The following is a 71,712-nucleotide window of genomic DNA, read 5'->3' on the forward strand; positions in this document are numbered from 1 at the left end:
CTGTGGAGAATTACGCTAACTAGTGGCAGATGTAGAATCTAAGTCTGCTCTCAGACATGCACAACTCCTTTTGGAAAAAAATAAAACAATGTGCTTATTATCATCGTCAACATTATTTGATAATTTACAGGAGTCATGTCAGCTGTGTAAATGGGCACGTCTACTTGTGAGAAGGCCTGAATATAGACTACAGGCTGCCCTAGACCCATTTTGTCTCTGGACCATCCCAGATGGATGAAACACTGTACTGCCTTCAAATCCCCCAGGACACTTACAGCCTTAGGACCTGTTCAGCTATTTGGCAAGCTTGTATGAGTTCTTCATAACGACTTAGTCCCCTTCTTATCAGAGCATGAATCCATTTCCTTCTCTTTCAGACTTGGCAGTAGAGATCTGTTGGGCTGTGCCTATTTGGTCAGAATGGCCCTTTTCAAACTTTGTTCATGTATTTCCCTCCAAAGTCCCTAATAACTTCTTTGGCTCAATTCAACAAATATACGGAGAATAACTTTTATGTTCCCAGTCCTGGACAGATGCTGGGGTCCATGTCCCCATAGGATTAGAGAGAAAAGGATAGGCATTCAAATAATAAAGTGGATACCATATATATTTACATGTACGAAACAAGGGGATTTACCCCACTTGGTTTCTTCCCTCTCCATAGTCACTTTGTATTCCTGCCTGGCTTCTCAAGTTAGGTCACCCCTGTTTTAGCTTGGACTCATCTGCAAAGTTAGTGGGTCTACCACTCCATAGGCAGAGTAGCAGTGAAATATAGTATAATGTAATAAGCATTGGACTAGGAATCAAAAGATTTGAGTTTGAATAAAATTCAGACTCCGCGTTGTTTCTTGGAGCGGGCCATTCAACCTAGCTGAACCTCATTGTTTTCATCAGTAAAGTAGAAGTTTTATCTGGCCTGCCAAATTTGCTGAAGTATTGAGAGGGTCAATACAATAATGTGGGCATGAGACATACGAACATTATGCAGTGCTGTGCAGATCCAATGCCCCATGCAGATTATTGAATTAAAATTGGAAGCTAGTCTCTAGCTCCTGTCCAAGCAGCAGAACTTAGAACAGATATTTTCCTGGCAAGTCACCTGCCCATCCCAAGACTTTTGTCCAGCTGGGACACGTAGCAGAGGACTTAGCTTGGCATTGTGGAACCTGCCTTGCCTGCCATCACAGAGGCCCTGCCACATGTCAGGAAGGCTGTTCTCCATTTGTCCCTCCCACAGCTGGATCTGCAGCTGAGTTATGAATGGTAGAATCAAATGCAGATTTTGTGTGACTATCCTTTTCACTTTGTCTCTGGACCGCTCCAGGACTGAGGCTGCTATTCAGGGCCCAAACTAGTTGACATACCTTCGGATTGAATCCTTAGTGCACTTTTAACCTTAGCAGTAAAATAGTGTGCAAACGACCTTTGCTGAAATGGGTTCATTCTTTCAGGATTGAATACCAAAACAGGCAGGCAGTTTCCTGAAAAATTAAAAAAGCCTAACTTATTCCCAGAGAGCATTTATAAATAGTCTTTTAAAATAATAAACATGACAGGTTTCGTGGAGCCTCATCATATAAGGATCTAGGACATTCTGGTATCTACACTAGCTCTCCTGAATAGCTGTGTCCTTATAAGATATCGCACCTCCTTTTTCTGAATAAATACAGAATCCATTATTTTATATAATTTCTGCTTCCATGGAGAAGGAGCAAGCCTTCTTCAAGACTTAAGCTCTAACTCCCCAAAGACAGTCAGAGGAGGTTTGAATCTGGGTGCAAAGGACACTCAATATACATTTCCCTCTGGTTTCAACTAACTTAGGTTCAGTAAATTTCAATTAGGGGAAATTCTCTGTCATATCCTCCTGTATTTAAAGCAAAAGTAGAGGACTGCCCTGGTGGCCTAGGGGCTAAGTCTCAGTGCTATCACCGCTACAGCCTGAGTTTGGTCCCCGGACAGAGAGCTGACCCACATGGTGAAGCAGACCTCTCCTTTCTCACCCGCTGCTCCGCTCAGCAATTGTATTTCAGTAGATCCACCTGTTCTGCTCCCCACTCTGTCTCTGGTGAATCCTCTCATCCCCTGCACCGCTGGCCTATACCCCAGTTCTTCTACCCACAAAAAAATTTAAAAAACAAAGCAAAAGTAGAAATAATGGCAAAGAGTCTTCTAAGGATTTTAGAAAGGATTGGCAAAGGTCACTGAGAAATTTTACAGCCATTTCTACAAACTGCAAATGGCCTGTGACCCCAGCCTCGGGACTTGCTGTCTTCCTCCTGTGTTGTAGCCCGAGGGAGTGAAATGCCTTATGTCTTGTTTTACTCAGTGGAAAATATGTACATTTTATATTTCATGTCAGAAAATCACCATGTCTCTCATGACTATCGAGGTTTTTGAAACGTACATGTATATGAATTTAATTAAGCTGTGAGCCACTGACACTTTCATCTGATGTGAACATGTCTCTAGTGTATTAAGGGGAAGCCTGATTTGCTTTCCAGGCATTCACTTTCCAACTAATTATTTCCAGAAATACATGTTATTCCACAGAGCAAAGTACCAGAACTTGATAAATATTTGATTAAATATGAAATCCCATGGAATCAAATGATCAGATTGTGTGAACTACCTCTTAGAGTTATATAAAGGGAGAAATCTAATTTATTTTTGTAACATAACCCAGAAGTTTTTTCCCCCTATTGTTCTGTTACCTGTCTCGTTCAGCTTTTCCCCTACTTTATTTTCTCCCAGCTCTTTGACATTTGTTAGAACACTAAGTATATTCTGTCTGTATTCATCCCCACGGATGCTTGTTTAAAATGTTTTTTCACTTGTGTCTTCTGTTTTTCCTATGTCATCTTTCACTATACTGTGTGTGGGACATGGTTTCTCACCTACTCATGTGCCATTAAAGATGCAGTATTAACAAACTGGCTTCTATAAAGTATCCATATTTGCATTTATTTTGAAACCCTTAAGGCAGCCTTGCAAATAAGCACTAAAACCGTACTAGTCCATAAAAATTGTTTGCTCTACTCACCTGGCACAGACGGCTAAATGTTTGGTGTGCTCACCAAGTGATTTGCTTGTAACTAATAGTTTTTTGTAAAGAGGAAATAAGGCTTTTCTTTCTCCCCCAGTGCTGACAATTATTAAGGATGTTGTGCCCACACTGGACGCGTTGTGGAGGGCAGCAGTGTGGTGGAGTTCTCCAAGTGCAGTCCCTTTGCCTTCTGCCTGAGGACTGAGAAAGATTCATTCACTGCGCCCACCTCAGTTTGTTTCTATATATCATCCTCTCCCACCTGTTTCAGCGCCTTGCTGTTGCTGCTGTCAGCCAGAATGGAGGGGTGCTGCTGCTGCTGAGTGCAGTTGCTGTATAAGCCGGGAAACCTCTGCATCTCTACTGGCCTGTTCCTATGTAATCTTTGCATAATGTTATCCTTCTCTCTCTTCCATTTCCCTGTCACCAACCCCTATAGAGTCGGGATATAAGCCCAGAAGAGATAGATTTAAAGAATGAACCTTGGTATAAATTCTTTTCGGAATTGGAGTTTGGGAAACCGGTAAGTTAATAGCTTCAGTGGTTATAGACACCTTTTTAAATGATGCTGTTGATGCATTGTTGCTGCTAAAGAATCACACCTCTGTGGAGGGAATTCAGGAAGTGGAAAGCAGCCGTGTCCGTGGTCAGTAATGGGATTATCTATTCCCACTCCAACCCGTAAGCTTTCCATTGCTTTACTTCACCAAGAAAGGGGCATGAGCTCTGGGGGTATTTGTTGCCAGAAAAGTCCAGAGAGACATGACGAATCGTCACTTATCTTTGCACCTCCCGCCACTAGCAGTAAATATCACCGGTCTGTGGATGGCCTTTTTTCAGCTGTTGGTCCAGTTTCTTGATGAGACAAGCAGGGAAATGCATTACACACCGCAGACAGGCATTGTCATGGCCAAAAGTGACATTTTAAAAAGCACACAAGCAAGGGAAATGCCCAAGTAGGCCAGTGGGCCTCTCTCTGCACATGTGATCCACGAATACAACCCCATTGTGTAGGGAAAGGGTTCTCTGAGTTAGGATAATTGTTCCTAAAATTTGATATGAAAGTTAAGAACGCTAGCAACTTTAGTGTTCAACCAAACATTCTGAAGATTCCCTATAATGTGTCTGAGCTGGATTTGGTACAAACTGATTTTTAGCACTTCAAGGAGGATTTTCTTAGCCCTGCAGCCAAAAGAACACAAAACATAAAGGACCCTCAAGCTCATTTTTCCACTGGAGATGACAGGAAACTAACTTTTAAGCTCCATTTACTTTAAACTCTTTAGATTGTTACAAGTGCAGAGAGAATTAAAATTTTCTATTAGGTGTTTGAGACTTTAAACATTGAATCAGCTCTTGAATCACTGTGGTTTGGGATGATAGTTATATTTGCAGAAAGTTGTTAATTTATTCATTGAGTAAAATGTTAAATTCCATGATGTGTATTTTTCATTAAGTCGAGGACAAAAAGAAATTAAGCAGGTTCTCTAGAACTTCTAATTTGATTTGCTGATGCTGAGCCTTGTTTGAGAATTCAGGCATCTTCTGAGTTAGCAGCACCTGACTTTGGAGCATCCTACTTGTTAGAAACAGGTGTTCCTCACACCTTCTCTCGGCATAGCTGCTAAGCTTTCCTGGGTGAACAGCGCCACCTACTGACCAGTGAGAGAAGCGTCTGCCCAAGGTCTGGCGCTCTCTTTCCAAAGCTGTAGCCTACACTGCACTTCTTTCTCCTCTTTCTTCTCTGCTATTCACCATTCAGATATAGGCAAATATTCCACAGTATCCTAACCCTTTTCCTTTTCTTCTTTTTCTAAAAACTTGCTTAATTATCTGGCAGAAAAATTTTTTTTGATATGTGAAGTTTCCTCCCCACGCTGCCCGCCCCCCCTCCCAACAAAAAGCAGGATTGGTATATGTAATAATAATAATGCCATATTTTCATCAAGGAAAACTAAAATTTGAACTTTAAATTACATGTGATAGAGTCTGTGCCAGTGGTTTTTAAAATCCCTTGCAGAATCCACAATTTTCTAGCCACTTCTTCATTTGCCAAATATTAAATTAATTTTACCTGCAAAAATTAGCTTTTAAAAAAAGTTGTGAAGCATTTTTTTTCTAGTTGTGATTGGTTTGTTTTTCTAAATATATTATTACAAAGAACACTATTTTTGTTAGCAGTACATAGTATTTCAGTCCCTGCATACATTAAATTATACTTTATGTGGATAGCTTGGCTAATTAACCTATTTCTACTGGAAACTGGTTTGAGCACCCATCCAAACTAATGTTGAGAACAGTCTATTTGGATATTGGGACCTTCCCATGATTTGTATGCCTGCCCTATTGCTCTAACTGCCGCTTAATTATTTAAAGACCTCTTTTCTACATGGTCCATACGTTTCTTGCAAGGGCACAAGAGTCCTCCTTAAATAAGACTACTTCATTTTGTAAGACCCTTTAAAGTGATCAAAGATAACACTGGTGAAAGTTGTCAAAATTACTTGCTCAAGGTGCACATTCTGAGGAACAGTTTTAAGAGAGACTGTTCCTTATGGATCAAGCCAGCCTGCTTGGTATCGAGTTGAACCAAGCTGAGGAGCAGATGTGACTTCCAGAAACTGGAGAGAAGATATGGTAGTGAGAAATTTCCTCACTTCTGTCCTACCCCAATTACTCTGGATCCCATAAGAGACGTAAATAAAAGTGGTATGAACCATGGACGTTGTTTTGGAACATTTTTCAGTCATTCAGAAGCAGAGTAAAAGTAAAGCTCTTACCACATCGTGTGGATCATCACTTCTACTTCCCTTCCACACTGACTCAGGACCCAATTCCCCTGAGTGAGTGAAGCCTTCTAGACTTCACTAGAACACCCACTAGAACACCTTTCTTCCTCCACCCTTGCTATTTTAGCAAGATACTGCTTGCAATTGCCTTTAGCTCTAGCAAATTGTTGTAGAATATCAAATAATTCAAGACTCCAGTGACCCTATTTAAGGGAAGATTATTTAAAACCAATACAATGTATAAGCATTGTCCTATTTTTTGCAGAAAATAAGAAAATGTGTAGGGGGTACCTAAGTGATATTTTTTTAAGTCTGCTTCTCTAGATGAATAATCTAAGTGTATTAAGTGCATGAAGAAAAACGATAATTGTTAGTAGCACTTACTTTGCAAATACACACCTACAGAGATCACCTCACTGACCTGGGTCTAGCAGTGGAGAAGCACTTTGGTGCTCTCCCTCTGCCCCTCACCTCTACAGAAATTGATGTGATTTCTCTAAGTGAGCTCAAGCAATATGTCACAATGCAAACCAGTTTGAATGCTTCCATTGAATTGGTTATAATGAAATTTGCATGGAATTCAAGTTATTCATGATTTCATCTCCTCTGAGGTCACTATATAAGACATGTCAAGTTGAAGTAGGTAGAGCAAGAAGGTCCACTCAGGAAAAAAATAAAATAAAATAATACCTAGGTGGGATAGTTAATGAAATATCAGGAGGAAAATGTCATTAATTCAATAATTTTTAAAAAAGCCAGGAGTTTCGCTCTATGAGAGGGTCCAGATTTAGAAGTGGCTTGTAACTTCTGAATGTCCTATCCTCTGAACTCCTCCCTCGTTAAACTTACAGTTCTCCCTGCAGACTTCTGTCTAAGGAATGTAGCTCTAATTGCAACATGAAAAGTTAAAGAAGAAAAAATGATACCCTTATACCTACTGCTTAAATTCAAAGTGTAAACTCTTCTTCCTAAGGGAAAAGCGAGGTATATATGCTCTATCACTAGCAGTATTATCGAAGTCCATTAAACTGTTAAAAGGAGATTTTGAGAATTAACTAGTGAAATTGTTATATAGTGCTGTACTTAACATCCATTTGTTCATGGAGTTCATTGCCACAAACCACAGAAAGCACATTTAGATCTACCCTAAATCTCTACATCACACATTTATTAACACATAATGAATTTTACAAGGGGAATGTCTGCTTCAAAAATGTAGCATCTCCAGGGTCAATCTTAGTTTGAAAAGAACGATGAGGAATTTGAAAGTTTCTATTTTTATTTCAATGATGTTAATGCTTTTTCTCTTATTTCTTCTTCTTCTTCTTTTTTTTTTTTAAGTTTTCAGTATTGGGACTCCAATGATGATTTTACTCTTGAGACATAGAAATAAACTTCCCAGTTAATGTGTGCAGTCCCCAAATTTCTGCAGGGCTCTCCAGACAGCCAGCGTCCCTAGGTGGCCTCCTTAGAAGGCAGAGCCCCATCCTTGACTTTGAGTTCACCTTTCTGTGTTGAGACAGTTCTCCTAGTGTGCCCCTCTTTGTTTGAGCCAGTCTCCATGTTTGTCTTATGTCTTTATGCTCATTTCTTCATTTCCTCCTCTGCTTCCCGTCAGCCTCCCAAAAAGATATGGGATTATACTCCTGGAGACTGCTCTATCCTTCCTAGAGAGGATAGAAAGGTAATTCTGCCGTGCGGCCTCCGTGCTGTGTGTGTGCTCCTAGCCTGGTTAGTGCGAGTGTGTCGTGGGGCTTTTTTCCTTTTATTTTCTTAAACTACTTTTTTTTTAACTTGATAACTATTTTTTTTTTTTTGGCTTGGTGATAAAACATGTTACAAAGACTCTAAGGCTTATACTAATGTTTAGAGGTTTTTAAAGCAATTGTTTATTCTCCTGATGTAGTATTTGTCGCAGTCACCATTTTCTGAAATGAGTGAAAAATAGGGGTTTCCTGAAAGGTAGGTTTTATGGTATCTGTAGTTCTTCTCTTTAGCAAGTAGAATAGAGTTTGGAGCTCTGGTTTCTTCGGGATTATATTTTCTATGCCTAATGTTGCATTCCGTTTTCCTGTCCTTAACTGATTTCTAGTGAGTTCTTGTGTTTTAGTCATGCCATCTCTGCCTTAGTAAAGTTTAACACTAAAACAGATTCATGTTTCAAACTTAACCTTCCATTCCTCTTCCTTTCCTCTAAACTAAAACATGCTTTCCCATCTTTTCTTTCTTGAACCAGACTAATCTAGAAAAAGATCTCAACCTCTACCAAACAGAGTTAGAGGCAGATTTAGGAAAAATGGAGACGCTTAATAAAGCACCCAGGGCAGACCTGTCACAGGTATTTCCCGATTTTTCTCGTGCCATCCGTTTCTTTTCCAGCTGTTTTGTTTTCTTCTTGGTTCTATGGTTTTCTACGTAGTCGAGGCAATGAATGGTTATGCTGGTTATTCTGAATCTGCATGGCTTTCTGACTCCTGCTTCACCTTCCTCTCCCCACAGCTTCATTTTTGCCTGGATCTCGAGCTTGGCATCTTCCTAAAGGGGGATTTGTCAAACACATGGGGGGTGGCTGGTGCTTTAAACTCCTCCCCTGTCCTCCTTTCTCTTCCTCTGCTTTCAGGGGTGATCCTTTTAAGTTCCCTTCCTTTGCCCCTGTATACCTTCTCTGAATTTTCAAAGAGCCATTTTTGGGGCAATTTCCTTGTTGCCTTTGCAGCCCTGGGAGATACCAACCTCAGAGATCATTTTCAAAGCGCAGCAGCGGTGCTGGGAGTGCCGCTGCGTCCCTGGCACTGGCAGAGTCATAGTATTTGTAATTTGAAAGGTCAGAAAGTTCTCAATGAAAAAAAAAAATGCACTCCAGAGGCCAGATGATCTGGCCACAAACAAGCATTTGAAACTCAACCTGCACTGTTATTTTTAAAGGGTGCTACATCCGTGTGGTTTTTAAAGGCTATATCAGAAAGAAAGAAAGAGAGTCCAAGGTAAATGGGTTTCTAAGGGGGAAAAAAAATACTAAATGTTTAGATAAATGCTTCCTAGGGCTCCCTGACAAAACAAAGGAGCTACTTCTAAGGAAAGGGTATTTTTATAGAAAATAAAAAAGGAATATAGACGCTGCTGCAGAGGCCAGGAAGGTCCACAGACTGGCAGGAAAAGTGGAAAATATTAATCATGGGATTTTTAAGTAGAACTATGACAAGGAGGGTTGGATACAAAGTCATTTTGGTGCTAGAGACTCAAACCAGGGGAGGGACAACTAAACCAGGGCATGCTGGCAGCAGCCTTTGAGGACTGGATGAGAAAGTCAGACTCCAGCAAACTGCAAGCAGATTGGGGGAGGAGAGTGGAGAAACCAGAGTTCCTGAAGGATGAGGTAGCCATCAGAGGTCAGCAGTTAGGCCCAGGATCCCTTCAGAAATGGGAGGAAGCACAAAAAGGTAAGCAGAGTGCACCCAATAGAGGCAGACAGGTGATGGGTGGGGAAGGTGGGCACCCAGGAAAGAGTGGAACCAGCTGTGGCTGTGCTAGCTCTGAGTGAGAGGAGAGGGCTGCAGGTAGGTACTGAATGAAGCTCAGGCAGGACAGGACGGGGACGCTGAGATTAGAGATGAGTCAAAAAACAAACGGGAAGGGGCACTTTTCAAAGCAGTCTCAAATAGGGCGGGTCTGGAAGGCAGCTAGGGAGCTACTGCATTAACTGCAAATCCCCAGGGGCCGAGACTGCTTCCAGTACCCAGAGCTTTGCCCAGGACACGGCAGGCGTAAAGAAGTATCTGGTGCTCAAATGAATCTTCACATTGTCCTGTTACCTGCTGCCCGTTAGTCTGACAGGTGCTGAGGGAGATTTTTAAGTGGATTTTGCCTTCATGCCCATGACTGCTCACTCACACATAAATAAAGCTCTCCAGCCGTGCCTGTAAGAGCTAAATGAATATGTGCTAATGATATGCTAAATGATAATGCAATCTGCCCCGAGTGCCAGCAGAGAGAGAACTCTGGTGGAAAATCAGGGAAAGCTGCTCACAAGTGGAGCCGAGAAAGGACAGGTGGAACCTAGGGAGGAGGCATCCCTTCGAGGCATGGTGAAGAGCCACGAGTGAGCATGGGTAGGATGCATTAAAGGGATAAAGGAGACAAGCTTAGCTGTTACAGATCATTTGGGGAGGTAATAATACAGATAATTTGGTGGGTTTAGGAAAAAAAGTTGACCTGAGGCTCTAAAAGTATGACTCAAGGGATGGCTTTGCTCTCAAGCCAAGGATGAAGCGAAGGGAGCACCTCCCGCTGGAGGGTGAGGGCAGGCTCGAGGCTGGGTCTGGCAGCCCAGGTGTGGAGAGGTGAGCCCTGTGCTCACGTGCCACCAGCATGGGGGGCGGGGGAGGGTAGAGGTCACATAGGAAAACAGTGGGAATTTTAATTGGCATGAAGAACAAAAAAGTTGAGGGGTACCTCGAGGATTTGGTCAGGCAGCTAAAAGAATAGGGGCTTCGTAAGAAGGATGGGGAGAAAATCGATGTTGAGGTAAGCTGGGATTCATTTTGGCTCGTTGACTTTTGAGGTGTTGGGTATCAAACAGGGAATATCCAACAGACTTAGAAACCTACGGGAACAGCGAACGAGAGAGGGGCTTGCAGAGTCTGCTGGAGCAGCGAGGGGGAAGCCCTGGGAGTAGATGAGTGAAGGAGGATCCTGTTGAGCAAAAGGGATGAGAGATCAACAACCACTGGGGATGTGGGGTGACACTGAACAGGAAAGGGGTGTCAGAGCAAGGACAGTGCAGGGAGGGAGGAGGAAATGGGGGTGACGGAAGGAGAGGAGAAAGACAGAAAAACTTCCTCCAGAGAAGCCCCCAGAAATAAACTCTGAGGCAAAATCAGTGCATTTGGTAACAGACAGGCTTCTAAAAATGTTGGAGGTTGCTGGGTGGGAGCTGGAGTGTGGGAAGAAGAATCAGGCCCTCCACCCCCACCTCTGGCACAGCCCTGGTTGAAGACGGGGTGGTGGAAGGCAGGAAGTGGGTGTTCCCAGCAAGCTCATTAGCGTCCAGCAAAGATGTTTCCAGGTGGGGCCCAGAGCATCATCTTCCAGCTGGAGCCAAGGGTCAGCAAGAGCGGAGAGACCTGTAGGGCACAGGGCTGTGAGGAAGAATACTGAGGTAAGAGCAGGGCCCCCAGGAGGAGAGGAGGGACCTGGACAGAGGGGCCCTCAGAAATGAAAGGAGACAGCAGGTTGAGGGGAAGCGGTTCAGCAGGCAGGCAGGGTGTCTGGTAGCGGAGCCCCAAATGATGGCTGCCTCCCCTCCCTGTCATCTCCTTCCCCCACTTTCACAATCTCTTCCTTTTCTTTGACTGGTATTTTTTTTCCTCCTTCCCCTCCAAGTAGCTCTTCTCCACTGAGCTCATTTTCCTTCAAGTGGTCATTATTAGAGCTAGGAGTGTCCATAAAGTTAACTTTTACATTGATATATTCAACTACCACATTATTTTTAAAACAAATATATTGAACCCTTTGCCTTTTTATTTCTAAAACAACAGACACCCTTAGCTGCATAGCTAGGTTGTTTTTCCTCTGCATGTGCCCCTTGGCTCATTGTTTTCTTCCCTTTGTGGAGTGGCCTGTAATTTTATGTTCCCCGACTCAGACTGAAATGATCAGTAATAGGTGTGTGAAACTGAATTTCTTCCCATTTCCATACTTTTAAAACTGCAAGGATAAGCAAATGATCTCAACAGAGAATGGGCTCTCAAAGTGCATTTTTGTACATCTGTACCGAAAGTGTTGGGTGACCCTTTCTCTGGATGTGGCTTCTGGGGTGCATGAAGGAGTCTGTGGTGGGCTTGGCAGTGGGGCTTGAGGGCTGGGGTGTTGTGCTACCCTCATTTCGAATGCATGTTGTCAAATGGAGGGCCGGCCGCCAGGGGCCGGAGATGGAAGATCCATCCCTAAAGCAGGGAAGCCACCTCTTGACCACCACCCCCACCCCTGCCCCACGTGGCTGCAGCCGCCAGAAGGCAAAAGACCAGAGAAGGAGAGAGACCCTGGCCTGACACCCTCCTCCCAAAGACAGAGCCCTGCCTCCCAGAGGCCTCACCTAAAGTGGGAATAGAGAGGGAAGACTTTCTTTGCCCCTGGGCTTAAAACATCTAAGTCAAAATAAATCATCTACACTCTTGTTTTGTTTTTTCTTGACATTTACAGAGCTCCGCTGTCAGCCCCGCTCCGGAAATTTCTTCAGAGCCTCCTGGATAGTAAGTTGTCACTGTTTACGTGGCTTAATGTATTAAATGTCAGAAATGGGAAGAGGCTTGTGTTTTGGGCGCAAGTGTGTTTTATTTGAAGCAGTCTAGTGGTTTCAGATGATGTGATAAGTAGCGATTTAATTATTTTTCTTTTTAACCGCCTCAAGTTATTTTGTGATGGTTCATATTGCCTTTGTTCAATTTTTTCCTGTGTTGGCATCTTTACGTTCAGAATGTGAGGGTTTTTTTTTTTTTTTTTGTCTTTCTACCCCATTCACTGATTCCTGGGGAGGAGGGGCTGTGACTGAGATAGCCCCATCTTGTGTGAAAGTGAGGGGTGGGTTGGGGAGGAGTCCTTGGTTGGATCTGTCACAGGAAGAGGGGCCTGCGAGGGCACTGGCTTGTCTGATTCTCAGAGATGTGAATTCATTTCCCCATATCAAGTCTCAGATTCTGCCAGGACTGTGCACACCCACACCCTCACTTCTTCTGGGGTAAACCCAATCCCTTCCCCTCCCCCAGACCATCTGACTCCTCTGCCAGATTAACTTTTCTCAGTATTTGGCCACGCAGCTATTATCCCAGCTAAAAACCCGCTCGCACGCCCCCGCATGGTAAATAGCGAGCGTCTCTCTTGTATTAATGGACCCTGCCTCATTCCCAGTCTCATGTTAGCGCCTCTGTGGCACTTCCTTCTGTTGCTGTATACCCCGAATTGTATTCCTGTACTCTTATTGCTATATTCTTATGACTGCTAATAAAGCACACTCCTTCAGGGCAAGGATTGCGTCTCTCTAAGGCATCTGTACGGGCACCAATATAGATTGGGACCTTGTTCTGGCAGGATCCTCTCCTTATCACCCTATCTGCATCTCCTCTGAACTAGGACAAGGAGGAAAGGCACAATTAGTGCCTGTTCCTTTGGGGTTGGGTAAATCCACAATGTGTAAAGTTCACCTGTTCAAATAAAAGCCTGACTCAGTCTGAATGCTCATATTTAGGCAGATATTACAGCCATTTGGGCATGTCCTGCCTATCTTGCCAAAGAAAACATTTTGAAAGAGTGGTTTGATTTGAAAGTCCTTCAGCTGGGATTAGAGTATTTCAGAGGGTAGGGACCAAATCTCTAGCTAGATCCACTCTGTTAATTTTTTTCTATATGTATTAATATACCCCAGAGGATAAGGAGAAGTCACTCGAGAAGCTGACACAGGATAGTGCTGGAGGACAGATCCATCTTGGAGAAGGCCGAGTGTAACTGCATGTACCCTGGGGTTGTGATTAGCCTCCAATGAGAGTCCTCAAAACTCACACACGAGTCAGTTGGGACCCCTTCTTTTTCTTCCTCCAAGCTGGGATCTGAGACTCACTGTTTTTATTTTTTTTTTTTAAGATTTTTTAAGTTATGCATACAAGAGCTGGAGTGTGGACCAGAAGCCTCCCTGGTGGTACAAGGGGTAAAGTCTCAGCACTGTGAGGCTCACTGTTTTTAAAGAGCTAGCTGAACCATGACTTCAGCTCCAAGGATGATAACTAGGCCCCCTAGGTCCCAGGAAAGTGTTTTCAGAGGTGAAACTCAGCAGATGACTTCAGGCCATCGGCATATAAAGGACTTCTCTCAGACCACAGCTCCCAGCGAACTCCTCACTCCTCGGTCCCTGAGGCCACCTGTTCCTTGAGACAAGTGACAAAGCTTATCAGTTCTGTCGTCTGACTGCTTGGGGTCTCTGCACCAGTCTCTCCCTGCCCTTGCTGTTTTCTGGGCTATACAACCCTAACCCTAACCCAGCTGCCTGGCCCCTACCCGGCCTCCCTCCACCTCCCTGCTACCTTGAGTGACTGAATTCTTTAACTCTGCTGGATCTGAAGCACCATGCTAGCTATTACAATGGGAACATAAGATGTAGTCCCTTAATAGTTTGGGGAACAATACATAGATGTTAGTAAATAAATGAACTAAGTAGCAAATAAATGAAGTAGACTATAAGGTTTAAAAAGTGTTTAGAAGAGAAAGCAACTCCCACAGGCTGTCCAGGTTAGGAGCACAGGTCTTGAATGAAATAATAATTGTAATTTACTGACCACTGACTATGTGCCAGTCCTATGCTTAGCATCGTGTATGTACTTTGCCTCATTTAATCCTCTCAGCATTCCTGGATCAGATGTCGTTTCTGATCACCATTTTTGAGGTGAAGAAATAGACACTAAAGGCAGTGTAACACCCAAGTTCCACAACTGGTGTGTGGCAGCATGATAGCCAGAGTACAAAAGTTCTAGTTCAGAGGGCTGATGTCAGCAGTAAACATTGTTTCACCTGGACTTACTGATTCATGCTTCACCTGCAACATACTAATTCAAAATTGTGTAATAAATTAACAGAAAGCATGCTAAGATTTCCTGGGGTTTTTTGAGTAACTAAACAAACAGTGTAAGCAACTATTTGTGTTATTGTGTTAGCAGGACTGAACCGAACTAGTACGAACTGCTTAAAAGAGCATATTGCTTTCAGACACTGGGTATTTGTGAATGTGAAGATATTTGATGTGCAATTTACCCAGCATTCTATATCATCAAAATAGGTCTCTGTAGATTCCATTTTTTCAGCCGTAGCCTAGCTCTCATGAAAGACTTGGCAGAGATAAATGAGTTTCCTCTTCCTGCTGTTCAACTATTTGGGGATTTTTCAGTAATTCAGGCTTGGTTTTCTCCCAGTTTGTTCAAATAAGATTTTTCCATATTTGGAATTGGTGAGGAGCCAGCTTATATGCAGTGCCTGACACATAAGGCGAGTACATAATAAATATTTGCTGAGTGAGTACATCTATAAGTCTTCATTAACCACATGGAACTCCCTTGCACTGAGGCAGGCAACTTGTGAACTGAATCTGGGCCCCTCACTGCATGAGTGGGAATAACCAGCTGAAAGAAACGCTAGCAAGACTTGACTTACCCAAGAACTGAGGAGAGAGAGGCCAGAGATGGCCCAGGTTCAAAAACTTGTCATCATTGGAGAAGTGAGGGTGTTGTTCTGAATTCACTTTCCTAACTTGAACTGCCATTTAGAATTTTATTAACATGATCCCCTCTCACAACATTAAAATAACCTGGGAATAGAGTGCCGAGTCCTATTATTCCGAATCCTAATGCAACTACCTCTCGTGATATATTTTTTATAGCTGCAACCACAGTGCATGTTCAATTTTGTATTTTACCTCCATACAGTTATCAGAGCCATAAATCAACAGTTTAGCTGCTCGTTATTTTCACTATTCTCATTTCAGCATTGCTCAACGGTACTACATTTTTTGCCTGACCAAAGAGCTTTACTCTTGTTGGCCAGAAGGTGGCACTCAAGGGCAAGCTGCCCTTTCCTAAGAGAATGACGGTGCCCTAGAGAAAACACACTTTCCCCTTAATCTGACTTAAGGTCAAATCTCAAATCATTACCTGGGGAACCATACGAAATATCAGAGAACCCTCTTGGCCTTAAAAATGTGTCCGAAATCTATATGTATGTGGGCATTTAATTTTATAGAGTCATTTATTCCACTGATATTTATGGAGCAAGTAGTGCTAGGCACCAGCCTTGCAAAGATTAATAAAGTGCGTGCCTGCCCTCAGAGGACTCAGCATATAAGGGGGAGACAGACTTGTAAATAACAAAGAGAATCCAGTGTGGCAAATACAATGATGGAGCCCCAGGAAAGAGGGACCTCTGTTTTAGAGAAGAGGAAAGGAAAGCTGTAGGAGAGCAGAAAGTAAAAAAATGAATAATAGCATATTATAAATACAGAAGATTTTTGCTATGTGTTACAAAAGGCTATAAATGAAACTGCCCTCTCTAGATTGTCTAGACTCCTTCCCCCAAAGCCACAGTTAAGAAGTTCATTTTTTTCCCTCAAAACAACAAATGGTTTTGAACAGTAAACTCCCCAAGGTTGGAAATTCTTTGTTTCCTGTCCATTCCCACTTAGCTGAGAGTGCTTGACACTTAGAGGTGTGCGTAATAAATAGTTGTCGAATGAATAAAATGAGCAGTGGAATGACCTGAAATCTTTTTTAGAAATATCACTGGCAGTGATTTGCAGAGATGATTGCAGGCAGTAAGGACTGGGATCTGGGGGTGATGGTATGCTTCCTGCAGAAGTGTGAGTGAGCAGCAGGGGTGTGGTAGTGACACCACACTCCCAAGGGCAAGTGGTTAATGTGAGTTGTGTCAAGGATAGTGTAAGGGGCAGGACCGGACACAATGCAGGTTTTCTGATCCCATGCAGATCGGGTAAAGGAGGAGTCAGAGTCCTCAGTAGTTTTGCAGGTTTTTTATTTGGGGTTCACCAGGCATATGGCAGGCAGGGGTGCTGGCTGGGGGGCTGGGAGGCTGGCAGGCCTCCCAGCCCCCAGCAAGTCCTCACTCTATCTGGGCTCTCTAGCGTTCGTTCTGCTGCTTCTCGGCTTCTCTTTTGGTTCTGCTGCTGCTGGCTGGGGCTGCTGGCGTCCCCCCCGTGACGCCGCCCTTAAAAGCACAGTCTTAGCTCAGCTGAATCCCATCTACCTATGCCCACACCCTATTCCAGGTGCCCACCATCAGGCATGCATTCAGGACAAGGATCCATCATCTATCCTGATGGCGGAAGGGCAGAAAAGCCTGATATTTTCTTTACCCTACAGTCCACCCCCTCAGGGTTTTCTGCCATACAGTCTATACATACATATACAATTTTCTAAGCAAACAAACAATGCAGCCATGGCCCACAAAAGCAAATACATCAAATATAACAAAATACAATATAACAAAATACAACAGAACACAAATAAGTCCAGGCAGGGCACCAACCAAGTGCAAAAGACAATTATTGGTACCAGCAGATGAGCCACCAAATCTGCTGCCGAAGGCACTGCTCATACGAGGGAGGGGAAATCACACACGGCATCTGCTATAACACACCAGGAGCCGTCAGGCTTCCTGGCCTTCTCTGGCTGTAGTCTCGGCTACAAGGCACACACAGCATCCACCCCCAGGATGCACTAGCTCTGGGATTGGCAATTTTATTCTGTTGGGGGTAATCGCCAACCCTCAGGGTTTCTGTCTGCAGTCGCTCCAACACTCGGCCTTCATGGCCACCCATGCGACTCACAGACCCCTGCTCTCAAGCCAACCCACTGCACAAGCACATGGGTTGGGGATCCAAACTTTGCATTTGGCTTGGGCTCCACCCCAAGCCACATTCCCCACCCGTCCCACAAGGACGGGCTCCTCAGCTCCTCACCCTCACTCAAGAATGAGCAGGGCATCACCCATAGGTGATTTTACGAGACTCACAGGGCTTCAGCATACCCAGGCTGCTTAACAGCCACTTTAGGGCTTCTCAACTTAGCATCAGTACCAGTTTTTGCCACCTTAGTTGGCTTTTCTCCTCCACCTGGCCACTGGGCATACACAGGCTGCTTTTGGCCATCTAGGCCCACTGGCCACCCCCAGATTCTCAAAAAATAAACATAACCTGCTAAGGTCCTCCGCCTTCTGGCGGGATTGTCAGTCCAAAATCATCAGTTCATCAGTCTATCAGTCCATTGGCCTCTCCCTGCTTCAGCAATGGCCTGCTGCCTCAGGGGTCATTGGCTGGTCCTTTCCGGTGTCGTTGGCTGGTCCTATCCGGTGTCGTTGGCTGGTCCTTTCCAGTGTCTTTGGCTGGTCCTTTCGGGCGTCTCCTTCACGCCAGGTCTCATCCTGTAGCTCGTGGACGTATCCATCTTCTATACCGCCATGGTGCCTCCAGCGTCGTCACAGGCAAAGTCTGTTCTCCTTAGTCCCTCCAGGTCTTCGGAGGGCTCCAATACCCGTCTGCATGGATCCTGCCGACTACGCCAATTGTAAGGGGCAGGACCGGACACAATGCAGGTTTTCTGATCCCATGCAGATCGGGTAAAGGAGGAGTCAGAGTCCTCAGTAGTTTTGCAGGTTTTTTATTTGGGGTTCACCAGGCATATGGCAGGCAGGGGTGCTGGCTGGGGGCTGGGAGGCTGGCAGGCCTCCCAGCCCCCAGCAAGTCCTCACTCTATCTGGGCTCTCTAGCGTTCGTTCTGCTGCTTCTCGGCTTCTCTTTTGGTTCTGCTGCTGCTGGCTGGGGCTGCTGGCGTCCCCCCCGTGACGCCGCCCTTAAAAGCACAGTCTTAGCTCAGCTGAATCCCATCTACCTATGCCCACACCCTATTCCAGGTGCCCACCATCAGGCATGCATTCAGGACAAGGATCCATCATCTATCCTGATGGCGGAAGGGCAGAAAAGCCTGATATTTTCTTTACCCTACAGATAGGGAGTAAGCAGGCCCCAGTGACTGATTAGTTTTGGGGAACAAGAAGAGGGGAGCAGGGAGTTTGATTGTCTGGGCTTTCTGGCCTGTATGATGGGGGTAAAGGAAAAGCTGGGTTTGCTTTGGGACATGGTGGGTTGAAGATGCTAAGGATCATGCAGGTGAAGATGTCTAGTAGGCAATTAAGTCTGGAGTTCAAAAGCCAATTCTCTCTAGATTACAGGTGTGAAGGTGGATTTTTGTTGTTGTACAGTCTCACTGTGCCTATTAGTTTTGCAAATGAGAGGAACATATGGTTTCCAAGTTTTTAAATGGGCGGGTTTACCTCAGCTGATCCACATTCTTTGTCGGAGCAGCCTGCCAGGACCCCACCCGCGCCTCCTCCAGAGCCCGCCCGTTAGCACAATTGGAAACAGTTGGCCCTAAGATGATTGCTCTGTTCTCTCACTTTATTCTTCCAGTGAGTATGTTTTTGTTGAATCCCCTTGAAACTCAGCAGCCAACTCTGCGTCTTAGCCAGGGGGTGAGTTCTCCGCAGTGACTCTTCTTGGCTTGCTCCTTCTGAAAACGGACTCCACCCAGAATGTTCAGAGCCGAGCTTCTGAACTGAGCCTGTTTTGTTAAGGGCTCAGTAGCTGCTAATCCTGACTGGGCTCTTCCCAGTCGGCCTGCTGCACCAGGCTGCTTTCCTTGGATCTGTTTGAACATAGCAATGATCCAGCAACTCTGCGACCTCCAGCAGATGCCTTCACCACTCTTGTCCTCAGTTTCCACTTTGATGCAATGGGACAAAGGTATCTGTCCTTCCAGCCTGTGGGGATAATAAATTAAAAGCACTGTTCTAGGGCCTCCCTGGTGGCGCATTGGTTAAAGACAGCGCTATCAAGCTATTGCCAGCCATCGCAGCACTAGTTCAATCCCTGGGCGGCCAAGGAGCTGACCCACATGGCACAGCAGACCTCTCCTGTCTCACCCAGTGCCCCCTCAACCATGTATTTCAGCCGGTCTGTCTGTTACGCTTCCCAATCTGTCTCTGGTGAATCCTTTCACCCCCACATCTCTGGCTTACATCCCAGTTCTTGTATGCATAAATAAATAGATCTTTTTTTTAAAAAAAAAAAACCACTTTTCCAGAACTTTCAGATATGATTTTTAAACAGGAGCACCTCAGGTGCAAAGGGTTACACATCTGAAAAAAGCACGTTGGCTTGCTTTTTTCAACTGGCTATATAGCAAATCCTCCTAGAGAGGTTTCCTGAGTGCTGGTTCATCATTCTGGTGGGAGGGCAGGGGAAAGGGTGCCAACGGGTGGAATTAAGCCAGAACATGTGGTGACCGAGTGGGAGTATGAGTTCTGATGACTGGTGAGGTAGAGAGGTGTGAGGTCAGGCAACCTGTGACAGCCGAGAATCATGAGAGAACAAAGTTAAGAGGAAAGAGATCAGGTTGGAAGTTCTGACTGGAGCTGAGGCCCTTCACATGACAGCAAGTTCTTGTAGAAGTGCTTCTCGGTAGAAGTTCACTCTCCAAAGCTAAGGGGAATCTGGTTGCCCCAAACCACGGGGAACAGGGCATTAGAGATTGTCCCCTCACTGAATGCATCTCAGCTGCGGTATCGGTTGATAAGGCTAAAGACCATCTATCTGTGCATGAATCTTTTTTGCATTTGGGGTTGTACAAAAAGGAAATATGGAATTAAACTGAAGGACAAAATCAGAAAATACAACCAAAATGAAGAGGATGGACTATGAAAGGGAAATTTAGAAAAAAGGGTAGATTTATTTTTAATTAGGATCAAAGTGAAAGTCCATTTAAATGAACTTACCTTTATTTAAGTTGGTGTACACGGCCACCACCGCAGGTCACCTCAGGATTCCTGTAGCCCTCTAGCAAGAATCGAGGGCTTTTATCAGTCAGAACCTAGGGGTTGGGAGTAGAGGGAGGAAATCTCCCAGCACCCCTGCAGGCAGAAGCAGGAATCTGCAAAACTGCATGGGTAGCAGGTCTTGTCCTTGTGTCTGGCTCTGTGGTGCAGGAGAGGGCACCTCCAGGCTGTGGCCTGCCCGCGGGCTCTGTTGTAGGGCAGCACGCCACGTAGCAGCTGAGAACACCCGACAGCGCCTGGAGATGGGACTTGAGTTCCAGCTCTTCCACTAACTTGCCTCAGTGCCTTACTTCCTTCTCTGAAAATGAAAAAAGTGATCACTGGGTGTCTACCATAGTGTGTCCACCTAGGACTCATGTCCAGGTGGTGTGCAGGGGTGTCATTTCATTGTTCCCTGTGACTGTGGGGACCAGAGGCTGCTGAAATAGTTCCATCGTTGATGGGGTGGGGAGAGGGAATGAAGTGGGTAGTTGTGTTTAAGCAAATACAGCTCTGTGTCCCTTATAGACTCAGTGATGGGGCGGTCACACATGGGGGCTCCCTCTTACCATTCCTTAAGTGTTTCTATACACTTGATGGTATCCATAGTGAGATACAGCATGAAGAGACTCCATCGTGCCATGTGCATCTTCAGAGATAAAAAATCCATTTGATACCAGTAAGCTGACTTCAGCAGGCTTGAAGGGAAACCTGAGTACTTTTGTAAGAAAGGGGCCACTCACTTATCTGAGAGAGAGAGAGAGAGAGAGAGAGAGAGAGAGAGAGAGAGAGAGACTGAGAGACTGACCATCCGTCATCCATGTGTCTGTGTTTTAGTGGATGAAGGCATAGAAAACTGGCATTAGGGGAAGGGAGAGGTTCTGTGAGTAAATGCTCTTAATTTTTGCTGTGCCCCACCTCATTCCAAAAAGGATTTGTGGTAACTTGCAAAAATACCTAGAATTTCAACAAGATAAATATAAACGAAGGATATAAAAGAGCAATAGCTTAGACTTATAATACATGCATAAGAGTCTGAATGATGTAAAATCTGGCTGGGACAATAGGAGCATGTGCAGTCCCAGACTCCGGTTTCACTGGGCACGGATCTTCCTGGAGACCCAGGACAGCAAGGCCTTCTCCTTTCAGTGTTGAATTTCTTTCTTTCTCTCTCTCTCTCTTTTTTTTTTTTTTTTTTTTGTGTGTGTATGTATTGATTTTAATGCTCCATCAGCCATAGCATTTGTTAAGAATTACCCAGAACAATAATCCGACTGGGAGACTTGATGTCACCAGTATTGGGTGGCTACTTGTCAGAGGTTCCTCTCAGCTGCCCCTTCTCACGTGCAGCCACTGGCCCCCCAACCCCATTACTGGGAGGTGCAGGGTCTCCTATTTCCCCTCCGCTCTCCCCCTCCCCTCAGGGTCTCCTCCCAGCCCTCTCCTTTCCCTTCCCTTTTCTCGTTCCTCCTTCCTTCTCTCAGCCCACCTGCCTTCCAGTCCCCCAGCCTTTCCCTGCCTCCTCCCTCCCCCCAACATTCCTTCCAGGGGAGATTCTCCCTCCTAGGAGCCCCACTTGCTCCCTGGGCAGAGTTCCTCTAAGCACCAGTGCGGTCTCTTGACTGAGTACTGCACTGTTTGGATGTGATTCCTGGGTATTCAGGGAGCAGTGAGGCTGTCTTGCTGTAGAACCAGGTGTTCCAATACCAGTGCCCTCGAGAAGGGATGGTCCTTGATGAGGTTGCTTAGTGTAAGGGCAGGATGGACACTGAGCAGGTTTTCTAATCCAGCAGACCGGGTAAAGGAGGAGTCAGAGTCCTCAGTGGTTTTTGCAGGTTTTTATTGGGATGACCAGGTACACGGCAGGCAGGAGTGCTGGGGGGCCGGAAGGCTGGCAGGCCTCCCAGCCCCCAGCAAGTCTTCGCTCTATCTGGGTTCACCGGTGATCTCTGCTTCTCTCTCGGCTTCTGCTACTTCTTTCTCGGCTTCTCTTTCGGCTTCTGCTGCTGCTGGCATCCCCATGACGCCACCCTTAAAAGGCCAGTCTCTCAGCCCAGGTGTACCCACTCCAGGTGCCCGCCATCAGGCATGCACTCAGGATCACAGGGTTCCCTCATCTATCCTGATGGCGGGAGGGCAGAAAAGCCTGATACCTTTTACCTTACCCTACACTTAGGAAGTGTGTTTCTGTCCTTAGCTGGTAAAGTGTGTTTTAAGAGAAATGTTTAAATTTGTCACTCCTATTCTCATCTTTGTTTTTTTTCTTTTCTCTCTCTTAAAATTACACTGTTCTTAGTATATATTCTTCCAACTTCCACGCAGTGAAGAGGGAATCAGATGGGGCTCCTGGGGATCTCGCTGGCTTGGAGAACGAGAGGCAGATTTATAAAAGCGTCTTGGAAGGTGGAGACATTCCTCTCCAGGGCCTGAGTGGGCTCAAGCGACCCTCCAGCTCGGCCTCCACTAAAGGTAACTGGGCAAGGCTGCAGGCCTCTGGCCCGCACACCTGTGGTCGTGGTGCCGGCAGCAGGTGAGCCTCGAGCACCTGGGACAAGTTCTGCCTTGTCAGACCCCAAGCAGGCCTTTGAGTCCTCTTCTGACCCCCTCTAGTTTCTCACCGGCCATTTTTCTTTCTCGTATTTATAGTTTCCCTTCCTTTGAATCCCACCCTTGCTCTCCCTGAAGCGTCTCTTCTCTCTTTTTGTTCTGAACTCCTTTTCTTAGAAATTAGCTGAGCTGTAGCCTTTCCTAACTCTAGCAGGGTGGCCATTTTTTTCGTTGCATCTTTGCACCTGCTTTGCAGCACAGATTATTTTGCTTCTGGACATCAACTGGAAATTTTTTTTTAAAAAGCCCTTATGACAAACGAGCATGTTACCCCTCCTTTTTTTTTTTTTTTAAGCAGCTTTTGGCTTTAACCTAATGGGTCTATTTATTTTATTCTGCATGCTTTCCAGTGGATCGTAAAGGTGGGAATGCTCACATGATTTCTTCATCTTCAGTCCATAGCCGAACGGTTAACACTAGCAATGCATTAGGCCCTGTGTGTAAGCACAAGAAACCCCTGTCCGCTGCGAAAGCCTGCATTTCGGAAATCCTTCCCTCCAAATTCAAACCCAGGCTCTCTGCGCCCAGTGCTCTTTTGCAGGAACAGAAGAGTGTTCTGTTGCCATCAGAGAAGGCTCAGAGCTGTGAGAACCTGTGTGTTTCCTCTTCTCTGAACGATGCCAAGAGAGGTCTGCCCCGCCAGGTAGGGGGGAGCATCGAGAACCTGCTCATGCGCTCCCGGCGGGATTATGACAGCAAGTCGAGCAGCACCATGAGCCTGCAAGAGTACGGCAGCAGCGCCAGGCGGCCCTGCCCGCTCTCGAGAAAGGTTGGCATCCAGTTCTCCATGTTCTACCGGGACATGCACCAGATCAACCGAGCTGGCCTCTTCCCGGGATCTGTCACCTCCTCCAGTGTGCGCGATCTGGCTTCCCACTTTGAAAGGAGCGGCCTGGCGTTGGCCAGGGGTGACCTGGGCCCCAGCCAGGAGGGCTCGGAACACATCCCCAAGCACACCGTCTCCTCCCGCATCACAGCTTTTGAGCAGTTGATTCAGCGGTCCCGGTCCATGCCATCCCTGGACCTTTCCGGGAGGCTGAGCAAGTCCCCCATGCCGGTGTTGGCCCGGAGCGGCCTGAGCGCAGCCCGCTCGGCTGAGTCCCTCCTCGAGTCGACCAAGCTGCAGCCCAGGGAGATGGATAGGATGAACCCCCGGGGGGTCTACGCCTCCCCCTCGTGCAGCAATATCGTGGACCCCTCCTTGGGCCTCAGGGGCCTCATGCACTCTGAGCCCCTCTCTACCTGCTCTGACGACCTTGACCGCTGTTCAACCCTCTCCAGTGACAGCAGAGAGGGCAGCAGTGGCAGTGTCCACGGAGACTTCCCCAAACACCGCCTCAACAAGTGCAAGGGTACCTGCCCGGCTTCATACACCCGCTTCACCACCATCCGCAAGCATGAGCAGCAGCAGAGCCCCCGGCAGCCTGACTGGCGCCTGGATTCCAGAGGGGACAAGAGCACACTCCTCAGGAACATCTACCTAATGAGCCCCCTCCCTTTCCGGTTGAAAAAGCCCCTCCAGCACCAGTCCAGACAGCCTGCCACTGGCGACTTCTCAGGCCCCCCGGAGGGCCAGAAGCCAGACCTCCCCAGTCAGCCCCACCAGGACGAGCCCGGCTCTCGGGGGAAACCCTCAGTTCCCAAACGCCTGTCCTCCCGACACACCATGGCCAGGCTGAGCCGGATCTCAGAACCCCCTCAGCAGAGACCCGAGGTCCCCGAGGACTGCTTGAGGGCCTTTAATAATGGGAACTCTGTGCCGTTCACAGACCACGGCCTGGACAGGAACAACAACCCACAAAGTGAACTGGGAACGACCCTCGGAGGTGGCATTTTGTGTATTTGCCCAGTCTCACCTCACCTGTCTCTCCACTTTGCTTGCTTTGTCCCCTCCTCCTGTGTGCCCTTGGTGCTCATTTTCTGGTCCGTCCTTTGTTTTCTGTTTGTTTGGCTTGGCAATTAATCACGGCTCGTAGTGGCTGCTCTTCTTTAAAAACAAACCCCCATGTCATTTAGACTAACCACCAAACTCTGTTTCGAAAGAAAAATTGGCCGTTTAGCTCATCTGAGAAATTTGTTCATTTGAACTCTTGATCCCTTTGCGGTTTGCACCAATCCCAACTCACCCGTGGTTTTTTGAGAGGCAGCCTCTCTCGGTGGCCCTGTGTGTGTGTGATGTACGATGTGTCCCTGTGAGAACCTGCACGCCTCTGAGTAGGGGTACTTTCCAAAGAAGGTCTCGCTCTCTCTCAGACTTGCCTTCAGATTAATTTTCTTTGTATCAAACTAGTTCAAGAGTAAACCCAAAAGGCGGGATGGGGGATTTGGGTGTTTTTGCTTTTGTTTTTTTTTCCAGAATTTGATTATTGATCATTAGTCAATGACTATAAAAACATGAATGACAATGGATAAGAGGTGAAATCTTTTCCCAGTCTCATGTCCCACTACATCTTTGCCTGTTTTAATTCTACTTTGTTGTTTTGAAGATTCAGAATCACCAAGGCATTTTATACCAGCTGATTATTTGGAATCCACAGAAGAATTTATTCGAAGACGTCATGATGATAAAGAGGTAAATGCCATCTTTAAAAGCTCTTAACTCTTGTGCCAATAAAAACATGAAGGAAGTAGACATTCTAGACAGATCAGAGAGGTGACGTGGCCATGCAATTAGAAGCAAAGATTGGTGTTTTCGCAAGTGACTTTCCACATGATCTAGGCTCAGTCTCTCCTCTTTCAGTCCACTTTTCCAAAAAGTAGGACTGATTTCCCCACAGGCACTGCACTCTCAATGCCAAATGCACCTGGTACCATTGCAGGGGAGTTTTGGAAAGAGGTTGCCCGTCCCTGAATTTAGTGCCTCAGAAGTGGGAGCCTGCAGTTTGCTTCACTCTCCTCCTTCCTCCACCTGGGGGGGGAGAGGGAGGTTGATATTCTCTAGGGAAATACACCTCATGTCTCTCCAGTACTGTCCACCCCTCTGTTGGCACAAAGTACCGTTCAAATTAGGAAGGTTGCAGTTAGAGAAAGAGGAGAATATAAAATAATAATGACCATGATACATTTTATAAAACAACTTGAGGAAAAGAAAAATTCCAGTAAAGGTTGGGTTAACCACCGCCAAGAACTTCAGGACTTGCACCGTCTCTCCCCAGTGTGTACTGCAGTGATGTTACTAATGGGAAGAAGCTCAGGCTCATGGGGACTTAGGAAGAGGTACTTCTGCTGTCTTCTCAATGGGCAAAAGCACAAGCTTCTGTTGTGACACAGCATTCTTGGGAGGCATGTTTTTGGACTATGCATTCCCAGGAGAAAGTACCCAGACTGCAATATCCATTTTCCTATAATGAATTACGAGGTAGAAGAATATCTTTGAAGCTGATGATGGGGCAGGGAGGCTTCATGGGTACACACCTCTGTCCTTTTCCCTGTAAAATCTGAAGCCTTATGTTACTCTGTTGAGTGGCTCCACAGTCCACATGTATTTACCTTAAGGATTTGAGTTAGGCTGACTTTGAGGACAGCTGGATGGTAATAAGCATCCTGGCCAGATAGTGACACTACAAAAAAAGACCAGGGCTCGCCCCCTCTCCAGGTACCTGCACACAGTCTTCAATAAGACACCTGCACCTATCTGGAAAGAAACCAGAGAAAGCAGAATTTACAGAGTTTTATTTAATAGCAAATTGAAAAACTCACAGTGAGTGTCCATCAAGCCACAGAACAGATTCACTTCATCATTGTCACAGAGACAGATACAAGATTCCCAGCTATGTAAGGGTTCCTGTGGTAGGAGGTGACATGATACTTAGGGGTTTAAACTGGTTAGTACCCAGTGAGGAAAGTTTTGGGATAGACTCCTCGCCTACTACATGGGTGGCCTGTTTTACTTCGATGGTCCAGCAATTGATAGATTTATGGTGCATTCAGAAAATAAGTAGATTGTTTCCTGAATCACACTGACTCACTGATCCTTAAAAATGTGTGTCTTTTCCATGGTTTGTGGCTGCAGTGGTGAAGGATGGATTTCTTGAGGTCTGATTCAAGCACTAGGCTGAACCACTTCCACTGATAGTATTTATCCTTCATCAGAGCACAGACAGAGCGTCAGTCTTTCCCATTGTAACGGAACAACACACACTTCCCAGCTAATGGGGTGACAGTTCTGGCATTTTTCTCTGCAAATGTTTTATTATTACCATTGATGATAATGACATGTCAGAAAATGAGACCATGTCGGTCAGTCCTGGGAGGGCAGCTGAGTGGTCATCTAGCCAATCCCCTTGATCTTATCCAGGAAATGATTGCAACAGGGTAGTGGCTTGCCCAGGCCACCTAACAAGATAACTTATACCAGCGGCAGAGCTGGCAACCTGGGCTCCAGACTCCTGATCCAGTGCCCTTTATGTGACACTGTGTTTTGCAAAGCACTTTCTTATGTCTCCTCATTTTAACTTCACAACAACTTACCTGAGCACTGGAAATCCCACAACTGTCTGGTGAGTTGTTACTTTGTTATTTGTAGACTCTGGGGGGAAAAATGGAACAATCATGAGCACCTTGGGCTAGCTGTCCCTTGAGGCATTTAATTGCCTGCTGGAAGAAGACTAATGCTTTATTGAGAATGCTAAGAATTACCTGTTCTAATTAATGCTTTCCTACAAAGAATGCTAATCCCAGAAATGTGCGGTTGGTATGGGGTAGGAAAACTTGTTAAAACTTGATTCCAAGGGTCATTTTAAAAGACAGTGAGGCTAGTTGGTAAAATACAACATTATTTACTTGTTATTAAAGGTCTTTTAGGGAATAACTATTTTAAAATAACTGTTTACTTAATTAAGGAGAGACTAACTCTTCTGAACCTGGTATCACTGTTCAGAGTTTATTTTTCATATTTATATTATACATCATTCCGTTAAACCCAGCTTCATTTCACCTAATGAATACATATTGATAAGTAAAAAAGGAACTGATGTTCTCTGTTAATCACATAAATGACTTTTGATGCATCTTCCTGAAAATCCTTAAGGCCAGAGGAAGAGCTGGCTGCCTCAGAGGGAACGGTGCCTTGTTTTCTGAGATCAGCTTCTCTGCCCTCCTGAGCACATTAGCGTAACAGACATAAAAACACAAATATGACCCAGTTACCGTAAACCCCACAAAGTCAAGGCTCATCGGGGGCTTACAGGCCTGATTTGGGCAGGAGGCCTCAGCCACCTGTGGGCCCAGCATGGGAATACACTGTGGGGACTCCTCACTGCCCAAGCGAGTGAGGTAAAACTAGCACCTAGGCCTCTCCCCGCTCCCAGCATGCATGTGTATGTTCTGATGCCCCTGGGCCTCCTGGCCTTTGCTGCCATGTGTCAGGAGGCAGGAGTCTTTTGACTGAGCCAGGGGACAACCTGCAGCTAGTGGAACTGTGTGGAACGCCTCCCTCCCCATGTCCCAGCTTCCCCGTTTTCTCCCTCCCACACAGGCTCGGGAGGGTGGTGACAGCGGAAACTATACTTGTGGCCATAAAGCCCCTTCCACATATGACCCTTGACATTTCCTCCCTGTTGACCCAGCACCTTTTTCCTTAGTGATTTTTGTTGGCAGTTTTGCAATACCCTGTACCAGATGATTCACTGCCCATTTTATGCAATTTCATGGCAGAAACTTTTAGCGGACCAGAGACGGCTTAAGCGCGAGCAAGAAGAGGCCGATATTGCAGCTCGACGCCACACGGGCGTCATTCCGACACACCATCAGTTTATCACTAATGAGCGCTTTGGGGACCTCCTCAATATAGACGATACAGCCAAAAGGAAATCTGGGTCAGAGGTCTGTTTTGGTCGCCTCAATCTGCTGCTTGACCCAAAGCAATATTTGCTTCCCTCAGCACTGCCCTCTGTAGGCCAAATTAGTCTTCCAAGCAGCATCTGTCACTCTGGCTTCCCTTAGGCTTGCTTTGGCTCCTCTGTGGCTGGTTGGTGGACATGATTCCATTGTGCCCTGTGCTCTGTAAGCTCAAGCATGCCTGGCTGTGGGACCGGGGCCTGCTGGCGCATACCCCTATGCATGCTCGGCGCATCGGCTGCCTTCATGAATCCAGTGCCCTACGTTCTGCATTTTATCATGACACCATGTTGCCTGTGCATTCTGCTTAGAAACCTCATACCTTAGTCCGTGTGCACTGTAGCTATGGCATGGGCAATTCTAAGATTCCTCTTTAAAGAGATGGTTTAGTGAACTATTGTAAAAGTTAGCTAGCGATGCTTTATTTAAACCAATTACACAGGCCCTGAGATTTAGGACACTCATTTTTTTTTTTTTTTTGAAGGTAAGAAATAGGTGTTTTTTTAATGATTACCACCATAGAGATAGCTAACATTTCCACTTTTTTTCTTTTCCTACCACCATGCCTTATTCCCCTTTGACCTCTCTCTCCCCATTTGCTCTTTTTTTTTTTTTTGACTCCATCAAGCACAAAGCTCTTTATTTTATTTTGTTTTTTTAAATTTTTTACATCATTCTTTTTTTTTTTAATATTAAATTTTATTTTTATATTCCCCCATACAATTGCAAACGCCCCATTCTGACCCCAATCCTTCCCCTCCCACCCCCCACCCCCCAAAAAGTGTCTCTGGTTCATAGTTTTTTGTTGATTTTGATTTTCACTTTCTTATATTCATTTTCCTGGTCCCTTATTTAAGTTTTCTAGATTCCTGCTATGAGTGAGACCATCTTTAGGACACTCATTTTGAGATATCAGAGAGCAATACTGCCAGTGGGGATTGTGCAAGGAGTTGAGTGAAATGCTCACTGGTACAGAAGCTTCACTGAAGAATTGTGAAACAGAGTTTTACAGCTAGGATAAGACCATGGAGGGTAGAACTCTCTGGGAAACATTTCATTTGCCATTTAATTTTGACATTTCTCAGCTGAGATTACGAAACCTTAATATTCTAAAAGGAACGAAGAAGCACAAACCTTTGAAGTGATTTATCCAGGCCTTGGCTTCCTGCACTAAGGTCAGCATGTTGAAATTCTTGTGCTGGCCCCGTGCTAAATCTTGCATCAGTGTTTATTTTACCACGTGACCCTTAAGTAGCCCTGCTGAAGATTAACGCCTTTCAGGGAAACTGTGAGTGTCTGGGACTTGGAGTGTCTGGGAGAGTCTGGGGCTAGGAGTGTGACACCTGAGTGTCTTATATATAATATTTGAGGATCATAGTAGATTCATATTTGTGTTTCTGTCTTTTGAGTGACAGAGGCACTGCTAGATATTCATCAAAAGAACATAACAAAAAAATGTAATGAGGGAGAGGCAGAAGTTAGCAAGTGTTGCCCAGTTGCCTGGGAAAGACAGCCTCTCATCCCTCTGCATCCCAGCTCTTCCTCATACCTGCCCTATGGTGAAGGCCTGGATTATCTTCATTCTCAGGCCTGCCTACTTTAGAGTAATGGCGAAGATGGGGATAGGAAGCTGAAAGGCTCTCAAAGGCTATCCACTCACCTGTACAGATAAACATTAAACAAAAATGCAGCTCGGGCAAGATAACCACGGGCAGAGGCAGATGAGCTCCGCCTGCCCCGCCTCCTAGAGCAGTGACTCTAAAGCTGGCGCGATGGTCACCATCTCCCAGGGACCTGGGTTTTGTGCAGAATTTCAGATTCTGGGGTAGCCTGTGGATTTGCATTTCAGAGCAGTCCCCAGGTTCCATGATTCCAGTTTAGGCACCACTTTAAGATTCGCTGCCCTAGATGTTAACTGACAGGGGAGAAAACAGAGACCAACAAGTCCTAGGTGTACCGGGTTGTGTAGACACACTCAAGCCCCATTCAGTAGAATTTAGTGACCACAAATTCTGTGTGAGACCCTGTGGGGAGGTGGAAACAGAACCAGACAACACCCTCAGGACCTGGTAGTCTAGAAACAGCGGGGACTCTGTCCTATGGTTAGTACCACGGATCCGGGGGAGCCAGTGAAGAGAAAGCTAGACTTGAACTCCAGGAGACAAAGAACTATCAAGAGGGAGAAGATGCTTTGTATAGGTGGTGATGGCTCACATAGTGGGTAAATCAGTGGAGTCAGTGTTTCTAAGCCTTGAATAATGTGAAGATTCTCTTCAATATTGACCTAAACCAGTTGATAAGTTAAACTGCAATTTATAAATACAGTTACAGTGATTGATAAGTGATATTGTCTTACTTGAACTCAGTTACCGCACCAAGGGTGAATATGGTGCTGTTTGGGCATAAAGCTCGCCAGCTGGCTGTCATGGGGTAACTACCACTTTTTTATTGGAGTCACTGAAACATTTGTCCTTAAAATTTTGGTCATTTGACCTTCTCTTGTGAACTCATCATTTATCATTACCCCATATCTGTGCTCTTCTTAATTTGCCTACAACTATTAAAATAAGCTCTTTGGTCACAAACAGACTCAAATGCAGCATTGACATTGTATGGCATTGAGGCATTTAGTGGGCCTCTCGTATGCATGTGGATGGATGGATGCATAGACAGGCAGATAGATGGAAGCAACAACATAAAAATGCAAAAATAAAAAATTCATGGCCCTGCAGAAGGACCCTAGAAGACCCCAGTTTGAGGAGCCTGGAGATATGGGCATATCCCTGAGGGATTAAGATTTAAAACTAACCTCGATGAAGCTTTTAAATACCTTTTTTTTCTTGCCTAGAGTCTCCTATTTTCTCCCTCCACTTTGTTCATACCCTCAAATATTGAATGGCAAGTGTGTGATTTAATTTTCATCACATTGTCTCTCTAGACCAGGAAGTCACAGCAGTTAAAGAAATTGGCGCTGATTGTGGCTGGCGGGGCTGAATTATATACTGGCCACCATTAACAGCTTGCTTACATAATTTCTGCCCTTCCTTTAAAAATCAACAACAACAAAGTAGTTAAAATAACTACTTCCATGGTGGAGAGGAAAGGTATGCAAATAAATATGTTAAGGAAAGGTGAACTTAATTGCTGGAGTTAGAGGTGAAGAAATTCCAAAGAGGGCGGCTTAGATAAAGTATAGCAAATAGAGTTGCCTGACTGGAACAGGAAAAGTGTAACATGAGATTAAAAATAGTTAGTAAGGTATGAGTGGGGAGAAATTACCGAAAGGCCTTAACCCATGTCAGGAATTGAGATTTGATCTGAGGGACAGTTGAGAGCCTCAGCCAACTTCAAAGCAAGGAAGTGATGTGACGGAAGTATTTGAGGAATGTTGTTTGTGCTCCTGAGTGACAGTAGATTAAAGTGAAGAGAACAAGAAGTCTCACAAAGGAAGCTTTGTGCTTGTAGACACCATAGCTCAGACCTAAGCAGGGTTGTGTAAAGACGTCTTGTTTTAAAAGCAGACTGATGAAGAAGTGGGAACCCCAGCTGAGGATGGTTTTTTCCAGGTCTTGGGGTCTGATGGGCGGGGGCTACCCAACAGGAATGGAAGCCATTGGAGAAAAAGTGGGCTCAGGCTTTTTCATGATCTCACAAACCGTGAGAAATACATGAGTTGAAGATGATGTGAGAGGTGAATTAGGGTTTCCTCATAATTTCAGTCAGGAATATAGAAGGTGTTCCCTAGAGAGTGAGACAGCAAATAAGGAATGTCTTGGGACTCATGGTCAACTCTGGTTTTCCTTAATAACCATGGTCAGCTTTGGGGAACTAACTGTGGAACTTTTCTAACCATCTCTTCTAGCCCTCCTTAGGGAGTCTCATGCATGACATAGTTGACCAAACATCCGTTCAGTGTTATGCTAAGGACAGACAGTGGAATTTTGCCCAGATTTCTACAGCAGAACGAACTGGTTAGAGTGAATTTTTCTGCTTTGCTCTCTGGAAATGTGTGAAACTGTGTCCTTTTCATTGTACGTGAATCTTGAGTTTAATTTACCGTTGCTTCTTGTGTTTAGATGAGACCTGCCAGAGCCAAATTTGACTTTAAAGCTCAGACGCTAAAGTAAGTACCGCCAGTCACCTTTGTCATTGTAACTGCCTCTTTGAAACACAGAAGTCAGCTTGAAGAGAAGAGTTGGAGAAATAACAATTTTTTTGTAAAAAAAGCATTTACTCTGTTATAAGTACCTTACAGTGCTACACAGCATATATATCACGTGTAGCCCTATGAGGATGGTACTGTTGTTAATAACCTTTGTACAAATGGGGGAAACTCAGGGTCTACAAGGTAAAAAATTGGCCCAAACTGATCAATGAGGCTGGGGATTCAACCCAGGCCTTCTTGGGCCAGAGAAGGGGCTCTTTCCACTGTGCTGTTTCTTGTATAGGAACTCAATTTGCTTGATTAAGTGGTGGCTAATATGGTCATATTCCACCATTCCATGGAAGGAGCCAAAAACAGCCTCTAGGAAGATAACTTCACCAGTTTTGTTACAATATCCCAAGAGATTGAAAGCCTTGTAAGAACCCACCCACAGGAGACCAACATTTCTCTAAATGTGTTCCTCACAGTGCCAGTTCTGTTAAATATTTCTCAAAAAGAGTGCCCCATTATACAAACAAGTCTGGGAATCACTGCTTTCTCTGTCTATACCCCCCGCCCTCCTTGAAAAGATAATTTGCCATGGGTATACTGATAGCTCTGGAAGGCTTACAATGAAGAAACCTGATTAACTTATTTAAGCCAGTGTTATCTGAATCCAGATGACCAGGAAACCTTTATGTTTTCCATGGAATGAAATTTGGGGAAATGCTACCCAAGATTGGGTGCTAAAAGGAAGTGTCACTTTATACCTAATTATGAAATAAATGGACTGTGAGTTTTGGTTGGCAGCAGTGGCCAGCAGCCTCCCTGTTACCCTGCTGGTGGGAGGCCTTACATATGATGATGACAGGGAGAGGTCCCCACCCTTGGGTGCTGGAAAGTGCGGTGTAGAGATGGCTCAGCTGTGATTCTGATCCCCTAACACAAGGAGTGATCAGACCAGGATTTCCAGAACCTAAGAACAACCCTGGTAAATTTATTCCAGTCCTTTAGCTCATAATAAGAGGTGATGGCACAATGTGCTGGGAAGATTAGGGCGCTAGAGTCAGAAATCCTGGTTTGAATCCTGAGTAAGCCCCATATTGTCTCTGTGACCACAGGCAAGTCACCAACCTCTCCCACCTCAAATTCTATTGTCTGTGAGATGGGCATAAAATGCCACCGCTAAGGTGATACTGGTATCACAATGTCACAAAAGTCAGCACTCCACCCTTCTTAATTACAGAAGTTCATTTTTACTTTAATCAAACATTTGCCTTTTCCTCTTTTTTTTGGTCTAAATTGAGAAAGGTTCATGCAACATTCACTGATAGTATTGTGATACTACATTCACCCATATTTCGTAGAAGAATCATAACTTTTGTTCTTTCTCGTGGCCCTGTCAAGTAGAACAGACAAGAAAGCTGATTAGGACAGAACTTGTCGCTATTCCTCTACATCGATTCAGGAGAGTCCTTTTCTCCTGAATCAGTGTTTTCATCATACCTTGCTGCCTTCAAAAAAAATTAACAAGATGTCTTATTAAATGGCAGATCTATAGAACCTGAATCCTTAAAACATTTTCAGTCACTGAGTTCAATTTTTCCCCCCATGATATGTTTCTCAAAAAAATGTTCTTTGAAAGCACGATTCAACAGTTAAACAAGTTTCTTTCCCACAAGACTTCTTCAAACCTCCACTCTGCTAACATAAGTGGTGACACTCCAGAAAAGATCTAGAGTAGATCATGTTATCATTTCTCAAAACTTTTTACCACCAGACCTTGTCATGTGGCCCTTTGGGGTGTGGGTATGATCCATAGTGTGGGGAAAAATACAGCCCCAGGCACCCCAGGGTACATCTCCTGTGGTCACAACTACAGACCTCTCATTCTCTGTGAACTGAGCTCGTCCTCCCTATCTCTCTGTCTCCCTATCTCTTTCTGATATCTCCCTGTCTCTGTATCTGCAAGCCACATGGGATATACAGATTGGAGTCTGCAGATCTCCAGCAAGGATGGATATGCTGAGGGTCTTGTTCATCCATGTGTCTGTGGTTGGGGTAGAATGAGTGGGGAGTTTCAGAACAACCCCAAGGAGGGTTGTGGCAAAAATTTGGCCAAAAACATTCCTTCTATAGAAACAAATGCCCCAGATCCCCTTTGTGGGCCTTGTTAGGATTAGAATCCTATCTACCAATGCCAGACCGACAAGGCTGCCTTTTATTTCACTCAGCACAGTGCTGACTTTGTGTAAAGTTTTCCAGATGTGCCCATTGTGCAACCAGCATCCCTCACGTACCATGGGACTTCTGGCACACTGCCAAGCAGGCACACGCCCTCCACATTTCCACCAGAGACCTGGCTTTCTGTGCTGTTGGTGTGACACCACTGGAAAAGGTCAGGTCAGATTTTTGTGTTTGTTTTTTGTTTTTGTTTTTTTTTTTAATTCAAGAAAATCTCAAGTTACATTTTTTTTCCTCCTTAAAACATTTTATTTTGCTTATCATTTATTTTTCTGTCTCACTATTTCTCAAAAGAAGGTCCTGATTGTTAAACATTAACATCATTACTGATATAAAAGAGATGAATGTGGAAAAGTTGAATAAAAAGGATGACTATTTGAAGGAAAATCCAGTTTTCTATCCAACATCCCCTTTCCGTATTGAAAAGGGAGTGAGGTCATATAATTGTTAATGACGTAACAGGCAACATGCTAGGTGTTTTCTTGGCAGTCTGGCAACTGAATTCAACATCTCTGAGTTAACTCCTATTTTCGGATAAAGTAGACCAGAGAGGTAAGTAGCTAGCCCAGAGCTAGTAAGTGGTATAACTCAGATCTGCCTCGTTTCAGGGCCTTCCTGCTGTGTGATGATAGACAGGAGGTGAAATGGGTGGATGAGTTGAACAAGAAAAGGACATCAGTATGTCAAAAGTAATTTGAGTACAATTTAAAGCGCTAAAGGCATGCCTTGCTAGGGCATAAAAAAGGGTAATTAAAGTAGTAAAAGTATTTGTGAAATATTTTTCATTATTTCATGCATCAATTAAGACTACTGGGTGCACTGCTATATGTTGTGTAAGTATTTGGAACATGAGGTGGCACTCACAAGTCCCTGGAGGAAACCACAACAGACTAATACGGCCACTGAGCACTTTCTAGTACTGGTCAGTTTAAAGATTGATATCTGTCCCACGAAAGACTGGAAAAATGCCAACGTGATGTCATTTCCTGAAGAGTGGGATTCTCACTTCCAAATCTGGAGCCCCCTACTTCTGTAATTTGTCCCCCTTTGACCTCACTCAGTGTCCTTTCGCTAAAAAAAAAAAAAAAAAAATTTTTTTTTTTTTGAGTGTTTTGATGGTGAAACATTTGCTAATGTACCGTGACCCTCTGTCCACAGGGAGCTTCCTCTGCAGAAGGGAGATATCGTTTACATTTACAAGCAGATCGATCAAAACTGGTACGAAGGAGAGCACCACGGCCGGGTGGGAATCTTCCCACGCACCTACATCGAGGTACTGCAGCCCCTTTCATTCTGAGGAGGAGTCCAGGGTGCCCGGAGCGCCCTTCATTGACTGAGCACTGTGTTTTGTTTTCTCCTTTTCTGTTTTTCCCACTTCTCTCTCCCTTTCTCCTGCCTCTCTTCCTTTTTCAGCTTCTCCCTCCTGCTGAGAAGGCTCAGCCCAAAAAGCTGCCACCCGTGCAGGTTTTAGAATATGGAGAAGCTATTGCCAAGTTTAACTTTAACGGTGACACGCAAGTAGAAATGTCCTTCCGAAAGGTGAGCTGCCCTGTCTCCCTCTGCTGGGGGCCCTGGTAGGTGGTGGTTATCGTGGGTGTATGGGGTCTCCACAGTGTGCCAGGCTGGTGGTGGTGTCCATGGGCACAGCCAAGGATGGCATTGGGGCAATTGGCACCCTAGATAGTGTCAGGGTTTAAAGACCTTCTTCTCACAGGTGTAAGGCAGTATTTCTGGAATCTTACATTTTTTTTTATAAATGGTGTTCAACCAGCATCTTCTTCAGCACGTAATGACGTGATAGGCACCGTGTCAGTGTAATGGGGGAGAGCTAGTCCTTGGACACCAGAAGTTTAAAAGGCTTTGAAGACAAAAGTGGCAGATTATCAACTGTGCAGCTTTTGGAAGTCAAATAATTTTTCTGAGCCCTCATTTCCTGAAACCTGGTATATGTGGCATACATATATATCATATATGATAAGTGACCCTCTCCTGGAGCTGTTGGCAGAGGATTAAATCACACAAGTGTCAAGCCCCAGCATGCACATAGCATCTGGTTGGTGCTCAGCTGACGGGATGCCAGTGCTGTCATCATCACTGCTGTCAGGGGCTCAGCATGCATATTTTGAACAATTAAGTTATGCAGACATAGTTCTCCCCCAGGAGTTCACTCTCTTTACATGTCAGAATTCTCTGGCTTGCTGAATTTTATATAGGATTGAGGGAAGTGGGCATGAAGCGCTGGAAGCAAGCTAATTGCCCAACATCAGGAGTTTAGTAATTAAATCATTATATGTAGAATTTCCATTAAGCTGTGCAACAACATCAAACTTGTAGAATTCTATTTCTTAATAATGGAGGCTCACTATGTTATTAAGTATGAAAAAGCAAATAACAACACATACTCAGTCTTCATAAGAAAAATACATGTAAGTCAAAGTCAAATTCAGAGAATTAAGTCTGGGAAGTACACATAATAAATATGTTGACAGCAATTATCCCCAAGTGATAATATTATGGGTAGTAATTATTTTCTGTGTTTTGTTTGTGTTTTGATTTTTCCATGATGATATGCGGGGGTGGGAATTTAAAAAGGAAGAAAAAGGATAACCCCAAAACCTTTTGCCTTAGAGAAGAAAGTTGAACATTTGTTTATTGTACATTAAATGAATCAAAACATTACATTTGCTGCTAGCTTGGGAGCACAGAGTAATGAACCCGAACTTCTCCTTCCCAGAAATACTTAAAGACCAAGCTTAACTTCTCTGCATCCAGATAGCTCTACATCCCAGTGATACTAATTCCATCCTGGTCTAGCAGGCCAGGTTTCTCTGAGCGAAGAGTGTGATAAATAATGTAGAACCTTGCAGGGGACAGGTAAAAGCCTGACATATGCTGAGGCATGGCTGGACGAGCACCCTTGCCTGGCTTGTCTTTCAGGGTGAGAGGATCACGCTGCTTCGACAGGTGGACGAGAACTGGTACGAAGGGAGGATCCCAGGGACATCCCGGCAAGGCATCTTCCCCATCACCTATGTGGACGTGCTCAAGCGGCCACTGGTGAAAAACCCCGTGGAATACATCGACCTGCCTTACTCCTCGCCGAGTCGTAGTGCCACCGCAAGCCCACAGGTACCTAAGCTTCTCATTGCTGGTTTTCACACTCAGGCTGAGAAACCCACGGCTGACGGCACACGGGCCCTCTGGGGCGGTTCTTCAGTCCTGTGCCTGGGGACCGTCTGCAGCAACACAGTGTATCCACAGCAGGGTTTGTTTCCTTGAATAAAAATGGCATTTTCCGAGCACTTGGTGGGGGAAATACCACCCCAGGGGAAAAGGAAGAATTACAGGTGATTTCTCAGGGAATAAGATGAGTGGGGAATGAGATAAGAACCTTTACCAGCTGGTCTAAGACTTTCCACTGAGATCATCCCATCCTGGGTGAAACTGGTGGTTGGGTACCTCACCGTCCCACGCCTACCATGGCCCAGTGGGGCACTCTTAGTCACCTTGTTGGTCGAGGTTGGCCTGCAGAAGGTAAAGATCCAGAGTATTCTTTGCAAGGAAAAAGAGAAACCAAGTTGGAAAGGGAACTTCCAACGCTGTATACACTGGGCTGAATGAGGTGTTTGCTTGTCTGAATGTCAATTATGAACAAATTTGTTCTAAATTACAAATTATTCCAAATCCATTCCCACTGTCCCAAAGCCAAGAAAAAAATTGTTAGGCTCAGAATTGCTGTTGGACTCAGGAGAGGCCCTAGAGAGGGTGCAGGGAGGGGTGCAGGGGAGGAAGGGAACAATGAAAGAAACTGGTCTTACTGCCACGGGAGCTGTAGGGGAGATGGCCAGATGTGTGAGAGCAGGACCTGGGACCTGAGATACTTGGATGGTGACTCTGTTCTCTCATCCTCTAATCATTTCCTCCTCTTCCACCTGCACATCACTGGCCCCAGAAGATGGTTCTGGGCAGAAAGCCTTAGCCGGGCTGACCCAGGACTTCCTGCACAGGGAAATGGAGCTCCTGTCATTTCCTGGGAGCGGGTGTGACATTGGTGCGGGGCTTTCTGTTTTATAATGATGGGGGAGAGGTTTTTTGCATAACTATAAGGTGGGATGACCACCCTTCCAGTCCTCTCTGGAAGGCTCTGGGTTGAGCCCCCTAGAGAGAATGAAAGCCCGAGAAGAGCCAGGCCAGGGCAGGCCACCTTTTTTCCCTCCTGGTTCTGGGTCCAGGCTTGGTTGCCACAGAGGATGGGCAGCACAGGGTGGGAAGCTTCCGGTGTGTCCCTTTGAAAGTTAGTTCTGCAAACCAGGTCGGCGCCACCTCTGTCTGCCCTGGTGGAACCCTCTCTCCCATCTCCATGCCACTAGCTTCTCACCCTCCCCCGCCTGCACACGTCATCACACACCCACCCACATCCCGCTCTTCTCTCAGACCTAACCAAGTGACTTCTCGCTTGGACACCAGCGTGTCCTGCCCGCCCGCTCCACTCCATCCCTCTTTGTGTACCCCTCATGGTGATTTTCCTTCTTCCTTCTTTACGCTGACACTTGTACCTTTTGCTTCTTTCTTTTGTTTTCCTCTCTCCTTTTCTTTTGAAGTTTCCTGGTCACAGCAAGCTCATCATGCCAGCCCCCTCATCTCTGCCTCACCCCCACCGGGCTCTGTCCCCCGAGATGCACGCTGTCACCTCTGAGTGGATCTCACTGACTGTAGGGGGCCCAAGCAGGCGTTCTCTGGCCCTGACCCCACCCTTGCCTCCTCTGCCCGAGGCTTCTATCTATAACACTGACAACCAGGCCTTGTTGGGAAGGTCCAGTCCCTCCCTGTCCCTCAGCCTTCCCCATTCAAGTTGGTCGGATCGATCCATCCCTCACTCTGCAGTTTCCCCACTGGCCCTACCTCCCCCGGAAAGAGCCTACCCCCTGACACCCAGCACCCCGGCCTCCCTTCACATCAACGGGGACAGTGGGATCCACGGGCCACCACGGCCACCTTTCCGTGTCCACCAGGATAGCTTTTCCCAGCCGCCATTCGGGAGCTCTGACAGGGTCATCTCAGAGCTTAGCAATGCTTTTAGCAGCCAGGGGAAGAGGCAGCCATGGCAAGAAGAGAGTGGACAGTATGAGAGGAAAGCAGAGAGAGAGGCAGGTGAGAGATGCCCAGGTGGACCCAAGATCTCTAAGAAGAGCTGCTTGAAACCGTCAGACGTGGTCAGGTGCCTGAGCACCGAACAGAGACTCTCAGAACTCCACACCCCCGAGGAGAGCCGGTCCTGCAAGCCCCTGGGTGGCCCTTTTCCGGGAAGGGAGGCTGAGCAGACAGAGCCTCGTAGAAGTGGCGAGCAGGCTGAGAGGAAGGCCGCTCGGAGTGGTGTGAGCCAGGTAGGCCTGTGGCATGACTGTGTGTGCCTTGGCAGGGTGGGTCGGCTGTCTCACCAAGGTGCATCTGCTGAGACCAAGTGGACGCCGGTGAGACCTATTTGCTTGCTTTGGGAGCAAAAATGCTGTCCAGGAGTGACAGGGGTCAGTGATTAAGATGTCAGGGCTGGGGACAGTTAAAGGCAAAGGCTGCTTTTGAAGGTAATTCAGAAGTTACTCCCACTTTGAGAACCGCCTAACCCGGCGCAGGAGCCCGTTAGAAGGAAGGCCTTCCTCAGTCCCCGCGCATGGCCTAGAGATTACCCTCCTTTGCTATGACTAACAGGCTGAGGACACCAGGCTGTGGTTTGGCTCTCCGTGGTTTGGTTTTGTGTGAGATACACTTTGTTTCCATAACCCATGGTGCTCTGCCAGTGCTCAGCTCCGTCAGCTCTTTGTCCTGTCTCGTGTTTGTGTGAGAGGGTGAAGACTTTGTTCACCGATGAACAAATGTATTTTGGTTCTGGAGAGGAGCCTGCAGTCCCAGCACTGGGGCCTGTCAAGATACAGAGGCTCAAAGGGCATGCTGGGTCCTCAGGCGACTGCCCCAACTTTGCTCTGGGTCAGCTGCATAGGTTTCAGGATTTGGACCAAGGTGGCCAGAGGGTATTTTGAAGTCTGAAAAATTTGGCTATTTAGATCATGGTTCTAATTTTAATTCTGCTGTTGAATATCTCCCAAATAAGGGACTTTGGGCAGCTTCCCCAAAGTTACCAGGTTTGAAGTCCCGCTCACCTCTTACTGTCCAGTGACTTGGGAGTCACTTCCTCCCTCTGATTTCTGGCTTTCTCACCTATAAAATAAAGATAATAACTCCAGCCTCAGAGAATGGTTGAGAGGATCCCACAACGTCATAATGTATAAAGTGATAAGCACAGGAGCTGGGGGTGGCGCACTATCTGCATTCTGTCAGTGGAAGGTATAGAACTGCCATCTTGGGTGGCCCAGAGCTGCTTTGGAACAGAACATTCCAGAATGTCTTTAGTTCCAGATGGAATTCTTCTGTCTTCAAACCATTTATTGAGTGTGTGCTCTGTATAATGCCTTTAGTGGACTGAGCTTGAACACTGCAATCTCAGTGTTCCTTCAAAGTTTCATTCACTCAACAAATATTGATTCAAGGCCCATAGGCACCAGTAACTGGGCCAGGTACAAGGGTTATTTCCTCTTTGGAAGCCTGTGCCCAATGGACTGGGGACACAGCAGTGTCCTGGCTGCAGTCATAGAGGAGGCCCCAGAGCAGAGGCTAAACCTCCAACTCAGCCCAATGGTTGGGAGGGAGGATCAGTTGCTGCGGAGGAGGGCAGTGTGGGATAATGATAAATAATTGGACTTTGCCTTGAGCTAGCAAGTACTTAACCTCCTTAGTCATTTTTTCAAGTGCCATTTTCTCAAGTAGGAGTGGAAATAGTCCCTCCTTCTGGGGCACTTGTAAGGATTAAATGAGGTTGTGCAGGTAGGTATGGTACCTGAGATGGAGGACGGTTCTATGGATTGTTGAACCAGCCCCAAGTGTGGGTTTGAGGGAAAATAGGAACACCAGGGGAAGGCATGGTCTGGCACCTTAAGCAGGTGTTCCTGGAATGTGTCCTGCAAGGAGGAAGAGGGTGTGTCCAGTTAAGGAAAGAATAGTTAGAGGGGAAAGGCGGTCAGAGTGGCTAACTGAAAAGAATTAAATGTCTCTGAGATAGGAACAGTTCCATAAACATTCTGCTCAGCCCACAGTGCCTGGAGACCTCATTATTGTCAGCAGTGAGTCATCAGCAACCGTGGCCTGTTCCAGAACCGGTGTGCACAGGAAGTGCTCCCGGTACCAGCTCCCACTGAGGCCAGGGGCTACTTCCCTCCCTAACACAGGATAGGAGGGGAGGAGCTGACGTCACGGAAAGCCAGGCTTGCTGAAAATTGGCCTTCCTTTCTTAGTGGGCTTCCAGGCTCAGAGGACCACTTCCTGTCCCCTCCCTTCCTAATGCTCTTCCAGCTCACACCCCCTTCATGGCCACCCGGCTGTGGGCACTGACTTGCTCCCTGTTGAGAGCTGGATACTATGTGAACAGAGCTCCTGCCACACACTCCCTCCCAGCCCCTTCACTTCCCCTTCTTGTAACTGAGCAGGTGCCAGCCTCATCTTCCAGTTCCGCCCTGCAGGTTTGGCTGGATGACCCCCACCTGTCCTTCACTCTTCCACTTAGCTGTCCCTTCTCCCTGGATCCTTTCCTGACTTCCTCCTCTGCCAGTAAGACTAGGTTAAGTGCTGTGTTGCCACAGCCCCTGCACCTGACTGGTGGGGGCACTTCTCAGCTCTACCCTATTTGTTGCCTTGCACTGTTAGAGAATTAGTACTCAGGGGTTAGGTGCTGTGACGGTTTTGTATGGGAGGCATACGGAATAAACTCAATAAATATTTGTTGAGTGAAAGAAAAAATAAAAAATAACTGACCCGCTCTAAAGGAGCGTATGATCTCCATTGAGGGGATAAGACAAGTTCACGAGTAATTATAATGCAAACAGGCTCAGAGCCACAAACATTTCACTCTGGAAGTTCAAGATAGAGAGAAACATAAGCAATAGGAGGGGAGGTAGTGACCTGGAAAGTGGCAGAGAGTGGCATCTGATCTGCAGCTTAAAAACCAGAGTTTTATACCAGGGCACAGCGAAAGAGCAGCATTCAAGGAGGCAAACCTCGCAGCCAAGACCCAGAGGTGGGAACTTGAAAGGGGCAGTGGCACTGCTGAGTTCCCTGTTTGTGTGAGACTTAGAGTGTCCGCAGGAGGGTAGAATGGGAGCATCTGTAGCAGCAGCTGGGAGCAGAGTGCTTGAGGGGCCTCTCACTGTCCAGCCTTTTCCTCACAATCGCATGACCTTGGAACTTGCTTGTGAGACTTCCTGTGCAGGCCCCTGCTTGACTCCTTCCCCTTAGTCACCTGTCCAGCTCCCTGCAGACGCGCAAAGTGGTTCGACTTCTTTTCCCTTGTAGACTTCCAAGCTGACTTATCACATTGGAAGCTCATGTTTTTAGATGCGTTTTCTCAAAACAGCCAGAGAGGCTGAATGTGGTGCAGAAGTGCCTGGGGGGCATAAGGATCGGGTAGGAGAGCTCTCCTGGAAGTCTGCATACCTGAGTCCCAGCCCCAGCTCTGCCTGTGTCTTTGGATGAGTCATTTCCCTTGTCTGGCAGCTTTCCTCTCCTTAAAACAAAAGATTTAGACAAGAGGACCAAAATTCTTTTTGGCTTTGGTATTCTGTGATAAGATAAAAATTTTGTGTGGATTTCAGCTGAAAGGAGGAAGAATTTTTCTTTATTTTTTTTTGAAAGATTTATTTATTTATGCATACGACAGCTGGGGTGCAGGCTAGAGGTGGGGGGTGGTGAGAGGAATTTTAGGAATTTTAAATACAGGGAACAGAGATTATGACAGACCTGCAAACCTTCACAATTAAAAAAATGAAGATTTTTGTTTATTTTATTGAGGGACACATTAAATAACTGGAAAAAGCACATATATATATATGTATGTATGTATGTATGTATGTATGTATGTATGTATAAGGCCAATGAGTCCAGAATTATCAACCAAGTGCTTGGAATTTTGTCAGGCATAATTTGGGTCAAGAAAGTTTAGAATGATCAAGTCGAGAAAGTACAGGGGAAATCACCTTGGAAATCTGCATCACTAACATCACCAAATACTTACTGAGCTTCCCCAAGTCAGCAGCACTGTGTGCCGACTGGCATACAACCTCGTTTTTTAAGAGTTCCTACAGCTGGTGAGAGAGCCTCATATAATTTCTGAATTTAAAAGACTCTTCAAAGATCTTTTCCAGTGAATTGCAGCTTTTTCTGGGTCATGGAAATTTTGAGAATTTAAGGACTCGTGGCCAGTCATTTGGGGAAGAGCGTAGCACACACACAATCTTCATAAAGTTTCAAGAGACTCACACCTGAATCCCCAACCCCACCCCCCGCAGAGCTTCCTCGGAGTCTGTGGAGCCCCAGGTTAAGAGTCTCCAATCTATTCAACTTTTATGACGAGAGAAGAAAACTGAGGCCTGGGATGTCAGTTAGGGTCCCAAAGGAAATCACTTCCAACAGTAAAATCTAAGGGCATAAAGTTTGAGGTACAAGTATGCAGGAACCTTGTGGGTCCTCAGCATGTCTGTCTGAGAAACACAGGGACAAACTTGAGCCACAGAGGAAGGAGATGGGGCGAGAGCAACCCAGCTCATGGCAGAATGCTGTGCTGTGATTACGTCAGAGGGAACGTCCCCTTACCACAAGGAAACTTAAGTTCCCAGAAAGATAAGAACCAAGACTAGGCCTGGGAATCAGAAGTGCAAGGGAAAGCATGTGATGCGACTTGCAAGAACAAAAAGGAAATGGCAAATGTTAAGATACTCAACTAAAAATGGGAAACATTTTCCTTTGACTCACTCAGAAGGGAAATCTCTAAATAAATTGACGGTGTTTAACAGTCCAGGGGTGGTAGGGAAGACACTTTGGCTGTAGTTCTTAAAATAAATAACCAGCAGGTATTCTGTCAACATCTAAGGCAGGGAACTAAGACCCAGTCTTGCATTGCCCACCCCTGAAAATGTGATGGGAGACATGGTAGCGATGAGTAGAGACCCCATGCTGCCGCAGTGTGCTGGGGGGGTTATGAGGAGGCTTTTCCTCAGCGCGTCTCTCCAGCCTCCGATGTCTCCCTGTGGCCAGCACAGGCCGGAACAGGAGGGTGTGGTGGAATGTACGGGACTGGGAGCAGAGGCCACGGCTTACATCCCAGCTCTTCAAATTCCTGATTCAGATGTTCGATCTGTTTCATAAGTGACCACCTTACTGCGTCACGACACGGGTCACATGGGCTGGTCACGTGGGGGTGGGCTCTCCGGCACAGAGTACGTTGTTGGGACTTGGCAGATAACAGGGAAAAGAAGCAAAAGTAGTTTACTTTCTCCTCCCTCCCAACCCCACCTAAGAGAGAGAGGTGGAAAAAATGGGAGAATCTTCTCTTCACTCTAGGTGACACAAATCCAGAACTTAGAAAACTTCTAATTTGTACTGTGCAAATGAATGCTTCTCCTGGTTCTCTCTCCTTCGAGCACAAGGGCTTCCTCTTGGGAAGCTTTGGGCTTCCTCATTCTTGAGTGCACATTCTCCAGCATCCCTCGCATGGTTTTAGAAAAGAAGCAGAAGACCAAGTCTATTCACACTCTAAGGAGGAGGCTGCATACTGAGGCTCAGTGTTGTGATCAGATTCAAATTGCAGCACCACTGATGAGTGTATGGTGGCATCTGCAAGGGGTCAAGTCTAGGTGGCATCCAGTTGAACTAATTGGTTGTAATTAGCTGTACATTTAACTAGCATCTTTTTCCCAATAAACTCGAGAAGAACCCAGTGGAGTCAGAGATTGTCCTGTGTGTTTCTAAAGTGAAACACAGGAACCCGAATCACTTAGGTCAAGGAGTTTCCCAGTGTCCTGAGAGCTGCCCAACTTCCACCTCCAGGGAAGCAAACCCTCCCCCCCCCCCCCACTGCTAAAAGCCAGCCCTCCATCCACTTTCAGCAGCTGTCCTCCACCCGGCATCCAGTGGGCGGTGAGTGGACTGCTGCCTCCCCCCAGCCAGGTGGCCCGGTTCTCACTCTCAATCCAAGGAATGTGTGCATGCCAGCCACAGAAGTGCTGTAAAGCATGCCCAGTCCTCTTACTTTACTAAGACCTTAAGTCCAAAGAAGTTCAACGTTTTGCTCAAAAGACAATCAATAGTCTAGCCTGAAACAAGGATTTTCTTATACCCACACCCAAGTTCTGAGTCACCAGGAAGATAAACTGGGGTCTGAGAACACAGGGTATGAGGTGACAGGAGGAATGCCATCTCTGGTGGCCTCAGAAAGGGGAGGGGAGCAGGACAGACTCCATGTTTGTGAATGAGTTCAAGGTATGCCGAGGTTGTGGGCTCTATCCTGTTCACATCTTCAGGACTTCCTGCTGCTCTTTAGCCTGGGGTCAGTTTCAAGGCTTTGGCACAAGCCCAAAACAGCAAGAGGATGCTTAGTTACCCTGCAGTAGCACCAGGTGTTTTGCGAACCCAGAGAGATTAACAGCCCCAGGGAAGAGGATCAGATTTCTGAGGGACTTCTGTGAACTGGAAATGGAAGGGCAGTGCAGCCAGAGCAAGGACTAGGAGTTGCTCACTCGAGAGAGTTAGACAAGGACTCAGGCCAATAGGGGCAGCTGGTGTGCGTGTCTGCAAATATGGAAGAAAAGGGGTTTCTGGATCCGGGACTGTCACCTGCTTACTAATGATGGGGGTGCGGGGTTGTGAGCGCTCTGTGTGTGTGTGTGTGTGTGTCTGTCTGTCTGTCTGATTGCTGTTTATCTAAACATGTGAAAAACAACTGGGATGTATCTTCAGGAGTCTGAAATGTACTTAGCATGAGATAATACTCCCTTTATTCCCAACCCTGGATGAGATCCTAGTTAGATCTTGTGTCTACTTTTAGGTTTAAATAAGAGCAGACACTGAAGACCTGGGGAAGATTCAGGGTCACACAGCCTCATGGAAATGTAATGAGAACCACATATATAATGTAAATGTTCTTATAGGGAAATGATAAAATTAATGATAATACAGTTAACCCAGTCAATCTTAAATAGCATCATTGAAACATATAATCAATGCAAAAGTGATAAAGTGATTAATGAGGCCTTATACATTCTCTATTTCATACTAAGGATTTGGGGTTTTTGTTTTTTTTTTTACATTTTAAAAGAACAGGTTTAATAGGAAAAGGAGAAAGAAAAAGGCACCTGCATAGTCACAGGCAGGCAGGAGAGCAACATGCTAAGGATTTGAGATCAAATGTGTGACATTTTACAACAGATTCCATTCCATTGGCCATACCCCATGTTCAGTAGATCCTGTGACTGCTGGCGGCCATGCTGGACAGCATCTGCTCAGAGGAACAGAGAAAAAGATGTGCCTGGTTAGAAAATGGGGCCAGGGAAAGAAAAACACACCTATTGGGGAAAAAAAAATCTAAGCATGAAGAACCCACAATATGAAGTGCAAATCCCCGTAATAGATACTGATAGTTTCCATCTTCACTTGAGGGTTCACCCCATGCCACCCCATTCTACCCCCAAAGTTTATATTTCAGCTACATTGAGATGTTTGATTTAAATCTAAGGAATGCATTTCAAATGGGGAGAAATTGGATCTTTGCTAATAGGATAAATGTTTATCTTGCCTTCTTCCTTTCTTTATTCCACAAACATTAAGAAACCAAAACATTCCTACCTCTCAGGGATGAATTAAGCTTGTCCAGATGTGAAGGCTGTGAGGATGATTATCCTCCGATTTGGGAATAACTGGAGACCAAGGAAGGCCTTGGCTGGGCTCCTAGGATCCCTTCCAGGACTGGAAATCCCCAAATTAATGATTGGATCTTATCTATTACTATACACCGTATCTTTTGCATGAAGAAAAAGTATTCAGGAAGAGAAGTTCCAGTGCATATTTCCAGAAGCATCGAAGCCGGGTATCGGCTGTCATGGCCAAGCCTGCTTCTCTCTGGTCATGCTCAGGAGCGAGGTGAAGCATCAAGCTCAGATCCTGAGCAGCTCAGCACTCAGTGGCTTTGCTTCCTTCAAACTTCCCTGAACCTTAACGTTCCCTTTTCTGCCCTCCCCAAATCACAGGACTTTTGCAAAATTTAGATGTCTAAACACCTCTATGTGCATTGAAAGCTGCTTTAAAAAAAGAGTTTTCTGGAAGAAAATAGTAAAATATCAGGTCCTCCTTACTGTGTTTGATTCTCTAAGCCTCATTAAAGGGCCAAGAGATTGCTAAATAATTAATTCCAGTCAACTGGGATGGTTGGCTGAAGATACTTTGAGCCTTCTGTGAGCTCTGGAGACCATGTCAGGGGATTGTCACGTCCTCTTTCTGCTGCGTGACCTGAGGTCATGAGACCACCAACCGGAATCTGGAAATACTTTGCTTTTTTATGAGAACTTTTACATTCATGAGGTGTGACTGACATCAGGCGTGGTACACTATAGCCCAAGAATCTCAGTATTGCACAACTGAGGTCTTCTATAGTCTTGCTCCCCAGAGTTGGGCCAACAGTTTGTACTTCACCAATAGAAATGTAATCCCAGGAGGTAGCCCAGACATGTCAAGTTTGAATCTGCATTTTTCACAGCACCCTCGGTCATCACCACAGACATTAGCCTCTGGGAAGCTCTGCTCTCTGACATCCTCCCTAAGAACAGTCAACTCAGTCTCAGCTTGACAGGCAGCCCCGTCCTCTCCAGTCACCCCTTGTATTGATGGACACTTGTCACTTTTACAAAGCTTTCCCTGTTATCAAGTCAAAATGTGCCTGTAGATCTCACCCACTGAGGGCTCCCAGAATGAGTTTCATTCTGCATCCACATGAAAGCCCTCAAAGCAAGTGCTGGGAAACATCACTGCTTTTCTGTGTTCTGCAGAAGCCTTGCCCCCAGGCAGGATGGCTAGTCAGTGGGTCACAGGGGTTGGGGTGGGGAGGTCAGGCTTGCAGGTCCTGAGACACTGTTGAAGGAGTAATCAATGGCCTCTTCTTCACCCCTGCCAGACCCCCAGGGGACTGGTTTAAGTGATTGCAACTTGGAAGGGGGTTAACGAACTTGAAATTTTCCCAAAGAATAAAAGTATAGCAGTGATATAAATAAACAAGAATGAATGTATGCATACATGCATGCATAGAAGTGATGTTTCGTCTGGGGTGGCAGTTGGTCTGGCAGGGCATGCTGAAGCCTGAGCGCGTTAACAGAGGAGATGAACAGGAGGGAGTGATGTGGTGGAAAGAGCAGCCTAGCAGCTTTGCCTCTCACCAGCTGTTTGACACTGGGGCATGCACTAAACCCCCCATGATCATCCTGGATTTGAAAAGAAAATGGAGTGATAAGCTCTGCCCTGCCTGTATCCAGGGTTTCTGTGGGACTCATTGAAGATCATGTCACTGATGATGTGGAAAATGGTTCAAGGATGAAAGAGAAGGGCTGCTGGGACCGTAGATGAATCCAGGGGACTCACTGTGATTGCAGGAGAGGCCCCACCCTCTCTGGGGTTCTCTGTGAAACGGATGGGTCATGCACAGTCTCCGAGAGCCCTTCTAGCAGGCCCTGCAGTTGTGGCTTCTCCCTACTGGTGCGTGGTAACAGAGGGTTTCTCCAAGGTTGACCCTTCAAATAGTCGTGTAGGGGGGTTTCGGGGAGCTTGGAATTGAATGAATGCTCTCTGGGGAACTGATTCCCAACCCTCTACAGAGCCCTGACGTCTGCTGTGGGAGCCCCACTTAAAATACAGGTCTACTGGGCCATGACTGCACCTGTGTTTCCACATGTCTGCATGTGGTCCCCGAGCTGGTGAGCAAGGTTTCATTGCTGTGACTGTGTCAGCACACAGTCTGTTCTAGAAGCAAGCTCTGCCTTACTAGATGTCTGAACTCCTACCTAGCTAGAGGGTGTCATGTGCAGATTATTCCAGGATATAGTCTTGTTTGGTACTTCAAGTGTCACCAAGAAGCTTTTCCAGGGCCACCCCTGGTGGCGCAGCGGTTGAGCGCTGGACTGCGAGGCTGCCCACAGCCTCTGCATCTGCATCTGCAGCGCCGGTTCGTTCCCAGGCTACTGGCGAGGGTCCCACAAAAAAAAAAAAAAAAAGGAAGCTTTTCCAAAGCATTATTATGTCTCTGTTTTTGTAAGTACCAAAACATGGCCTAGTAAAAAGTTTTTTGAGCCTGCTCTGCCCAGAGGAGGCTTCCAGTCAACAAAATAAGGAGCTGGCTTTTGGTACAGCAGCCCTTCCACAGCTGCTTGCTGGCTGAGAGCGACAGGACCAACGTGTGATTATGGAGGACGTGACTGTCCCTTCAGGCAGCCCCTCTGTGTCTACCCTGGCAATCCAGGGACCCTGTGTTATTCATTCTCCACTCACTGTAGCCATGTTCCCAACTTCTCATTTCATTGCCTGGATGCTTGCTTCTAACTCTGTACATTGCATTTTCTCCTGTGCACCCACTGTGTTGTCATGGGAACTCGGTGGCCATAGGCCATGAGTATCCGGTGTCATCGAGTATGATGGTGTGGTATGTGTATTTGCTCACGCTTTTATTTTGAATCCTTTCCAATGTGACATCTGCTAAAATGTCTCCCTTATAATTTGCTTGGTGATCACAGCCTTCTCATCATTCATTGAGAGCAGGACCTGATCTCACAGAATCTGAAAAGAGCTATGTGGTAAGATACCTGTTGAATACGACTGCAGCTTTCTAAAGAGAATCCTTACTGACTTACAGAGTCTAGAATGGAGAAATGCCTGGTTCCCTCACAGAGCCATTATTTACATACAATTGTATGGCTATCGTAGTAGAGAGATGTCAGGCCACCCCCTTCCCTCTCAAAAAAAGCAGAGGAATTTAGAGACAATATTTCTACTCTGCCTACTGGTGGGATTAAATTGATGTCTAGTGCATGATTGGGGGTACATATTTGTATTTCTAATCCTGAAGTTGTTCCATTTGTAACAGTTACTCACTAATTACCAGCTTTTATGCTGCTGCCTTTTTTTTTTTTTTAATATTCATACTAAATCCCAAATTCTTCTGTATCTCACCTGTTTTTCCATGCTTACGCCTGGATCCCTCCTGCACTCCACTACTGGAATATCTATTTTTTTAACCTGGACCTTCAACTCTGTTGTTTCCTTGGACTTTTGTGCTTCGTCTGGAATGTTACATCTCTTCCTCTCTTTTCTTTTTTTTTTGTCCCCATGTTGACTGTTTTATGGGGGTTTCTGGATATCTTGGGGCCACCTCACAGGAAGCAGTTTGCAATGAGATCATAAACATTGCCGAAAAGTCTGTTCATTACTGCAGCACTGTTTCTCATCCCCTTGACTTTCATCACAAAGTATCCCCTTCTGACAATAAATCATCTTTAATCATTTCTCAGCAACCTCAAGCCCAGCAGCGAAGAGTCATCCCAGACAGGAGTCAAACCTCACAAGATTTGTAAGTACACTTGGCAAACTTCCGTTCTCCTTAATAGACTGTTGGCCATTGGGTCATTGAGTGACTGGGGCAGCCATTGTGGGGAATGAACAAATCACTCATGGCTTCTCTAAGGATTTCTTGTCAAGGCCAGTTTCCCATCAGCCAACGTGAATGTAGGTACAGGGTAAACAGAGGCGATCACTGACTACTGGGAAAGACAGGTAAAGAATTAACTCATCCAAGGGTAAAGGAGAACTGTGCTGACTTGTCTCAGGCCAAGTATTATGGGACTTCAGAGGAATTCTGACTGGAGAGGAATCAATATGGTTGATCCATCTTTCAGAAGAAAATTATTGGATTTCTCCCATATTTTGAGCACAAAGGCATAAACTCCATTTACAGAGGGAGATTTAGAGTCAGCACTAAAAATCAAATTGAATTTGAGCGCTAAAACAGGGAGATAACGGGTCTTCCCAGTTGAAGATACCATGTATACAAAGATGTGGGATAAGAACGTCTTTGGAGAACTTTGAGAAGGCCCAACTGGCTGCAGCATACAGTACATGGAGAAACAGAGACAAAGCTCAAGAAGTGGGTTGGGACCAGATTGTAGAATCCAGAATGCAGTTGAAATAAGTTTGGGGTTTTTTCTCTAGGTAGTAGGAAGCCACTGAAGGTTTATGAAATGAGGAATATACTGATTATATTTTCTTTTAAGGAGATAACTCTGGCAACAGAGTAGAGGGTGGATTTCAGAGATAAGGACAAAGATATTGATTAGGAGATATTAACCCAGGGAAGAAGTGATAAGACCTGAGCTAGAACAGAATGGGTACTTCCAGACAACAGAATTGTTAACTCGTTACATAGTGGATGCTTGGAAGTACAGCAGCAGTTGTGTGTTTATAGCCCAGGGAAGGGATTTCAACATGGCTAGGAGTAAGGCCCCTTCCTCACACGTGGGCATGGGGCAGGAGGGAGGGTGGAGGTACAGACATTTAAAGTGCTGCCCACAGCAAACTTCAACTCAGGAGATGGGGGCAGAGTTCAGAGTCCTCTGCAGAGAGTTGGGTACCAGAATTGGCTAAGGAGGTGGAGGAAGGACTCAGTGGAACAGTATCCTGAGTATCCAAAATTAGAGTGGATCAGGGAACTCAAGCAGCAAGGTTAAGAGACCCTCTGGCCAGTCTCCACCCACTGGGAGTGAGAACAGAGAAGCAGGGGTACAGAGTTATTTCCCAGAGCTAAGGCTAGCAAAGCAGGTTCTGTGGAAGTTAAAGGTTCTGAGGAGTCCAGGTTGGGGAGGAGAATGCAGCAGGCACATACCTGCGTACTGGCAATCTATCTGCATCTCTGAACTTCTCATCTGAGACCTTCCTTCTAGCAGACAGATCCAGCTATCCAAGTGTCAGTACTTTTGAATAAATATGTAAACTTAATTGTCCCTTTGGTTTTAGCAGAGGAAAATGAATCTCCTATTTCTGGGAACTGACTCCACTTACTTGTTTCAAGTCTCTTTTGTCCACACACTGGAATTCACTGACATGTACTGGAAATGGTAAAAGGCTGACTCATTTGCAAAGTTTTGCCTACTACTGTTGTGTTTTATAATAGTGAGTAAACAGAATTGTTAACTCTTGCACAGTGGATGCTTCTTAAGTATTTGTCAAAGGGATAAACGAAAGCAAAGCTTTTCCTTGTTGCCAAAGAAATATCTGATTCCAGCATAAAGCAGTCCTGCTTTCTCCAGCCACAGCCTTTGTTACTACAGACAAAATAACACAGCCCAAATTGCCTTAGACTAGCCAGTCCATAAAATCTTCATCCCAGATATCACTGGGATAGAAAAAATCAGAATGCCTTCAGGAGTTTCAGAAAAAATGACATCCACATTAAAAGCATTGAATGAAATGTATTTGGGCAGGTGAAAAACTAAAGAGGCTTTGCTAAACAGAGAGGCAATTGGAGTGTCCTTTTTATATATTTTGTACATGTAATATACATATTATTTATATGAAGACAGTTGCCTTTTGCTATCCAGTGCATATGACCAGAATAAAAATTTCCATCTTTGAACCCAAGTAACTTCTGATTATCCTTGATTGCCCCTACCTATATTATGCTGTTAAGACAAGTCTTGATTAACTTTAGTGTGGGGGAGGGGAGTGATATCTAGATTAAAAAGCTTGGCTGTAGTAATCAAATGAAATCAAATAAAAGGACTGGTCATGACTTTCTTTTCTGACCTTCCCCATCTCTCTTGTAATGTACTTATCACTCATTGAATGGATCTCACCAAATGCTAAATTAGAGAAGTTGTCAATAAAATACGTATTCCGACTGAGTAGGAAACACTGTCTAAATGTTGATTTAACTGAAATGGATTATAAACACACCCCCCCAAGTTATTTAATCCTATCAGAACTTGAGTCATTTAATATTTATTTTTCTCATTTATAGATTTAGCTACCAAGCATTATATAGCTATATACCACAGAATGATGATGAATTGGAACTCCGAGATGGAGATATTGTTGATGTCATGGAAAAATGTGATGATGGATGGTTTGTTGGTATGTAACTTACTTCTCATGCTTTTCTTTTTTTTTAAAGATTTATTTTTATTTATTTATGCATACAAGAGCTGGGGTATAGGCCAGAGGTGCAGGGGAATAAGAGGATTCACCCGAGAGAGTGGGGAGCAGAACAGGCAGATCTACTGAAATACACTGCTGAGGGAAGCAGCAGGCAAGACAGGAGAGGTCTGCTGCACCACATAGGTTAACTCTGGGCGGGGATCAAACTCATGCTGCAGTGGCTGGCATAGCTTGATAGTGCTGAGACTTAGCGCCTTGTGCCACCAGAGAGGCCCTTTCTCTTGCTTTTCTTACAAGTCATACCTTGAAGGCTTAACTCGGAGTGATGAGCTATGCAAAATGCACTATTCTCTGCACAGAAAGGAGAGCTTTCTCAGTTCTTCTGTCACCATTAGGAATGTTGAGCCACCCAGTCTATGTTTGCTCTGAGTGACACTGATATTGGACCTAAAAAACAAATTATGTCAGTGCTATACATGCAAGTGCAATTACCAAGTTCATTGAGTTCTGTTATATTTCTATTATTCATATATCATTCTGCACTTAGAAATTCTGACATTATTATATTGCCATGTTACTTCAATTTTTAAGTGTTTTAAATAAATAAATAAATGTTTTTAATTAAAAATTTCTTATGAAAGAACACAAGAAAAATTAAGCCTAGGTCTCTTAGGAAACTTAAGCATTTATATAGATATTCCAAAGATAATATTTATTCCATCCAGCCTTCTAATAACTTTAATCAAAACAATATGCTTAATTAAACAAAGGATTTACCTTTATAGAAGGGGAAGATAAAAATCAACACTTACTGAGGTTCTGTTATAAAACACTTGATATAGTTTCTTATTGAGGGTCTCTCAGTAAGAAAAGAATTATCCTCATGTGACAGATTGAAAAACTGAGGCTCAAAGAAATTAAGGAACTAGCCCAAGGTCACCCAGATGGGAGGGCTAGTATTTGAATTCAGGCCTATCTCTCCTCAAGCCTGTGTTCTTTCTGTTCAGGTGTGAATGTGATGTGGGGCCATCGAGCCTTTGCCTTCATTTCCCGTGTATGGGTGGCCATTCCTTTATCTTCTTTCCAAAGACTGCCTCTTTCCTGAGCCCTCTGAATAAGCTTTGCTGAAACAAAGTAATGTTGATGCTAGAGTAGTGAGAACAGCAAGACTTCAGGGTAAATAGAAGCCAGAAAGATTTGCCATGCCTCATCAGCCTCTTAAAAAGTTCCCCATCCTTCCAAGTCTGCAGACGCCTGCAGCCTCAAGTTCTGTTCAGAAAGAAACCAGATCTGAGAGGCCAGCAACACTCTAGAGAGGTCCAGTCCAATAGAAACAATGCAAACCACATATGAAATTAGAAGTTTTCTGGAAGCCACATTGAAAAAGCAAAACAAAACCAGTGAAAATTTTAATAATGTATTTTATTAAACCCAAGGCATCTGAAATAATACCATTGGAACATATAATCAGCATAAAAATGTTGTTAGACATTTCCCGTTGTTTTCATACTGAGTTTTCAGAAACCCCTGTGTGTTCTACAGGTTCGGAAGAGCTGGGGTCGTAGCCACGGCCCAAGTGCTCTGCAGCCACATGTGGCCATGACTCTGAGTGCAGCCCTCACACACCATAGCGTATAACTCTTCAGGGTGGGGCTAAGGGGACTGATTCTTGAATGGGGGCATCCTTGGCAGCTAGGTAACGGAAATCTTTTGGATTCCTGCATTCCTCAAACACTTCAGAAAGCCACCTAGTGTGAGACTATGAATAAAGAAACCCAGCAGAACTTCTGTTTCTCATGCACTGGGAAAGGTGCCAAACTGCTCTATGGCACATATCTGGGCCTTGGCATCTCAGGCTTCTGCAGCCTCCTTGACCATACCCTGCCTTGGGGCTCAACTCCTCCTTTTAGATGTCTCCAGCTTTACGTATTCCTTCAGGCCACAACTCCAACCCACTGGTAGTAGTAGCTCCTTGAAATGTAGTGTTCCACAGGATTCTGAAGCCATGTCCAAGGGGAAAGGATGAAGTGATCAGATCGTGATGTCTGCTAATGAAAGGGTACTGAAGGCACAACTTATGTCTGCTCCTCCTCGCTTTAGAGAGAGAATCCAAGGGAAGGAAGAAGGGGTGAGGGATCCAGCAGTGCTGGGTATAGAGCAGCCAGGGAAGGACTTTGTTCCTAGATGTGTTCCTAGCTAAACTGGAATCCTAACAAGGTTGATATTGGAGACAGGGAGTGGATTTGGGGCTTAGGAACCAACTTATAGGACAGATTTCCTTTTGATGTGTGGTCCTATCCAATGAGCTATAGAGATCCTATAGTTTAGAAATTCTAAATCCCAGGTATCTTGGGTTTGAATCATGTGTGTTAATTCCTCCAAAAATGAGAACAATGGGAAAGAGCCTTGGGTCGGGAGCCCATAGACTTGGTGCAAAGTCTGCCTCTGATGTTTATGAAGCTGTGGGACCTCACAGTGGCCCTATAAAATCCTTGATCCTAGGGTTCCTCATCTGAAAAGCAGGAGTATTAGAAATGCCTGCTTTACTCTCCACCCGGCCTTATGTTGCAGCCGCAGTGAGATAAGGTAGGGAAGAGTGCTTTGGCAATCACAAGCGATTCTGCAAGCTCTGGTACGGCTTTGGGGAGACGCTCAAGGCTCACATGGTGAATCTTCTCATCTGCATATGTGGTTTTTTTTTTTATAGGTACTTCAAGAAGGACAAGGCAGTTTGGTACTTTTCCAGGCAACTATGTAAAGCCTTTGTATCTATAAGAAGACTGAAAACCACAGAGATTATTTTTATTGGAGGATGAAACATAATTCATGAACCCGTCTCTTTATTTAAATGTCGAGTCTGTAGGAAAACTAAAGCAGTGGAGAAGGTAAAAAGTGAAAGAAAGAGACAGAGAAGCATTGTGTTTAAAATCTGAGCCTGTCTCAGCATACTGTGTATCAGACAGGGTTGAGCCATGCACTGAACAAAAAGGAATGAGGCAAATCTGTATTTACTTAGCTGCTTCTGGGAGCCATCCAGCCTTCCCCTCCTCTCCTGCTCTTGGGTAATCTGACCTGCAGCACAGTCCAGGAGCAGTTAGGCCAGAAATGCCTCTTATTATCCCAACCTCGACCAGCTCCCGCTCAAAGGGGCCCTTCCGCATGAAGCAGCCCTTGCGGTGCCAGGCAGACCCCCACCTTCTCCAGAGACCCCATACAAAGCTTTCCCCAGCTCTCACCCCCAGCTGCCCAAGAACCCGATGACTCCCCAACACTACTGATGATCGGCCCTGGGCTGCTGAAGCTGTCCTGTTCCCCTAAATGTCCCAAGACCGAGTCCCTCGCTGGACCTGCTGAGGAACCCAGGGAAACAGAGGCTGATTGTAGATGCTCTGTGCACTCAGCCTGCACGCAGCATTGCCATCGCCAGCCCTGGGGTTCACGCAGAAATGCACACAGGTTTTGCTGTGGGAGCGAGGCATCCAGGCACAGAGGTTGCGTTTGTATTTCCAAATGATTAAGTTAAGAAGCCCTGAGCTCTTGAGGTCATTTGCAGTGTCCTGCTTTCCCATATCACTGGCTTCTATAAATGATCACCTTCAACGTGGCAAGTTGCATTTATCAGGACACTATTGCCAACTTTTTCTGGTGTGTTTTTGGCTGGATCAGTCTGTGATGGACAACTCACAGAGAACTACGGGAGGTGTTCAGTGATTCATTTCCACACACTGATGTGCACTGGATGTCGGGGACACCGACGCGCGAGTGTGCTCCAAGCCTTGGAAGAGACTCGCCGTGTCTCTGTTTCCACTCCCCCTGCAAGTTCGAGGAGCAAAAATGCCAGAACCCAGGGTTATGAATCCTGGCGAGACTTCTCTTCATGGCACAAGGTGCAGATGCTGTGGTCCCCGAGGATGAGGCCCAGTTCTGTCACTCCCAGGAAGGCTGCACTTTGTGGGGTCAGACCTGAACAGGGAGGCCCCTGGGGTGTCTGGGCCAACACAGCTCTACCCAATTCAAGGATGCTTGTCAATCTCTCTGTTCCAACAGACAGGGGAGGATAGAAATGATCCATTCCCTACCTGTTGGGAACTCAGAGGTAACTGGGGAGACAGATATTGAATCAAGAGAGACTGTGATATGTGTGAAGAAGGATGTGAGAGAGGAAGAGAATTTTTCCTGGAGGGATTCTAGAAAGCATTGTCATATTTCTGTCTCCATTAGCTCACTTTTCAACGACAAGGGTGCTGGAAGAAACCTTGGCGAGGGAAGTATATGGCTGGAAATACTTGGACCTGTTTCTAGTCTTTAAAATCTCATCCTCCCCATAAGCGGCATGGCAATTCTAGGTGGTAGGATGTGCACAGCAACCCTAACTCTACATATTGCTCACAATTGCCCCAGAATGGTTGTTCCAAAGTCTGAAGTCTTTACAAGTAGGCAAAGTTTTGTGCCTATGCCTCAGATTCTGTGTCTGCTACCCATCTTAGGGTGCCACCTGCCCGCCCCACATCAGACAGCCACAGTATCCTTGCTCTCACTCTGTCCTCTTTCAAATCATGCTCTCAGGAAAGAAACTGGCTCCTTCCTACTAAAGTATAAATGACTGATAAGAGGAATCAGTCATTTACTGATAGATGTTTGCTTTTAACTAGTACAGAGCAGAAGCTTAATTCCATGGGAAAAGATGATGGAACTAATGGTGGGGACAGGAGTGGAGGAGCTTCCTGGGTAGAAAAGACCTTCTTGATATTCCTTAAACAAGACCCAGTGCTTTGGAAAGACCACTGCACCAAACAGGGACACTTTTTGGGGGGAGAAGGGGGGGCTTAACACTCAATCTCTGAGGGAATATAGTGCAAGTGCATGTACTCATGCATTTTGCAGCATTTCACCCATTTGGAATATAATTCTTGTATTGGCTAATGTGATTTCTGGTATTTCTTAAATGCAAACCATTAAATCACATGATCTTATCTAATAGGTTTTTTTGGGGGGTGCTTCTTGATTAGGTAATTTGGAACACCTCTTTAAATACAGCTAGAAAATAAAACCAATTTGTAAAGCCACATTTGCATATGATGCCAACCTCACACATCTGTGTATCCCAAAACCCAAATATGCCTCACCAATATGCCCGTCTTTAAGAAAATCATGTTAAAATTTGCATCAAACTTCAGCTTCCTCTATATGACAAAACCATGAACAAAGGTTTCCAATTATTCTTTTGTCTTCAGACATTTAGTAATATAAAATACCTATTTTTATGCTGAAATGTTTATACAAGTTTATTAATAGCAAGTACAACTAACTGGCGGCATGCCTTGTGACACATTTTGATATATTAGCCATGCTTCTGGGTAAAGGCTAGTCTGAAACTCCTTATCTTTTGCAGTCTCTCTGGGATCAGTAAAAGAAAAAAATGCTTCAGAAGTGGGACTGTAAATATGTATATTTTGTATAGCCCGTGTACCTACTTTGTATAGAAAAATAATTTTAAAAAATTTGAACTGAAGGGGGGTAAAATAAGGAGGTCATGAAGTTTTTTGCATTTTTATTTAAATGAAGGAATTCCAAATAACTCACCTGCAGAATTTTAGCACAAAAATAGCCATTATAAATTGTTCAAATTCTAAATAATCTTTCTTGAAGAGAAGGTAACTTCTATCTCAGTTATAGGATTATTTTTTGGTTTTGTTTTATTTTTGCAGTCCTGTTTCTCTGCAGTGATGTTAGGGACTATTGCTAGAACAGATTACTACAAAAAAGATTATATTCTGGAAGAAAAATAACTGACGTATATAACTGATTAAAGTATTGCCATTTAAATTACACATCAAGGGCATGTACTATGCAGGCACAGATTTTTCCGGTTCATTTATTTTTCTTTATTGCAGTGGATTGATTTGATAGATGTGTTAATTCGAGAAATACATTTGCTGTACATATTATTTAATAAACTTTATTCAGAATTATGTGGCATATGTTTGTCTTTACTTTGTTTCTTCCTTTCCTTGCCACACTTCTCAAGAGAAGCTTCTATTCACTGGTTTGATTTCTTGTGCACTTCCTTTTCCTCTTTTTTTTAAAGATTTATTTATTTATTCATACAAGAGCTGGGGCACAGGCCAGAGATGTGGGGGGTGAGAGGATTCACCAGAGACAGAGTGGGGAACAGAACAGGAAGACTGACTGAAATACACTGCTGAGGGGAGCAGCGGGATAGTCAGGAAAGGTCTGCCACACCATGTGGGTTGGTCCCTGGCCAGGGATCAAACTCTTGCTGCAGAGGCTGTGGATTGCTTCATAGTGCGGTGCTTAACCCCTTGCGCCACCAGGGAGGCCCTCCTTCTCCATTTTTGATTACTTACCATCTGGCTTTTACTCTGCTCCTTGAAGACACCACTTATCTTTCTGTTTTCTCAGTAAACTAACTCCTGTGGCCCTCTGTGATTTAACTGATTCCTGTTGGCCGTCTCACCAGTATTTCTAAAATGTTTTTATTCTAATAATAAAATTAATGCATGTCTTCAAAAACATGGGTGAAATATTGCGTATAATGGGTCTTGATTTGCTCCACCAAACATGGGAGTAGGAAATGACCTAGCACTTAGTTTTTCTAAATCAGATCAAATCTGGCTGAACCTTTTCTTACTATGGTGGGCGAAAATGCAGTCTGTCCTTTTTTTTCCTCCCAATCCAAGTGCAGCAGGGCTGTGGCACTGGACCCCCCAGTGCCCACTGACGTCAGTGCTTGTCACCACCCCCATCTCGGTTTAGGGTGGGACCTGCTGCCCACAGGGCCTGGGCTGTGCCAGAACAGAAAACCCCAACTCCACCCTCCTGCCTGGTCCTGTGCTCCACCTTCAGATCACAGCACTGGTTTGTACTGCTGCCTCTTTGGGCTTAGGCCTCAAACTGTCTGGGAAGAGGGTTGTCTCCCAGGCTTCTAGCAGCCTTAATCCCACACCCTGAGTCACAGGCACATCCTCCGTCCCATCCAGTAAGTCCATCAGCAGTTCCATCAAAATAGAGTTAGGGGCCTCCCTGGTGGCGCAGCGGTTGAGCGCTGGGTTGTGAAGCTGCCTGCAGCCTCTGCAGCGCCGGTTCAATCCCCGGCTGCTCCCCGGCCACCGGAGGAGGGTCCCGCATGGCACGCAGACCTCTCCTACCGCCCGCTCTGGCTCTGGTGAATTCTCTCACCCTCCTGCACTTCTGACTGTACCCAGTGCTTGTATAAATAAATAAATAAATTTTAAAAAATAAATAAAGTGCATTAAAAAAAAATAGAATTCCTCTATTTAATACCTCTGCCACCATAGTGCGAGCCATTTCCTCTCCCCCCCCCCCCCACCGGTCGTTGTAATAACTTTCTAAATGGTCTCCCTACCTCTTCCCTTGCCCTCTTTAATCTTAACACAGCAGCAAGTGATCATTTTAAAGTTGATCCAAAACCCTCTAGTGGTTTCTCCCAGAGTGGCATACCGACCTCAAGTCCAGAGGCATAGCACCCCGCCCCTCCCTTCCCTTGGCTCTTTGCTCATTGTTCTGTCCAGCCATGTGTTCCTCACGCTCAATTACCCGTGCCCAGAAAACACTTCCTGCAAGATCTGTGTGGATTTCTTTCTCCTTTTAGGCCTTGATGGCACCTTCTCAATGAGGCTCTTGACTCACCTTACGCATAATATATTTCCTCTGTGTCTCCACCCTGCTCTTCCCCTATGTTCCTCCATAATACCAATTTCCGATACTTGTTTTCTCAAATGTTCATAAAATCATGAGAGTGATGACTGTTTTACTATTACATGCCCAGCCCCAAGAAGAGTGCTTACCAGTTGATAGTCATTCTTTTGTTGATCAAATAAGTGAACATATTAAAGAATGGACCTGCAAGGTAGGTAAAGTTTCAGGCTTTTCTGCCCTCCTGCCATCAGCATTGATGATGGATCCCCGCGATCCTGAATGCATGCCTGATGGCGGGCACCTGGAGTAGGGTGTGGGCATGTGTAGGTGGGTACTACACCTGGGCTGAGACTGGGCTTTATGGGCCGTGTCACTGGGATACCAGTGGAACTGCAGAACCACGGGAAGAGAGTGAACGAGACCAGAAGGGGAGCAGCGGAGAAGCAGAGACCACGAGAGAACACCGGAGAGCTCAGAACCAGTGAAGATTTGCTGGGGGCTGGGAGGCCTGCCAGCCCCCCAGGCACCCTGCCTGCCATGTACCTGGTAAATCCCAATGAAAGTCTAAAAAATGCCACCAGGACTCCTTTACCCATCTGCTCAGATCATAGAGAACCTGCTCCGTCCCTTCCTGCTGCTACAGTACCCCATCCAGGCCAGTGACCCCAGAACTCAGAATGCTAACACCTATAATAGAAAGAAGGGAATTATCTTGCCATCTTCTTACAGCAGCAGAAATAGAACAGAAAGTATTCTGGGCTCATACAAATACAGAGGGCAAAAGTTTTCCATAATTACCGTCATCTCCCAGGAGAATCATCCCTAACTAGCTCCAAGTCGTATTCTCTGCATACTAAGCGCAAATCAATAAACAAATGCTTTACATTGTCTTATACACATTTTCCCCTTTAAAAACAGGGCTTGGTCATGTATTCATAATTTATTTAACCAACGATGCCAATAATTGAGGTTATTGCCAACTGATTACCTTAAGAAACAAAGCTGCATTGAGTAGAATTACGGGCTCAAAAAGCAGAAGCATTTCAGACCTTAGCAAGATATTGCCAAATTCTCATCCCCGCCAAATTACACCGATTTTGACTTCTGCCAAGTCCAGGAGAGTGGTGATCCCTACCCTGCTGTTATTTTCTCTCAACGCCTGCTCCTTCGGAGAGGGGATCCTGAGGAAAATAATTTGGTGCAAAACATCAACTATGAGCGCACTTTTCAATGATGAATTGTAGAAACCTAAGGCCACACGCTGGCTTGTCTCGAGTCCTCACTGGGATGGGGAAATTAGGAGCTAGCCTCCGGCAGGAATGAATCCAGAGCCTCAAATTTTGCCTGTGTTCGTTCTCTCCTTGACTCTGTTGATCTTGTCTGACTGCATTTTCATGTCCCGAAGCAGCAATAGTTAACAGCTGTGGCAGCGCCGGCCTCATTCTTCCAGTACTGACTCTGGACCGGGCAGAGGGCCGCCCTGAAGACAATTCCTGACACCAGCAGCCCCACCCTGGGTATCTACCTTTTCTGGGACTAATGTCTTTGGCCAAGGAGGGTGAGTATGATTGGCAGCCCCACAGCTGCATGGCATGGGGGAGAGAGAGGTAGGGGCGGGGGGTGTACTGCCAGGAGAAGGGACGAGCCAGCTGGAGAACTCAGGTCCACTGTGCAAACTGGGCTTTGCGCGTGACTGAAAAACCTTGGAAGATGAAACTCTATTGTCCCATCCCGGTACAAACGTCAGGGTGGCTGGGTGCCGAGGCCTACTGGGTGCCGAAGGCCTGCTGCCTATGGTCTTAAGAACACAGCAGAGTAGGCTATCCACCCAGACCAGGGGCGTGGCACAACTATCATAAGCTAAAAATATTAGGACTCCAGTGCAAGGGGGAAGGATTAATGTCTCAAAAGTCATGGAATGTTTGGATGAGTTGTACTTGAGTGCCTTTGCCAGGTCTCAGCACATGGGACTTGAGCTGACTCTGGAGCCCTTGACGGCCTGACCATGCTCCTTATGTGGTGCTGCAGACCTACAAAGCTCAAAGACCATGCAGAATTTTGCACTTCACCAAATTATCTGTATCTGTTAAGATTGACTTTACCTGCTGTAGCAGATGGGCCAACAAATGGCAGCTTCTGTGACTCGAGGTGTGCTCACCTCACAGAAAAGGAGCCAGGGCTCTTTCTCGCTCTCTCTTTTTTTTTTCAATATTTATTTATTTATGCATACAAGAGCTGGGGCATAGGTCAGAGGTGAAGGGGGGCAAGATGATTCATCAGAGACAGAGTGGGGAGCAGAACAGGCAGATTTACTGAAATACACTGCTGAGCAGAGCAGCGGGCGAGACAGGAGAGGTCTGCTGCGCCATGTGGGTCAGCTCCCCGGCTGGGGATCCAATTTATGCTGCAGCAGCTGTGGATTGCTTCATAGTGCTGACGCTTAATCATTTTGCGCCACCAGGGAGGCCCCCAGGCCTCTTTCTGACACACCCGTGGTCTTCTTTAGTGATCACAAGCAGGCTGCCAGGGCAGCTCCCAGCATGCTGTCCTCACATCCCTGCATGCACTGTCTGGAAGTGGGGAGCAGCACAGGACAGTTTTTCTCTGTGCGTGCTTTCCTCTAGGCAAGAAACTTTCCCAAACGCCCTCAGCAGACATCTCCCCACATCTTGGCTGGAGTCAATCACCTTGACAACTCCTAGCTGTGCAGAAACTGCAAAGGGAGATGGGAAAGGCAGAGAAGTTGGGCAGTGGCTTTGGGTAGTCAATGGCAGCAAGCAGCACAGCCAGCCCTTTCAGAGAACCTGTTCTCTCTCTGGCTTCCGTGAGATCTTCCTGTATTTTCTCCCACTGTTTCTTTGATTTCTTCCCTGGTTTCTCTTTCTTTTTTTTATTTTAAAGACTTATTTATTTTTTAATACAAGAATTGGGGTACAGGCCAGAGATGTGGAGGGGGGGCAAGAGAATTCACCAGAGACAGAGCAGGGAACAGAACAGGCAGACAGACCGAAGTACACTGCTGAGGGGAGCAGCAGGCGAGACAGGAGAGGTCTGTCCCTCCATGTGGGTTTCTCCCTGGCCGGCCGGGAATCGAACTCATGCTGTAGTGGCTGCAGATTGCTTCATAGGTTGAGTCTTAACCCCTGTGCCACCAGGGAGGCCCCCTGGTTTCTCTTTCTCCCTTCTTCCCTTAAATATGGATGTTCCTCTTGTTCTTCTATGGTCTGTTTCCTGGGCGAGCTTACATTTCCCCCTAACTTTAGCCTTTACCCATAGGCAAAATTACTTTATTTCACTTTTTAAATTATTTGATGTAAAGTTATTAGTAACACTGCCGCGGACACAGAACCACTGTAAGGGTTCACACCTGCATATATGTAACCTGCTTTTTCACCATCAAAAACACCCTTCTTTTTTTTTCTTTTTTATATTAATTTTTTTACATCATTGCTCATTTTTAAACAATATTTGCTTCCCCCGACCCCCTCAGGTGCAGTCCCCATTGAGTTTCCTTCACCAGTACACCCCTGCACCATCACCTCAGTCCCCTGTGCTCCTCCCTCCCTCCCTCTGATCCCTCTCCCTCCTCCTCCCCTGCAGGATGTCTCTGATTTATAATTGTCCATTTTCACTTTGTTGTGTTTTTTACTGTTGTTATTTTTTTTACACTGATACCTTTTTTTTACACTGATATATTATCTTTTACACTGATATCTTATCTTATTCCCTATATTCCTGTTACACGTGAAACCATCCGATGTTTTTCTTTTTCCTTCTGGCTTATTTCACTGAGCATAATTCCTTCTAGCTCCATCCACGTTGCTGCGAATGGCATGAGTTTATCTTTTTTGATTGCTGAATAATATTTCATTGTGTATATATGCCACATCTTCTTGATCCAGTCATCTATTTTGGGCATTTGGGTTGTTTCCAGGAAAAAACACCCTTCTTAATTAATAATGCATTCATTTTTTTTTTAAAGATTTATTTATTTATTTATACAAGCACTGGGTACAGTCAGAAGCGCGGGAGGGTGAGAGAATTCACCAGAGCCAGAGCGGGGAGCAGAGCAGGCAGAAGGACCGAAGTACACTGCTGAGGGGAGCAGCGGGTGTCAGGAGAGGTCTGCGCGCCATGTGGGACCCTCCTCTGGTGGCGGGGGAGCAGCCGGGAATCGAACTGGCGCTGCAGAGGCTGCGGGCAGCTTCGCAACCCAGCACTCAACTGCTGCGCCACCGGGGAGGCCCAATAATGCATTCATTTCTATATTTTAATGATTCCATGGTATAAATGTGTCATGGATATATTTATATTTAGGGTATATTTATAGCAGCCTTTGACTAGGTTAACACTTGGGATGTTCCTAATGTTTTTAAATTATAGTCAATTTTATGATGAACAACTTTATATATTCTAAGTACATTAAATATGTCCATTCATTTTTAAGCAAGTTCTTAGATCAAAAGTTCCATATTCAAGATTTTCAACACAAAGATATTGTCACGCAACTGTTGACAGCACCTGTCAGTTCTTCCTTTGAAATTCTCTTGGATTTATCCCTTCTCCTCTGTCACTAAGAAGTCATCAGCTGATGGCTCCTCCCTCAGTTGATACCACCTCTTGGAATCTCTTCTATGATAAAAGTTTTCCTACCCACAAAATGTGAATTTAGAGTTACCTTCATCATCTGTAACTTGGAGGTCCACTTGCACATGATTGATCTTAAGTATTTTTTTTTCAATTACCAAAGAATTAAAACAGGGCTCCTTAACAGGAGGAGGGGGCATGGAGATTAGAGAAAGGGGGTACGCCAGCACCTCTGTTTTTGTGGAGCTACAGGCCACTGTTAGAAAACTATGGGAGAACTAGGACAGATGAGATAAGGGGAAAGAGAACTCCAGGAGAGGCAAGCATTTGGGAAGAGCTACACACACACACACACACACACACACACACTACCTCCCCCTCCCCCACCCCAGAGAAGGAGTTAAACTTTAATCAGGGACATTAAAGGATCAACCCAGAGTAAATCTGGGCCAAGAGAGAATAAAGAGTAACAATAGCCTCCCTCTCCTCTCCCTCTGTTTACCTGGACACAATACAGTAACCTTCCTTGATCCTGCAAAGAAGGCCTAGTGCCCCCATACAGTTAAGGTAAACCTGTCTCAGTGCATTCCTCCTCAGCGACTGCCGTTTCCCTCATTTGCTTAAAGGCAAAACGCCTGTCTGGACTTGCTGTCGCCAATTCTGCTCCTCTCATTCCCTCCTGAGCCCATTACATTTAGGATTTTGCCACCACACCCTCACAACACCCTCTCCTCAGGATCCTCTGTGAACTCAGGACAATTAAGTCCCAGGATCGAGTCTTCATTCTCAACTTCCATGGCTTTTCAGCAGTTTGAAGCCACTGATCGCTCCATCCTCCTTGACTCTCTGCCCTTCACATCCGGGATGCAACCCCCTCTTGGCTCTTGTTCTGCTGCCCCTTCTCAGTCTCCTTGGTTAATACGTCTTCATTTCTCAGGGCCAAGCCTCTGCTCTCATTCATTTTCCTGCTCCCCGGAACTCTCACCCACTCTCCCGACTTTAAAATCCTCTTTATGTTCTTCTCTCGGCTGGCCCTCTCCCATGGACTCCAGGCTCTGACATAAAACTGCCGGCTCACAGCTCCCTCCACAGACATATCTAACAGGCACCTAAAACTTAAATGTATCCAGAAGGAATTCCTCAATGTACCCCCAGGACTGCTGTTCCCATGGACTCCTCCATTTCAGTTAATGACAATTCCATCCTGTTGCTGCTGTTCAGGCCAAAACACTGCGGAGTCATCCTTCACGCCCTTCCTGGACTTCACTTCCCACCCCTAGCAAATGCTTGGAAATAGAGCTAGAATCCCAGCCCAGCTCCAGTCCTGCGTGCAAGCCAATCGTCATCTCTCGCCTGAATTATTACAACAACCCTCTTACTGCTCCCCTGTTTCTGCACTGGTCTCCTCTTTCATCTGTTTCAACACAGCAAGCAGAGTGTTGAAAACAAAAGGCAGATTTTGTTAATCTGCAAAAAGCCCTCAAACCTCCCTCTTACTCCTCAGGGTTCTCAAGGGCCCAGGAGTTGCTGCCCAGTCAGGCACTGTCAGTCTCTGACCTCATCTCTTCCCTTCCTCCCAGCTCTCGGGCTATTCCAGCCCTACCAGCCTACTAGCCCATGAGCCTGCCCAGCCCATTCCCAGCTCCTAACTATTTCTGCTGCCAGGAATGCGCTTCCCCCAGATACCCACACAGATCACTCGCTCACCTGATTCAGGTCTGGACACAAACCATTTTCTGGAGAAGTCTTCCCTCATCACTTTAAATTGCAACCCTGCTTTATTTTTTCCCATAGAATGTAACACCATTAGGGGCCTCCCTGGTGGCGCAAGGGGCTAAGTCTCAGCACTGTGAAGCTATGGGCAGCCACCGCAGCACGAGTTTGATCCCTGGCCAGGGAGCTCACCCACAGGGTTAGCAGACCTCTCCTGTCTTGCCCACTGCTCCCCTCAGCAGTGCATTTTGGTCAGTCTGCCTGTCCTGCTCCCCACTCTGTCTCTGGTGAATCCTCTCACACACCCCTGCCCCCGCACCTCTGGCTCACAACCTAGTTCTTGTATGTATAACTAAATACAATAAATCTAAAAAAAAAAAAAAAAAAGAATGCAACACCATTAACCTAATATTTTTCTCCTTCTCAAAAATATTTTATTTGGAAATAAGTTCAAGATTACAGAAAAGGGACCTCCCTGGTGGCACAGGTGGTTGAGCACAGCGTTGTGAAGCTGTCTGCAGCCTCTGCAGCGCTGGTTCGATCCCCGCCGGCCTTGAAGCAACCCACATGGCGCGGCAGACCTCTCCTGTCTCGCCCGTTGCTCCCCTCAGCAGTGTATTTTGTCAGTCTGCCCTTTCTATTCCCTACTCTGTCTCTGGTGAATCCTCCCACCCTCCCACACATCTGGCCTGTACCCCAGTTCTTGTGTAAATAAAATAAATCTTAAAAAAAAATTACAGAAAAAATCCAAAAATAAGGACCATAGAAAGGACACCCATTTAGCCTTTATCCAATTACTGCTAACAATGCATCACATCTTCTTTTACATTCTCTCTCTCTCTTCCCCTCTCTCTCTCCTTTCTTCCCTCTCTCCTTCTCTCTCTCTCTCTCTCTCTCTCTCACACACACACAGACACACACACTACTTTTTCTGAAACATGTGAAAATCAGTTACATAGTTACATATACTGTACTCTTTTACCCTAAATGCTTCAGTCCGTATTTCCTAAAGATAGGAATGTACTCTTACACAACCACTGTTGCGTAGTTATTGAAGCGGAAATTTAACACTGATACTGTAATAACCAATGGTTGGCTACCCCAGGATGTGCTAACATGGCAGGCAATGGGAAAACAGCAGGCTCAAGAATGATGTTCTGCCTAATTATTACCTCCCTGAAAACAGGAAATAACTTCTTTACTGTAAGGGTAAATGAAGATTGCTCAAGTTTTGCACCTTTGGCCTCTGCAGCTATCACCTGCAGCCTTGAATGCTCCAGCCCAGGTGACGCATACCCAGGGGACACCTGGAGCATGGTGTGGGCTTGTAAAGGAACACCCCTGTGCCTGGAGACTGAACATGTAAGTGTGGCAGAGGCCCATGTTGCGGAGTACAGTGGAGTGTGGTGGAGAACAGCTATGAGAGGAAGAGGCTGAGAGGAAGACTATGAGAGAAAGTCAGAGAGAGCCCAGAGAGAGTAAAGATTCGCTGGGGGCTGCAAGTCCCTCCAGCCTCCCGACCCCACCTACCCCCTGCCTGCCCTGCACCTGGTTGCTGCACTACAGATGGTGTAAGAAAGATCCTTAAAAGTCTGATAAAGCCACCGAGGACTCCAGGACTCTCCTTTACTCTCTGCCCAAATCCATGGAGAACCTGCCCCAGGCCCTGTAGACCTCCCATAACATTTCCCTTCCACTCCAGGTGAGATGGTCTTAATCACTCAGATTAGAATCTGCCATCCAAAAAAAAAAGGTAAAGATTGTTTAAAAATGAACATTGATGTAAAATATATCTAAAAAAAAGAATCTGCAGTCTATATTCACGTGTACATAAACACTTCAAGATTCCTTCTTTTTACAGTGCCTTTAAATAGGCAACTTATTTTCCTTTCAAATTTTTATTACCTCTTTCTGAAAACTATAACCTCTATAAACTGTAAACTCACCGGGATGGCCAGATGAGGGTTTAGATTTTCCAGACACCAAGCACAGGTCATTCAAGTTTGTCTTTTCCCTTGCTAATCTCTCATGTCAATTTGTTACGAGCCCAGACAAAAGAACCAAAGAGATAGGCCTCCCTGGTGGTGCAGGCAGTTGAGCGCTGCGCTGTGAAGCTGTCCGCAGCCTCTGCAGCGCCAGTTTGATCCTGGCCGGTGAGAATCCCACATGGCAAAGCAGACCTTTTCTGTCTCACCCGCTGCTCCCCTCAGCAATGTATTTCATCAGTCTGCCTGTTCTGTTTCCCTCTCTGTCTGTGGTGAATCCTCTCACCCTCCCACACATCTGGCCTGTACCCCAGTTCTTGTATAAAAAATAAATTAAAAAAAAAAAAAAGAGAACAAAAGGGAGTTCACCTTAAAATTTCCCCTAAAATACAGTACTGTTCTCTAATTTATCACCCAAATCCACTTATTCCTTCTAGTAGAGGGTCAAGTGTGTTACCAGATCCATTGCATTTGGGTTTTCTCTTTATTCTCCTTTAATCTGAAACTTTTCCACGCCATTCTTTGTCTTTTATAACATTGCCATCTTTAAAACTGGGTCCATTAGACTTTTGTTATTTAACCATGGTTGGACCTGAGGGATGAAGACCCTGACCCCACATCACCCAGCAGTGATGGCTGAGGCTTCTTCCCAGCCTAGAGTATATCCTGACATAGGGGGTTGAGGGACGGTGGGGTTCCTGGGGTCAATATTTTCACTGCTACTTGGTCTCTTGATCTGTTCTTACTCGGCAGCAGGCCTGATCTACCCAAGGAATGACCACATGGAAGCATAGTTTTAGGGGTAACAGGGTGTGAGATGGAGGTGGGTGGGGGAGGGAGGACCCAGCAGAGAGCAGGCCATCCTCTAGGAGCCCCAGCATCATGGGAAACGGACCCTGCCATTCCATCTGTCCTCAAATACTATAAATAGGCAGTTTCAGTATCAGTCATGGCCAGACCAGGCCCGCAGCACAGGCCAACCCTGAAAGGAAATGGATTTGGGGGGACACTGTCAGAGAGCGCATGTATGGAATGGCGGAATGAGAGGATGCCTGTCCCCACTGCAGTCCCCATCAGATCGCCAGCATTCCCCTCCCCACAGAATTTCCCAGCCTGCCTATCATCCAATAATGTCATTCTAACAGACCATCCCCTGCCCTTCTTACGACTTTGTTTTGTTTCTGCTGCCTAGTATAGCCACTGGGCCTTCATTTTCACCATACTTTTATGAGCATGCTTTTATTGCACTGTCTCCAAGGAGGAAGTAAAAAAAAAAAAAAAAACCCACAAGGACCTAGACAGGTTGAGTTGTTACTTGGCTGTGGGTGTCCTCGCCCTACTGGGAGATCTTGCCTTTGGGACCTCCATGAACTGTCCACCTAGGATTCTCTCAAAAGCTGCCCCTTCCTCTTGTTACAAAGTCCTCCAGATTCTTCCTCCCCAGACCAGACTTTATCCTGTTACTCGGATACTGAGTGACTTTAGGAAAGTCTCTTAACCTCTCTGGGCGGATCTCAGGCTGGATTCCTTGGTCCTAGAGACCACATGTAGCATATGGGATGTTGTTAAGAAGGGCCCTTGGGCTGAAAGACTGTGGAA

The 71,712-nt window shown here is 45.6% G+C and overlaps 1 protein-coding gene across 1 annotated transcript; it reads left to right on the forward strand.

Annotated features, from left to right (window-relative positions):
• The first annotated feature begins 2,374 nt into the window (after window positions 1-2,374).
• On the forward strand, window positions 2,375-60,170 carry LOC119234213 (sorbin and SH3 domain-containing protein 1-like). The gene is made up of 15 exons (XM_054690407.1): window positions 2,375-2,395; window positions 3,489-3,572; window positions 8,075-8,176; window positions 12,040-12,089; window positions 22,553-22,725; window positions 23,214-24,689; window positions 25,350-25,435; window positions 28,519-28,686; window positions 32,778-32,824; window positions 36,248-36,362; window positions 36,503-36,628; window positions 38,027-38,218; window positions 51,511-51,569; window positions 54,012-54,124; window positions 56,856-60,170. The coding sequence occupies exons 1-15, from the start codon at window positions 2,375-2,377 to the stop codon at window positions 56,921-56,923; spliced, it is 2,880 nt and encodes a 959-aa protein (XP_054546382.1). The 3' UTR covers window positions 56,924-60,170.
• Window positions 60,171-71,712: the final 11,542 nt, after the last annotated feature.

The sequence above is a fragment of the Talpa occidentalis genome, unplaced genomic scaffold, assembly GCF_014898055.3.
Source record: "Talpa occidentalis isolate TD23 unplaced genomic scaffold, MPIMG_talOcc4v2.1 talOcc4.8, whole genome shotgun sequence".
Classification (NCBI taxonomy): Eukaryota; Metazoa; Chordata; class Mammalia; order Eulipotyphla; family Talpidae; genus Talpa; species Talpa occidentalis.

Bases quoted from the DNA above. Each gene is read 5' to 3' on its own strand.
- LOC119234213 (XM_054690407.1), top strand. From the start codon at position 2,375: ATGTCTCTCATGACTATCGAG. The intron at 3,573-8,074 runs GTAAGTTAATAG...TTCTTGAACCAG, and splicing joins AATTGGAGTTTGGGAAACCG to ACTAATCTAGAAAAAGATCT. The intron at 24,690-25,349 runs GTGGCATTTTGT...GTTGTTTTGAAG, and splicing joins ACTGGGAACGACCCTCGGAG to ATTCAGAATCACCAAGGCAT.